The 72089-nt window shown below is 40.9% G+C and overlaps 1 pseudogene across 1 annotated transcript; it reads right to left on the bottom strand.

Moving 5' to 3' along the window:
* Positions 1–17800: 17800 nt before the first annotated feature.
* LOC308340220 (protocadherin-8-like) lies at positions 17801–35275 on the bottom strand (annotated as a pseudogene). Its single transcript has 4 exons — positions 35210–35275; positions 19174–19936; positions 18278–19121; positions 17801–18133 (listed from the first exon to the last, which is right to left on the bottom strand). The product of its transcript is annotated as a protocadherin-8-like (transcript).
* Positions 35276–72089: the final 36814 nt, after the last annotated feature.

Raw genomic sequence — 72089 nt, forward strand, 5'->3', positions numbered from 1 at the left:
CATATTTTTCTGTAAGTATGTAATAGTTTGATAAAGTTCTTTTTAATCAAAAAAGATGTTTTCAGATAAATTAAATACAGAAAATTCATAACCAGCAGATCCAGAGTAAAAAAAAAAAATTATTATTATGAGCTTTTTAGGCAGAAGAAAATGGACCCAGGTGAAAGCATGGAAATAAAAGAAAGTTTGAAGAAGAATAGAAGAGAACTAGGAATGTCAAGCTAAATGAGCAGCAACTATATAAAACAATAGGAGTATTATCTTATGACGTATACAGTATATGCAGAATTAAAATATGTAACAATAACACAAAAGATAACAAGGCAAACTGTTCTATATTCTTCCATTTTCCAGGAAATGGTAAAAAGTAGTAATTTATAATAGATTCTTGTAAGTCCAGTGTATACATTGTAATCCCTAAAGCAAACACCAGAAGAACAATAAAATAACATAACCAAAGGCAAATAAATAAAACCAGGAAAATGGAATAAATAAAAACTTGATTAGTTCAAAAGAAGGCATGAAATAAGAAAGAGGAACAAAGGGAAGAAATAGTAAAATAATAGGAATAAGTACATGAAAATAGCAATTTCATCAGTATAAATGAATTAGGTCATCTAAGACTAAAATTTTCAGACTAAATTTAAAGAAAACAAAACTGTGCTGCTTGTAACAGACATACTTGTAATGTATGGACACAAAAATATTGAAAATTAAAAAAGGAAATAAAATAAAGGAAAACAGATATGCCATACACACGCTAACCAAAAGAAATCTGTGTGCTATACTAACGTCTGACAAATTAGAAGACGTTTTAAGAAACAGCATAACACTACTGCACTGTACACTTAAAAATTGTTATGATGGTGGGGCACCCAGATGGCTCAGTCAGTTAAGCCCCTGCCTTTGGCTCAGGTCTAATCCCAGGGTCCTGGGATCGAATCCCACATCAGGCTCCCTGGTCAGCAGGGAGTCTGTTTCTCCCTCTGCCCCTCTCCCTCCTCATGCTTGCACTCTCCTTCTCTCTCTTTCTCTCCCTGAAATAAATAAAAAAAATCTTCTTAAAAATGGTTATGACAGTAAATTTTGTGTTATGGGGTTTTTTTTTAACCCACAGTTAAAATTTGTAAAAATTTTTAAAAAGAGAAAGCAGTGTTGCTAGAGATAAATCAGGATTTTGTGATAAATGGCCAATCCATTTACCAAATGGATTACTTACAAAATAAAGTAATCCTAAATTTGCATTTACAAAGCATAGCCTCAAAACATATAATTCAGAAACTGAAAGAATTAACAGGAGAAATAGACAAAAGCACCCTCATGATAAACACAACTGAATTTCCTAAATCGGCCTCTTACATTGTTCTCTCCACGTGGCCTCTGGAATAAACCCAAAGCCTAGTTCTGTAAAAGGAAGTATGTGGGAGGACAGAGTAATTAATTTCAGGTATGCAGATCAATAGTGGCTTGGCTTGGTTTATAGATACTTTTTAGGGTATCTAGAAGAATGAACAGCTTGCATATCCATCAGATAACCAAAATCCTCTAAAAGGACAGAAGTAAATCTTAAAATGAATCACATCCAGCTTGCCAGGAGCCTACTCACATAGAAGGTTTCTTTTCTGTTGCTGAGTTTTGGGGGTTTTTTGTTTTGTTTTGTTTTGTTTTTTGTTTTTTTATCTGACCATTTGAAACATAACTGGCCACGATCCAAGAAGAGACCTTTAGTCACTGGGGGCATACTGCATTTAGTAATATTTATGTGAGAAACTGTGGTTAGCGGCTCACAGTTGATCATAACTGTGTTCAGTGATATATGTGTGAAGCACTTTGTTTAATGGTGTGTGGTACATTCGCTACTGTGTTTATTGATATATGTTGGAAACACTACCAGATCCAATGAGTGTGGCTATTGGCTTTATCAAAAAGGCAGAGAGTTGTAGTGAAAAACATCTGGGCTTTCCAACCAAATATACATGGATTAAAATCCCAATTGACCGTTTTATAACTTGTATCCTGGAGTAAATCACTTACCTTCACTGAGCATGTTTCCTGTCTTAAATGGGGAATAATGTCTCCTTTCAGATATCTTCAAGGATTTGAGATAAGGAACATAAAGTATCAAGCCTGAGCCTGGCCCACACACTGCATTCACCTCCCAAAGTCACTTCTTGTGCAGGATCTCAAAGTTTCTGGGTCAAGTTCATCCCATCCAAATTCAAGCACATCCAATCAACTCCTAATACAAACTCTGCAGGCTTTCAGAACAAGGTCTTCTCCACAGAAGTGAACTTACATCTAAGTTTTTGCAATACCAGAAAAGTGTTAACGAGGAGAAACATGTGAACCACATTCATGCGGCAAAGAAAGGGCGTTGTGTGGTGAGGAAGAGACTCAGACAATCCATAAAACTGAAATAAGTCCCAGAATATAAATGAATGTAAATTATATATACATTGAGCTAGCTGAAGACTAGGTCAATAAGATATAGATAGATATGGATGTATAGACAGATAGGTGATAGATAGATAGATAGATAGATATGGATACAGTATCATATTATAAAGCTGCTCAGGTATATAATACACTATCTTAACATAAGCTATTGTGTGCCGAGCATTTTCAAAATACATTTTCATAGTTTCTTTGCTTCTAGAAGGTTTTGTTACCTTTAGGGAACATTATAAAAATAAGTAAAATAAGTCAGATGGCATTGTTATAACCAGAGGGAGGAGGGCAAGGAAATGCTAAACACTTTAGGTCCTTTATATTTTTTTTTTAAAGATTCTTTTTTATTTATTTATTTGACAGAGAGAGAGAGATCACAAGTAGGCAGAGAGGAAGACAAGCAGAAAGAGAGGGGGAAACAGGCTCCCCGCTGAGCAGAGAGCCTGATGTGGAAATCGATCCCAGGACCCTGAGATCATGACCTGAGCTGAAGGCAGAGGCTTAATCCACTGAGCCACCCAGGCACCCCGGGTGCTTTATATTTTTAAAAAACGCATCTTTTATATTAGCAAGCTAGTTGCCCTGATGAATAACTAAACTCTGCAACTGAAACTAATGATGAATACATCATTAGCCAATATGTTAGCTAATTGAATGAAAATAAAATAAAATTTAAAAATTTTTTAAAAAGAATGTGAACGGCCAGAAGAGGAGAACAGGTTGCAAAAGGGTTAAAGTCACCTCCACGAGTCACTGAATTACAAGCACAACTCCTGACCAGGCCACTAACTGTTTTCCAGTGTTTTATGTAAAACTCAAAATTGAATTTGCCAACAGACATGGAAAATTAAATTCCCCTGAGAAAGTTGCAAGAGCCTACATTTTGCTACGGGAGAAATAGAACATTAATGGAAGTTGCACAATATCTGTCTTTTTTAATCAAAATCTCAACAGGGCCCTGAACAGTAGCATGCCTCAAAGGAAGCACCACATAGAGTAGAAGAAAAGCTACCCTTTGTGCAAGACCTGCCATGTCTAGTAGAAACATGCATGATGGATGAGGGACGCTCAGCCAGAGAACAGAGCACGTCTTTGAGTGGTTGAACATGAATTTAGATTGTTCATATGTTCCTGGTGACTCAAGCAAAGAAATTACCAAATGGGTTTTTAAGTACTTTGATTTCTAGACCCATAGACCCAATAAAATGAAGAACTAACAAGCTAAAGGAAGGGCAGTAAGGCAGGGAGTAACACGCACTGAACCTAGTCTGGCCCGGAAGCTTCATCGCTAACTATTCTGTGACTTGCCTAAGAAATTTAACCTTGCTTTTCTTCTGTGTAGAAGAAAGATAATAATGCTACCTGCTTTGCAGAATTGTAGCTCATGAAGAGCTGGACTGACATTAGTTATAATGACGCCATCATGCCTGATGCCAGCATTTAATGAGGAAATGCTCTGGCCTTTCCAGTGCAGGAATTGTGGTGTTGTGTAACCTGGTGGGGGGTGGGGGCAGGGGTGGACTAGAAGGCTGTCCCCTAGGAGACCTCAGGGACTTGTGTCCATTGTCTTTGTCAATCTATTATATTACAGGGGCCAGTCCTCAGCTAGGCAGACTCAGATCCCTGATTTTTTTAGCACCCTGAAAAAAGATCTTTTCCTGAATAGTGGGATCATTTCAACCAACTTCCTGGTAGCGATACATAAATCCAAAATCCCTCCCATCAACAAATGGCGTTGGAAAAACTGGACAGCCACATACAAAAGAATGAAACTGGACCACTTTCGTTCATCATACACAGAACTAAAGTGAAAGTGGGTTAAAGACCTAAATAAAAATAAAAGTAAATAAATAAAAATCCTGAAAGAGAGTACAGGCATTAGGGTCTCTGACATCGTCCACAGCAACATTTTTCTAGGTACGTCTCCTGAGGCAAGGGAAATAAAAGCAAAAATATAGTATGGGGACTGCCTCAAAATAGAGTTTCTGTGAAGCTAAGGAAACAGTCAACAAATCTAAAAGGCAATGTACTGAATGGGAGAAAATATTTGCAAATGACATCCAATAAAGCATTAGTATCCAAAATATATAAATGACTGATACAACTCAACACCCAAAAAATGAATAATCGAACTAAAAAATGGGCAGAAGACATAAACAGACATTTCTCCAAAGAAGACATGGCCAACAGATGGCCAACAGACACATGCAAAGATGCTCAACATCACTCATCATCAGGGAAATGCAAATCAAATCCAAAATGAGATACCACCTCACACATATGAGAAGGGCTAAAATAAAAAATACAAGAATCAGCATGTGTTGGTGCAGATGTAGACAAAAAGGAACCCTTGTGCATGGTTGGTGGGAATGCAAACCGGTGCAGCCACTTGGAAAACAGCATAGAAGTTCCTCAAAAAATTAACAATAGAACTACTATACAATCCAGTAATTCCACTACTGGGTATTTACATAAAGAATATGAAAACACTAATTCAAAAAGGCATATGCACCCCTATGTTTATTGTAGCATTATTTATAATAATTAACTTATGAAAGCTGAGCAGCTATCCATCAATAGATGAATGGCTAAAGAAAGTGTGATACACACACACACACACACACACACACAGTGGGATATTATTCAGCCATAAAAAGAATAAAATCTTGCCATTTGCAACAACATGGATAGAGCTAGAATGTATTATGCTAAGTGAAATAAGTCAATCAGAGAAAGACAAATACCATATGATCTCGCTCATATATAGAGTTTAAGAAACAAATGAGCAAAGGAAAAAAGAAAGAGAGACAAACCAAGAAATATATTCTTAACTATAGAGAACAAACTGATGATCACCAGAGGGTGAGGGATGCGCGATGGGGGAACTAGAGGATGGGGATTAAAGAGCACACTTACCATAATTTTTTTAAAAATCCCAATTTAAGTAATTTACAATGAAAATTCTAAATTGCACAGGAATAGAATGCATGCTTCTATTCTATCCAGTTCATTTTCTCCCTGAAAACAGACCTACATAGAAAACCAGTTCATAGGCAGAAGGAGGAAGGCTGCTCGTGGACAAGGACTCAGGTGAGTAGGTATCTGGCATATTTTAGGGGTCCAACTCTCTAACGGCCCTTAGGTGCATTCTGGCCTCAGGGTTATCAGAGAGGTAGGACAGCCTGAGATCAGGGCTTGGGCTTATAGTCTATGTGGATGTCCCTTTTCCATTTCAGGGAGTCAGACCATTGGCACTGGGGTAGGGAATGCAGGCGGAAAGGTGGCAGGAGATAGAACTGAAAAGTAAGCATGCAGTAGAGCATATGCTTTTTATTAAAAACATCTGCCAAAATATTTATGAATGTGAATGCCTTCTGGTCCTTAAGTGGGAGATGTCCAATTGGTTTTTTTGGCTTCAGACTGGGAAGAAAATACGTTTCAGGTTGTGTCCTTTTTAGAAGGCTCTTTCCCATTATTTAGAAATGCCTATCAATCATCTCTCCAGCTACAGTCGCCTGAGCTAGAAGCTGATCAATTACCATTTTATTACTTCATACCACTTGTGGGATATTACAGCAGCAGCATGGGCTGATGGTAACATACCGGAAGCAGAGCAGGTGGTCTACAGGCTCGATTAAGTGGAGGATTAACATTCACCAAAGCAGGTAGAGTGGGAAACTAAGTTTTTGTGAGTTTTCCCAAGAATTCTTACACTAAAGAACCAGTGCATTTATTATTAACTGACTCCCACATTTCCATTTAAATATCCTCACGTAACTGTCAAGTTCACTGCTGGCTTAAAATATAGCCACAAGACAAAATGACCAAATGGTCCAACTTTACAAGAACTACTGTAAAAAAAAATGTTTCTAAGAAGGGTCTTCTTTTTAAAATCAGATGCTCATACCACTGTCAAAAATACTGTAACTATAATCCCTAGGGGACTTTAACTATTATTGTTCACCTATTTGAAAAGTTAGCTTAAAAAATCATGGCCAACCAAAAAAAGATGGAAAAAAAAAATACTGATCAAGCTAAGCTAAAAGAAAAAAAGAGAAACATTAAGGAATATTTATAATAACAAACTACATCACTTTAAACAAGGCACTGGAAAATAAGAAATGTTTCTGATGGTAAGAAAAAATATATTTATTAAGTGATTTCTCTGTGCAAAGCATTGCTCTAAGCATTTTATATGTACTATCTCACTTAGTTATCTCCAAATCCCTATGAAGTAGGTACTAATAACCCCACCATAGGTGAGGAAACCAAAAAAAAAGAGATTATGGTATTAAGACATTATTTTGGCTGTTACGGCAGGCCATGTTTTTTGTTTTTTTTTTTTTTTAAAGATTTTATTTATTTGAGAGAGAGACAATGAGAGAGAGCATGAGAGAGGAGACGGTCAGAAGGAGAAGCAGACTCCCCATGGAGCTGGGAGCCCGATGTGGGACTTGATCCCGAGACTCCAGATCATGACCTGAGCCAAAGGCATCTATCTGCTTAACCAACTGAGCCACCCAGGTGCCCCACGTCAGGCCATGTTTTAAATGAACAGTTGGATTCAAGTCCAATGCAAGATTACACATCCTGTGTTATGCCAGGTCAGAAGGCATCACAACTTATTAAAATGTACATGAATCCTGTGCAACCAAGACAGCATGGTTTACTTTTGAAAACCTAAACACTGCGGAAGCCTGTTCTAGAACGGGCCAAGCCACTCCCCTAAAATGTGATGCTGTGCTGTCAAGAGTTCGAGAAAGCTTGAGAGAATTCAGTTAAGCTGTAAAGGCAGTTTCCACCCAACCTTCCAGCATCCTATTACAAAAGGGCTCCTCTGTACCACATCCAACAATAAGGATCAATGGACATTAAATTAAGATAAGTAAGCGTCTGAGAGAGAGTGAGAGAACAGGCAGCTGGCTGAGGTCTCTCCTCCACTATGGCTAAGTATTTCATCTTCCTCACTCTAGTGAAATGACTATCCCACACCTAATTAAACTGCACAGCGATTGTGCAGTGCTACCTTTAACGAATGACAGACGTAGGGCCTCACCGGTCGTAAACCACGGAAATCAATAGCTGACATTTACTCGATGAAAACAAATTGAGATTAGCTAGCTTCACTTTTTATTCAGCAAATTCGAGTCTGCAATCAATTCCTGTGCATGTGCAGACTATGGAAATTGGTTTTAAATTGATTTGTTTCTTCCTTAGCTAATTATAGTATACAAGCAAATGAACAATCAATTGCTAACTCTACTCCTACTGTATGCGTTTCAATGAGCAAAACAAGTCTGTCAAAGATAGATATTATTATGGTCTTTTCAAAGAGAAGCTAAGCATTCCACGTACACGGTAATACATCAGCTATTTAATGATAATTTAAAAGACTGTCTTATTTGTTGAGCAAATATAAAACTTCCCCTGCTGTTATTAGTTAAGCTTATAGAAAGTTCTCAATTGATCAAGAGGCTGCTTAGAAAAATAGAGCTTTATCAGAGTATCTGGCACATAGAGAGTTCTCGGTCAAGGTTAGCTGTTAATGAGGTAGTAGGAGTTGCACAATGGGGACCAGTGGACTCAGAAAACCTAGGGTTCAAATCCTAGATCCATCACCCTTTAACCCTGGTTATAAGGCCTTTTTTCTGTTGAAATAAGTGTTTATGTCTACCAAAGAATGTGTAAATTAATTCACCATTCACAAAAGCTAAAAACTTGGAGTAAGCGGCAAGTTCATAATTGAAATAAATTGTGGCAAGTTCATAAATGAAATACTATAGAGCCTTGAGAAGGAACCAACTACTGGTCCATGCAGCATGGCTGTGTGTAACAGAAGCTCGTAGACATAATGTTGAGTTAGGCACCAATGAGGATATACGGTATGATTCTATTTATACAAAGTTCAGGGACAAGGAAAAGGAATAGATGGCAAAAGAGACTTGAGTAGTGGTTACTCTGAGAAGAGTTATTGCCCGGGCAGGTGCACAAAGGAGTCTTCTGGGGAGCTGGAAATGTTCTAGACTTTGATCGGGGTGGTGGTCCCATGAACATAGGCATACACAATTTCTCTAACTTTCAACCTAAAATTCAGGTACTTTAATGTTATATTATAATTCTTTCACTTACTCTAGGACCTCAGACAAATTATCCTCTCTAAACCTCCATTTCCTCATCTATGAAATGGGGATGATAATACAACAACTTCCTAGGATGGTTAGGAGGTATAAAGACAGTAACTCACTTAAAGTGTTTACCAAGGAGCCTTGTTTGCAGTATGTGTTTGGTAAATGTTACCAGTTATTATTTCTCCCTGACAATGCAGTCATCAACAGGCAAGATTCCAGAGTTATAAATTGCTTGAGGAATCATAATTAAGGTAGAAGCGACCATTACAAAAACATGTGAACCTGGTTTTAAGAAAAACAAATACATCTAGGTTTAGAAACTTGAGGGAAAGTCCTAGATTCTTAGTTTCTATAAACAACACTTCCCACAGAATTCACTTACATAACAAATTACTCTAATGGAGTTGAAATATTATTCAACATAGACCAAAAGACAGGTGTATATTTTATTTTTAAGGCATGTCTCATGTAAAGCTGGGCACATTCTTGTTTGCTGCAATCTCTCTGGGGCCTAGACTACCCATTCTGGGAAGACAATGCTTGGAAAAGCATTCTGACTCTGAAGACACCACTGGACCTGGAAACCAGTTTCCACAGCAGTGATTTTCTATTGGAGGACAGTGTGACCGAAGGTGTTTAAAGTACTTATTAGCTTCTTGCCTGAACATAGCTAAAGAATGAATTACTGATCTTAAAAACTGCCGTCATTATTTCTTGGGAGAGCTCAGGAGTAGGAGTGGGTTGGTTTTATCATGAATATTGCTGCAAAATCTCTAAGGTTATAGGACTGAATATAAGGGCAATGAACTTGAGGTGCTAGCTAGAATAGCAGAAGAGTCTTCAGAAATAACCCAGGCATGCAGGAAAGCTTGTACTATTGCGAATTCTTGTCTTGAGACATCTTTCAAATATTTACAATACATAATACAATGTGTCAATCCATTTTGAAATACTTATATGAACCAATAAAAGACTAACTGTCTTTGACCAGGGAAACGTAGAGTGCAGAGAAAAGAGAACACACAGTCTGCTGTATATATGCTGAGCAAGGAGGGCAGGTCATGGACTGCCCTCAACAGCCCCAGCCCATGGAGGTGGTCCTCTGGCCTGCCCCTTCTTCCAGATCAGTGCTGTTCCCTAGAATGGTGATGATGGAATGTTTTATAGCTGCTCTGTCCAATACTGTAGCCACTAGCCATGTGTGGCTACTGAGCAACTGAGATATGGCTAATATGATCAAAGAACTGAACTTTTCATTGTATTTAATATGAATTCATTTAAATGTAAACAGCCACATGTGGCTAGTGGCTCCTGTGTTGGGAAGACAGTTCTTGTCCGTTGAACCTTGATAAGACAAGACGCTTCTAGTTGGGGAGACATTAGTGTCCTGCACTTGCAGACTCAATTCTTCCCACAGTCTGAGCCAATCTCAGAGAAAAGAAGACACAATCCAGTTGCTTTCATCCTATCACCCAGCTTGTCTGCCCCTAGAATCTGGTCAGCCACAGATGAGGTCCGGCTGCACACAGAGCCTGTGAGTCACTGCAGTTTGGGTCCAATCCCTCCTTTGCCCCCGATCTTCTACCCCAGTTTCCACCTAGCTTCTTGTTCAGGGCTGGAGTGGAGTTCTGCTGGGAATGTTAGTCTGGGGGGCTGAGACCTTAAGACTCTCTAGCTCTTCCCACTGCTGTTACACCCCTCCACCCCTGAATGAGTTACTATTATGAATGGGTTGAGGGGCACGGGGGTGGCTCAGCCTGTTAAGACTCTGCCTTCAGCCCAGGTCATGATCCCAGGGTCCTGGCCCCTCCCTCCTCCGCATGCGCTCTCTCTCTCTCTCTCTCAAATAAACAAATAAATAAATCGATCCTGAGATTACACCCTGAGCCAAAAATCAAGAGTTGGATGCTTTACTGACTGAGCCTCCCAGGAGCCCCCAGTTGGGGTCCTGATTCATAATGCTGCCTAAAGTTACTCAAAGTTAAATTGCGTTCCCAGTAGCATTACAAACAGCCAAACATCAATGTACAGCTAGATCGAATATTTCATTTAAATTCACAAACGATCCTAGAATATAAAATAGAGGTTCATTTATTATTCTTGTGGCAATAAAGGCTACATCTAAGACTTTTTTGGTAAAATGTCCTGGATTATGTAAAATCATCACGTGTTCTGACATTGACTGTTGACATAATTTAGGGAAATGTCAATCAAAACTAGGAGGCTTCTGTAAGCAACTTGGCTTATAAATACTTCAAAGAAACATAAGTGTGTATATTCCCCAAATATAACTGTCCATATGAGCTGCAGCATTTCAGAATGAAGTGGCTATTTCTGAAGTATGTGAAGGTGATCCATCCACTGAAGGATGATTTAATTCATCATTCTGTCTGAGAAGGGGGGGAGGTGACATTGCTGGCCTGCAGTTTTGAACTCTGTCATATACACTTGGCAGCTTTTCACTTTGGGATTCACAGACTTGAAAATAACATCCTTTGAGTTCTGAGTGTACTAGTTGGAAATTCATATTTCTCAGCTGGGAAATGTGAGGGTAAAGGATACTTGAAGAAAGTCCAATCCTGTGCCTATTTTCATGATGTGATGAAAGAGTCTTGCTATTTGTGATGCCTCGATTAATCTTTCAGGATTCTTAAGTGTTCTTCATCCTGAATGATCTGAAGAACTTGGAAATAAAATGGAAGAGTGCAAAATATTTAAAAAGTCGGAATGTTATGTGGAAATATACTTAAAAATGCAAACAACATTCAGTTGTTCAGGGACTAGTTTTTTAGCTGTTTATTTTTTTGTTTTGTTTTTCTTCCTTTGGATTTTCTGCCAATGACTTGTACCTCCACCTGCTGGTACACTGATGAAATGAAATGGAATAAAATTCAAGCAACTAAATTAAATAATTTGCTGGAATCTCTGATATAGATTTGGTGAGAGGAAAGGTAAAAATTACAACCTAAAATGAGATTTCTCAACAGATGTTGGTAAGAATGCAGAGAAATGGGAACCCTCTTGTACCATTGGTGGGAATGGAAACTAGTGCGGTCACTCTGGAGAACAGTATGGAGGTTCCTAAAAAGTTAAAAATAGAACCACCCTACAATCCAGCAATTGTACTACTGGGTATTTACCCAAAGGATACAAACATACTGATTCAAGGGGATACATGCACCCTGATGTTTATAGCAGCATTATCAACAATAGCCAAATTACGGAAACAGCCCAAATGTCCATTGACTGATTAATGGATAAAGAAGATGTGGCATATGTATATAATGGAATATTACTCAGCCAGTGTAAAAGAATAAGATCTTGCCATTTGCATGATATGAATGGAGCTAGAGAGTATTATGCTAAACAAAATAAGTTACTCAGAGAAAGACAAATGCCATATGATTTTACTCATATGTAGAATTTAAGAAGCAAAACAGATAAACACATGGGGAAAGAGAGGCAAACCATAAAGCAGATTCCTAACTATAGAGAACAAGTTGAGGGTTGCTGGAGGGGAGGTGGGCAGGGGGATGGGTTAAACAGGTGATGGGCATTAAGGAAGGCACTTGTGATGAGCCCTGGGTATTGTATGTTAATTGACGGATCACTAAATCCTACATGTGAAACTAATATTACATTATATGTTAACAAACTGGAATTTAAATAAAATAAAAACTTGGAAGGAAAGTAAATAAATGAATAAAATGAAGGTTTAGGGGGCACCTGGGTGGCTCAGTGGGTTAAAGCCTCTGCCTTCAGCTCGGGTCACAACCCCAGGGTCCTGGGATCGAGCCCCGCATCGGACTCTCCGATCCGTGGAGAGCCTGCTTTCTCCTCTCTCTCTGCCTGCCTCTCTGCCTACTGGTGATCTCTGTCTGTCAAATAAATAAATAAAATCTTTTAAAAAAAAATGAAGGTTTAGAAGAATATCAGTGTGTTTATTAATCCATTTATTCTCTGTGTTAACCATTAAAAGTGAGATAAGAAATACTAAAATAACTTCACTAAACTTCTTAACCCCAGCTATCAACATCTAATTCAATTATCTTGCCATCACCCATGTGTCATCCTTTCAATAACCCCACTAAAAGTTTTACAAGAAAATGTAGCAGAGAGCTGGAGCTTAAACTAAACCATAAATCAGAACATCTCATTTAAAGTCAAAGACAGAAACATCCTCAGGAATGTAAATCGGTCCTAAATCTTTAGAAGACCCATAAAATAAGTGTTTAAAACCCCACTGAAAATGCACTACAGCAGAACATTAAAAGCATGAACTCTGGAGCCAGACTTCTGGAATTGAAAACCCAGCTCTGCCCCTGCAGCTGGGTGGTCTTGAGCAAAACCCTCTTAACAACTCTTGCTTCAGTTTCCCCTTCTGTGAAACATGGTTAAAGGACAGTACCTACTTCATAGCATTATTGAGAGGATCAAGCTGAGTTAATATTTGTGGAGCTGTTCTCTCTGCTTGGTATGCTTTTTCTCAAGATATCCATATTGTCTGCTTCTGCCTTCATTTATGCCTTTATTCAAATGTCTACCCTCTCAAAGATATCTTCCATACCCATACCTCAAGCTGTTCCCCCCAGCTGTTACTCTCTACCCTGCTTCATTTTCCTTCATATCATTTATCACTGCCTGACATTACTTTACACATTTATCATTTGTTCCCTGTTCCCTGTTCAATCACCAAGCATCAAATATGTACTAAAAAAAATGAATGACTGAATAAATGAATGAATGAAAGGTGTAGTCCAGCCAGCTTATACATCACAACTGTATGACTACTTCTTAGGATCATATTGCGTTTTAGATTAGAGTAAAATTGTCCTGGTGTTTTTTATAAGTTCACTGTGCTGTGTTACTTTCTATAAGATTTTAGTGTCATCTCAAAACTTGAAGATTTTGCAGTAAGTTTATCTTTTCGGATCATTTAATGTTAAATTATCCTTTTCCCAAAAAGATCAAATTCCTGGGACTCTTACTGTTTATTCTCTGTTTAGAGAATGACCAGCTTATTCTTGTCTTAACTCAGTTTCTAAATTATCAAGAGGAAGAGTAATAAGAAGTCATCTGGGAGAAGCAACAAGGGGCCAGATAATATAGGACTTTGTGGGCCAAGTGTGGCTTATTTACAAACATGGCCTCAAGAGTCTCTAATAATTTTTCAGTGGAGGGGAGGTGTCTTCAATCCCCTCCCTTTGAATGTGGGTAGGCTTAAATAAGACTGCTCAGACCAGGGGCACCTGGGTGGCTCAGTGGGTTAAGCCTCTGCCTTCGGCTCAGGTCATGATCTCAGGATCCTGGGATCAAGCCCTGCATTGGACTCTCTGCTCAGCGGGGAGCCTGCTTCCCCCTCTTTCTCTGCCTGCCTCTCTGCCTACTTGTGATCTCTCTTTCTCTCTCTCTCTGTCAAATAAATAAATAAAATATTTTTAAAAAAAAAAGACTGCTCAGACCAGTAGAACATGAATGACTATATCATTTCTGAGACTGGATCATAAAAGATGATGTGCCTTCTGTCTTATTTAGTGGAACATTGATGCCTGTAACCTTGAGCCCCCACACGACTTTCCTAAGTCTGACGTACCTACAAAGGGCACACATAACCTCCACTTCCCACCCCCTAGTGAGCAATCCTAGACTTCAAATAATCCTAACTCACAAACGAGACATGTGTCTAAGCCTTCCAGATAATTCCAGCCCCCAACCATTATGTCTTCTCAGCTAAGGCCTCAAACACTTTGGAGGAGAAACAAGGCATTCCCTGCTATGCCATGTCCAAAATGACCCACAGGATCCATAGCATAATAAAACAGTTGTTTTAAACTGCTACATTTTGGGTCACATTTTGTTACACAGAGCAGTAGTAATTGGGACACCATGACGAGGATTTTTGGATTTCATTTTAAGTGAGAACTCTTTAGAGAGTTGAATTATGTGACCTGATCTGGAAAACAGCCTGCAAGAGGGCAAGTATGGAAGCAGAGTCCAGTCTGGAGTTATGTAGGCAAGAACTAACAGTGCCTGGGAGAGGACACCAGCAAAGATGGTAGTGAGAAGAGCACTGATTGGTAATATATTTTCAAAGTAAATCCAATCGGATTTGCTAATGGATTGGGAACTGAGTGTGGGAAGACACAAACCAACAATGGCTCATGGCAGCAACTACCTGAATTGAAATGTCATTACTGAGATACAAACATTATAGAAAGAACAGGTTTGTAGAATAGAAATCAAGAGTTCAGTTTTGAACACATAGCTTGTCTATTAGATACCCAAATGGAGATGTTGAGTAGGCGACTGGAAATATTAGTTTGGAACTCAGGAGACAGGCCAGTTCTGCAGTGCTGTATCCAACTCTGAGTCTAATTTTAGGAAAGATATTTACAAACTAGAGAATATTCAGAAAGGGACCAGGATGCAGATGCTTCTAGAAGTCATCTTATTTAAAAAAAAATGTTGAAGGAACTAAACACAGATTAGACAAAAATATCCATAATGTGAAAAGATATCTGAATCACTAGGACGTAGCATTAGCACTCATCTTGGAGAGTAAGGTACCTTCTTTGAGGGACCAAAGATCTAGTGCCCACTTTCATGAAAACGAACACAAAGTCCATAACTGATCGTCCCCATAGAACTAGATACCATTACCAAGGTTTGACCTAAAACAAAACTCCCAAACGTGACAGGAGGCTAAGTTGAATAGCATAATGTTGTGTGGGTACAAGATTCTCGCCAAAGACAAAGCACAGCACAATGAAACCACACATTCATGTGCTCCCAGCATACTGCATCCTAGCCTATAAAAAACTTACCTATTTAGATGCTATCCACTTCCAAAATCCCCAAGTATGGGAAGTTCACCTTAGTGCTCATGGTACAAAATTATTTTAGTATTATTAACCACCATATTTTGATTTTTTAGTGTTTTAATCTTTTCACATTAATAGAGGCAGCTTCATAGGTGATTAAAAGGAGGAAATCTACAGCTGGAATTACCAGGCTAAGATCTTAACTCCGATACCTCAGTAAATTATTTAAACTCTATGCTTCGGTCTCCTGCCTCCTTGGATTTCTTATGGGGAATAAATAAGTGAGTAAGTGTAAAGTATTTAAAATACATAGAACCAGCTAAATAAGAAGTAGTCCCAAAAATCTGTTAGCTCTGTTCAGCAGCACTCAGCATACTCCCCTCTGTGAATGCCCATTTGGGATCACTTGTTTAGTTTTTTAAAATTCATTTAGGCATATAGAATTATGATGACTTTGTGAGGAGGAGCTTCAAAGTGGCAGCTCTGAACTTACCCTCTGGCTTTGCAATCACTGCAAAGATGCTTTCTTGAAGCTCCCTCTCCACTGATGTCAGAAATTCTGTCACTCAACTCATTGTCTCCTCTTCTGTTAACTTTCACATGAAATTCATCTGGATTTGAATGTGTCCTGGAAGTGAAAAGGACAGACTCCCTCTGTTATCCATAAAAATGTACGAAACATCAAACACACTGCTCAGAGAGAATGATACATACTCTGAATTACCTTAAACTTGTAGATTTATCCTCTCTACACACAGGGATGGGGAATGGAGAGGACCTGAGCCTGAATCCTATTTAAAAAGAAGGGTGAAAGATCTATAAAGAACCCCTCATACTCAACACACACAAAACAGATAATCATGTCAAAAAATGGGCAGAAGACATGAACAGACACTTCTCCAAAGAAGACATACAAATGGCTAACAGACACATGAAAAAATGTTCATCATCATTAGCCATCAGGGAGATTCAAATCAAAACCACATTGAGAAACCACCTTACACCAGTCAGAATGGCCAAAATTAGCAAGACAGTAAACAACAAATGTTGGAGAGGATGTGGAGAGAGGGGAATCCTCTTACACTGCTGGTGGGAATGCAAGTTGGTGCAGCCACTTTGGAAAACTGTGGAGATTCCTAAAGAAATTAAAAATAGAGCTACCTTGTGGCCCTGCAACTGCACTACCGAGAATTTACCCCAGAGATACAGATGTAGTGAAAAGAAGGGCCATCTGTACCCCAACGTTCATAGCAGCAATGGCCACAGTGGAAAGAACCAAGATGCCCTTCAACAGATGAATGGATAAGGAAGATGTGGTCCATATACACTATGGAGTATTATGCCTCCATCAGAAAGGATGAATACCCAACTTTCATATCAACATGGACGGGACTGGAGGAGATTATCCTGAGTGAAATAAGTCAAGCAGAGAGCATCAATTATCATATGGTTTCATTTACTTGTGGAGCATAAGGAATATCACCAAGGACATTGGGAGAAGGGAAGGAAAAGTGAGTTGGGGGAAATTAGAGGGGGAGACAAACCATGAGAGACTGTGGACTCTGAGAAAGAAACAGGGTTTTGGAAGGGAGAGGAGTGGGGTGTTGGGTGAACCTGGTAGTGGGTATTAAGGAGGGCACGTATTGCATGGAGCACGGGGAGTGGTGCATAAAGAATGAATCTTGGAACACTGAAAAAATAAAATTAAATTAAAAAAAAAGATGTGTGAGAGTAGCAGTTAGTATTTGACACTCAGATATCAAAACTGACGGAGCAGGCACAATATCCCTCCTGGGGAGTGCTTCAGGAAGACAGCATTTAAACCCTGAGGGACCAAGATGTTCTAACTGGACCCACAAGTAAGTTACCAGGGGTGAGACCAGCAGAGACAGACCCGGGCCTCCATGAACAAATGATCATCACACCTCCTTCTGCCTGAATCTGTGAAGAAATTTTCTTCTCAAACAAAAAAATTTAAAAGTCCTGAAAAACTAGTCCTTTGAAGTCCCAACCTGAGCAGCTGCTGAGTTTTCATAGCATTCTCGGCATGAAAATCTACTAAATGTTAACAATGACACTAAACCTGCTTAGGTGGTCTACGTGGGCCCACAGGATCGCTCCTCTCCCTAAGCAAGGAGCACAACAAGAACACCCTGCTCTCCCGGACTGGGAAATCGCAGCCTCACCCTCCTGGGCCTCTGCATAAATGGAAAGGGTCTGTGTCCTCGGAAAGAACCTCAGCTGGAGGTCCTAGGAGGCAGCCCCCACCGCTCTGCAACTTGGGCCGGCCTGGCCACTCGTCGCGTGGGACCTGCTCCCACTAGGCTCACAAAGCTTCTTCCTCGAGTCCTAGCCTCGTCTTAGCTGGAACAAGTCACGGTGGCAATGGCCACCAGCATAAGGTCACAGCCACTGGCCAAAAAACCCATCAACACGACGGGGAAGCCAGGCAGCCGCCCTGCTTCCTGCACTATACGCCACCAGGAGGGTCCCTCTGTTCACTCCTTTAGCAGCGACCGAGGTGGCGGTGGCGGCGGTGGCGGCGGCGGCGGCACCAGCACCACTTTTCCGCCAGGTGGCGCCGAGTCCGTCGGCGCTAGGAGCGAAGTGGTGGTGCAGAACAGGGCCGGAGGGCCTTAGTCCAGCACCATGAGGACCGCCGGTGAGCTGTGGGGACAACAGGCCCTGAAGAGACAGCTCACGGGGCGCAGCTCTAACACCCTGAGGCCGCAGTCGCTGCGGAGAAGTGTGCAGGTTAGCTCGGTGTTGGGGCCTTCGTCTTTAGTCGGATCACAAGGTAGCCCAGGAGCGCGCCCTGGGGCAGAGGCGGCTGGGCTGAGCCAGGCCACTGAAGAGTGGTAGTGTGACCAGTCCAGGTACGTGGTCGTTCTGGTCCTCCACATGCAGCCACACCACGGCCCGGCCCCGGGGCGGCGGAGAGCCGCCGTCGAGTGCTTCCAGGCCCAGCGGCAGCTCAGCCAGTTCACCGCGGTCAAAGCGCCATCATGCGCGCAGCTCCTCAGTGGTGGGGTCCACCGAGACATAGGGCGCGACCCACCTCGTAGACCGGCCGTGTGAAGAGTGGTGCGTTGTCGTTCTCGTCACTCACGCGAACAGTGTAGGGACGCACGGTGCGTAGCGGGGGTGCGCCGCGGTCCTCGGCCACCAGCGTCAGGTTGTACTCCGCGATGCGCTCGCGGTCCAGGGACGCCGCAGTCACCACCAGGTAGCTGCCCGCGTAGGCCGGCTGCAGCCGGAAGTGCTCGTGCCCGTAGAGGGCGCAGCGCACCTGCCCGTTGGCACCCGAGTCTCTGTCCGAGGTGCTGACCAGCGCCACCAGGCTCTCGCGCGCCGCCCCCTCTGGCACCAGAGAGACGGCACCGGCCTTGGGTGTCCCGGGACGGGTCGGCGAGGTCGCGTCCGCACCCCCGAGAGCGGCGGCGACGGCGGCGAAGGGAGAGGCGGCAGGTGCGCCCTGGGCGGCCAACGGGGTGATGGTGATGTCCGGAGCGTTGTTATTGACGTCGCGGATGCGCACGATGACCTTGCAGGTGGAAGCCTGGGGCTCCCGGGCCCGCACGTCCAGCTCATAGGTGACCTGGCGCTTGTAGTCCACCGGTCCTGCCAGGGTGAGGCGGCCCGAGCGCGGGTCCAGGCGGAAGAGGCGGCGCGCCTCGGGCGGGGTGTGGGCACCAGAGGGGAACACCACGTCGTCGTTGGGACCTTAGTCGGGGTCAGCTGCGTCCAGGTGGGGGTCGGCTGCGTCCGTGAGAGACCTCGTCGGGGTCGGCTGCGTCCAGGTCGAGCAGCAGAGAGCCCATAGGAGTGTCCTCTGCCAGCTCCACTTGGGCCACGGCGCCCTGCAGGAAGGCCGGGCTGTGGTCGTTGGCGTCCGGCACTCGCACACTGAGGGCGGCCGTGGCGGAGCGCCGCGGGCGGCCGCCTGTCCTGGGTCACCAGCTCCAGACTGTAGGCGGCCTGGCCCTCGCGGTCCAGCTCCTGGAGCAGCACCAGGTCAGCGCACTGGGCACCATCCGCGCGCGTCTGCAGTTCCACGCGGAAAAGGCTGTGAGGCTCCGCCAGGCGCACGCTCTGCAGCCCGTTGGCCCCCACGTCCTCGTCCACAGGCACCTCCAAGGGGATGCGCATGCCCACGGCCGCGCCCTCGCACACCTCCATGGGGATCTGAGCGGGGGGTAAGCGTGGCGCGTGGTCATTGATGTTCCTCACCTCCACTTCCATGTGCACCAGCCGGAACTGCTCCTGTGAGAAGCTGATCAGGTCAAAGGCCAGCACGCACTATGTTGCTTGGCCACATTGCGGCGCGTGGTCCGGGCCCGCGTCCCCGAGAGTCAGCTCCCCATCCCCCTCGCACACTGCAAAGAGTGAGCTGTTGAACTTCATCAGGCGGAACTGGCGTGGTATCTCGATCTGGTAATTACACTGGACACCGTCAGACAGAACACCAATATTGGAGCCATAGACTTCCTCCTCATAGGTGTGGAAATTGATGGTTTTGGTGCAAGACCAGGGCACCAGCTGCAGCCACAGAACTTGCAAGAATTCTAGTCTGGCCCAGCATAATGTGCCAGCGGGAAATCTGAGCCTCCAGCAAGACGTCTTTGTTCCTCAAAGAGAAAAAAGCCAATCAGAGGCTCTGCGCTGCCCAAGACTTCGAGACTCTCATGCCCTCCTGAGTAGGCAGACAGGAGACAATTGCCCTCCTAAATACATCTGATCTCTAAACCCTCTGTGCTGTGTAATCGCTTTTCTGAGCTCCAGGCCTAAGCTTGCTTCTTCTGAACCCTATCGGAGAGGTTACATAGAGAAGAATGTGCAAATAAGCATCCATCCGGGCCAATCCGCAGAGTCTCCGGGTCTTGGGTCATGTTGTTCTCCTAAAAGAGTTCACAGAAGAGCTCCCCATTTTGCCTGGGGAGCTGAACAGGGGCCAGAGGAGTTCAGGAAGTCATTAAGATCCCTACAGAAGTTTCCACTGTAAGAATGCATCCCGCTTGCTTTTGCACTGTGCTTGATTTACACTTTGATGGTAGGAGCAGGGAATCTGCAGCTTCTGTGTCCCTTCTTAAACACATTTACATATTCCTCAGACAGAGATACATTACTCTTCTCTACCACTTTTAAACCAACTTTTATATGCATATTTTGCTACCCACAGTTATCCATCTATGTTGGGGTATCATTTCCTGAATTGAAAGATTCTGGGGGAACAGCTTCTCCAGAGTCAGTCAGTGTCTAATCAGGGAAGAACTGTTTTCCAAAGTAATCATTTCTAAATAGCTTTTCTGTAGCAAAGAAACCATTAATGATGAAATTTCAGGCCCTTCATCTCCTTTTATGTCAGTAATTACTTATATGTGAGGAACCAGAGTCAGGGAGGTTTGTCAACTACAAACCACTGTAAGGGAGAGTTAAGGGTAGGAAAAAGATTTAGCGAAACATGCTGCAGTCAGTCTTGTTAGAAAATTGCTATACACCATTTATTTTTAAAAAGCCCTTGGCTGAAGAAAACCATGGGTGGCCTGATAGGCTGAAGGCTAAAGAAACATTAAACCATCTGTCTAAAGCACAATAAATAGTCTTGTGTTAAGTTCTCTTTATGTGTGAAGTGTTCTAAATGCTAAACGGTCCCCATGTTAATGATGACATTGTTCCTCATGCCATGGAGTCATCATCAGTGCAATGTACTTTAACTAGTCATCTTGAATAAAATCAGTGAGCAGACTGAGTTATTAATATGCCTCAGCTATTCTTGGCTTCTCCATGATCTGTAATGTTATTGATTCCTGCAGGGACATGTCAGTAAATGACTATTTTTGCTTTCACTCTTAGGAGGGAGTTGCATCTATTTTAGCACCAGGATCTATGAATCCAGTTCTGAAACTGAGCCACCTCTGATGAGATAATTAATTAGCAGGGGTTTTAATTTAGTGGAGCATTCTGTAATGACTCTAATTATAAGTACCAATAACCCGATGTCGGAGAAGTTTGCAGTAGGAAGCATGAATTGATTTGGGTTGGGGACTCTGAGATCCTAAAAGGAGAAAGTGCTTCGTATTGTTTACTTTGGATTTGTCATTTTGCCTGAAGAGGCATCCGTCTAAGGGAGGAAACAACTCTACTACGGTTCAGCTGGATCACATTCCTTTGAAGCCAGTATCCTCACTGGCATAAAGACAGTTAGCTTTCTTCCTTGGAAGTGGCTCTCCTGAAGAAGGACCTAGTTATTCAGCCTCTGGGACTCAAGGAAAACAAGAGGAACTGACCCTCCATCCAACTTCTGAATTCCTAATTGTCCCCTTAACGGAAGCATGAAAACTGATTCAGCCGTTGTCTTTTAAAAGGCACATGCTTCCACGCACATCAGCCAGGAGAGGGACCCATTTAACCATAGTCCGAGTCTCATGTCTTCCTCTTCTCCCTCATCTCGAGCAGTCCCTGCCATTGGCCTCTGCCAGTCTTCAGCATTATTGTTGCTATTCATGACAAGCAAAACTGCTCAGCACACTGAAAATGAAGAATAGTCTTGACTCTATCTACCGAACATCAAAAGATCCAGATAAAATATGAAAAAGGCAAGCAATCAAACACATTACCTCCACAATGCTAAACATCTGGACACTTTATGTTTGGAAACATCCAGCTATGATGTTTAAATGCTTGATTGCATTTTTCCTCACTTTTCCTCCAGCTGTTTGGCAGCGCGCAGACCATCCACGATAAGGAATATGCTATATTGTTAGTGATTCATTATTAACATTAACATTGTTTTCCTAGTAAACAACCACCTTATTAAAACGCTGCTTTATGAATGAAGGACAGCTGGAGTTTCGGGAAAGAGATATTTTCTGAGGCAAAAATCAGTTCTGTGCCAGCAGACTGACAAGCTGAATAATATAGAAACTGTCTGATCTGTCCCCCTAGGGATGTGTCATCAGGAAGCTGTGTTTACAGCCCGGAGCTGCTGGTGCTCTCATGTTCCATTCTGTTGGCTCTGTTAGATAAAAATCTGTCTCAATATTAAAAGCATTGTGGCAGAAATTTGGTTTATGTTTCTTGTTTTCCCATTTGCCAGGATATTGCCAAACTAGAAGTCCATAAAATGGAGTTTTGATCTCTGTTGGTGTCCAACATAAAGCAAAACAAACAATGGGAGCAGAGGACTACCACCACCACAGGAAGACCAAATTGTGAATAAAAGAGCAATTTGGTCCTCTTGCTCAGTTTGGTTTTAAAAGGGGTGAGGGGGCAGGATTTGGGTGAACTCCCTACAGTTCACTTCTGTTTCTAACAAAAACACCAATATACTAGCGTGCTCCCCACAATGCCAGGACACCAGAACTGTAAAATAGTATTTGCATTCTAATCATTTCAAGAAAAGATTTTCTGTTTTGCTGAGCACGCAACACCTTACTGTGTCCCTTTACACACTAAAGCACACTGTACATAAACTAAAGTCATTTTCATCGATAAACACAAGGAAAAAAAATTGGTCCCCTAATTCAGAATGGTGTATGTGCCTTTGCATATTTCCTCTTTCCTATTACACAAAACTAATAATGTATGTTGGGGGGGGGAGGGGAATGAAGCCCCAGGAAAGTCCCTAATGTGCAGATTTCATTAGACCATGGTATCCAGGCATCAGAATAAGCAGCAACTCTCACAGGACCTTGAACTAATACGGTCCTGGCTCAGAAACAGTTTTTGTGCCATTTAGAATAAATCACTCTATGTCATATATTGAGACCCGTCTTCCTTTCTCAACTGAACAAACATCCTATAGACGAATGAGCAAAATATTATCCAGTGCAATGTTGCTGTCTTCAAGGAATTAAGTTCCAGAAATTGAAGCTATCATGACTGTTTGAAAGGAAACAAATCAACCTAACAGTTCCTTTTTTTCTTTTTACAAATCATACCTTAAAAAACTATAATTAATCTTCAGCAGTATGAACCCCTAAAATGGGGAAATTGTTTTAAGATATCACATAAGAAGTACCATGATCTCATTCCTGTTACTCTGTTATGTAATCAATGTGTTACTATGCCTTGGCTGTACAGTCATTTATAGTCAAAGTTATCAGCAAATTGCTGGTCCTTTTTGTAAAATTATTTCAGGGAAAATATTTCAGCCCTGAAGTCAACCAAAATACTGTCTACAAGCAGAGAATAAGAACAAAATGATATTTTATCAACTACTTAAGTGCTTTAACCTAGAGAAAATCAGAGAGAACCACAATAGAGTATCAACACTAATCACAAATTCCCCTTAACATAAAACAAGGATTTAAATGATATAATCTTTATTTAGAAAAAAGTTTCCCCTAGGATCATTATGGTTAATAAAGATATCATCAGAACTGTATAATCTTAAGACACTACATAAAACTAGTTTTTAAACTGCTGATTTTATTAGTCTAGCAGTATGAAGGACAGTAAATCAATGAATAATGAAAAATATCTTACCTTTTTGTCTCAGGGATGACTCAAAGCCCAAGTGAGCCAGTAGAATTGACTTTTGTACTTGACTTCAGTCTTTGGCTCAAGGATCATACTTTGTATCCTTGCCACCATATAGAGAGGAAACTCACTCCCCCACCAGAGACTATAGCAAAGCAAGAGAAGAATAAAAGAACAAAGACTGAGAAGCAACTTTTTTTTTTAAGATTTTATTTATTCATTTGTCAGAGAGAGTGAGTACAGGCAGACAGAGAGGCAGGCAGAGGCAGAGGGAGAAGCAGGCTCCCCGTTGAGCAAGGAGCCCGATGTGGGACTCTATCCCAAGACCCTGGGATCATGACCTGAACCAAAGGCAGCCGCTTAACCAACTGAGCCACCCAGGCGCGCCAAGAAGCAACTTTTTATCTGTGCCTTATTTTATCTTCATCTCTCTTCCTCTTAACTGATCCTCTCTATTCTTACTCTACAGAGAATCTCAGGTGCCCCATTAGTCAGAGTGTTTTCAGGGCCTTGATCAATAAATATTTGATCAAGTATTGGTGATACAATAAAGGACACAGCCCTGTAGAAGAAAATATTTAAACGTTAAAAAAAAAAAAATCAGGGGCACTTGGGTGGCTCAGTGGATTAAGCCTCTGCCTTCAGCTTGGGTCATGGGTCTCAGGGTCCTGGGATGGAGTCCTGGATCAGGCTCTCTAATCAGCAGGGAGCCAGTTTCCTTCTCTCCCTCTGCCTGCCTCTCTGCCTACTTGTGATCTCTCTATCTCTGTCAAATAAATTTAAAAATTTTTTTTAAAAATCAGAGTTCAGAGGTCACAAGTGCCAAATAGCATGGAGAAACGTGTATCAAGTGCAAATAAGTAATCTCAAAGTTTCCAGGTAAAATCACAAGCAGCCAGAACTGCCAAGGACAGATAAAGCCTGGGGGTAGTGTGAACAAGCTGTGCAGGAGGACGGACCCAGAGCCTTCTACAGAGACCTAGTAGAGTTGGTTAGAGGAGGTGATTTGAGGACACTACAGGAATGAGTTTGAATTGGTGGCTTAGTTGAAGAGTTGGATACTAAACTAAAGAGTTCAAATAATTTTTTGAAGGGGTAAAAATTATTATTTTTATTAAATCTCAACTCTTGAATATATTTTTAATTAATGTACAGTCATATTAGTTTTAGGTGTACAATGTAATGATTCAACAGTTCTAGATTACTCAGTGCTCATCATGATTCATGAACTCTTTAATTTTCTTTATCTATTTCACCCATCCTCCCACCAATGCTACCCACCCCCCAGTAATCACCAATTTATTCTCTGTATTTAGGAATCTGGTTTGTTTTCTTCCTTCCTTTTTCCTTCCTTCCTCCCTCCCTCCCTTTCTTCCTGCTTCCTTCCTTCCTTCCTCTTGTTTTTCTCTGTTCATTTGCTTTGTTTCTTAATTTCCCCATATGAGTGATATCATATGGCATTTTTCTTTCTCTGACTTACTTATTTCATTTAGCATTATACCTCCAAGGTCCATCCATGTTGTTGCAAATGGTAAGATCTCATTCTTTTCTATGGCTGAGGAATATATATATGTGTGTGTGTGTGTGTGTGTGTGTGTGTGTGTACGTATATGTATATATACGTATATATATACACACACACACATATATATATTCCTATATATATATATATTCCTCATATATATACACACACACACACACGCACACACACACACATATATATATATATATATATACACACACCACTTATTTATGCATTCATCTTTCAGTGGATATTTGGGTTGCTTCCATATCTTGGCTACTGTATTAAATGCAGCAGTAAGTATGGGGATGCACATATCTTTTCAAATTAGTATTTTCATTTTCTTTGGTAAATACCTAGTAGTAGAATTACTGGATCATATGGTAATTCTATTTTTAATATTTTGAGGAAACTCCATACTGTTTTTTCACAGTGGCTGCACCAGTTTGCATTCCCACCAATAATGCACAAGTGTTCCTTTTTCTCCACATCTTCACCAACACTTACTTCTTGTATTTTTTATTTTAGCCATTCTGACAGGTATAAGATGATATCTCACTGTGGTTTTGATTTGCATTCCCTGATGATCAGTGATGTCAAGCATCTTTTCATGCATCTATTGGTCATTTGTATGCCTTCCTTGGAAAAATCTCTACTCAGGTCCTCTGCTCATCTTTAATCAGATTATTTGGGGTTTTGGGGGGTGTTGAGTTATATAAGTCCTTTATATATTTTGGATATTAGACCTTTATCAGATATATCACTTGAAAATATCTTTTCCCATTCAGTAGATTGCTTTGTCATTTTGTTAATGGTTTCCTTTACTGTGCAAAAGCTTTTTATCTTGGTGTAGTCCCACTAGTCTAATATTGCTTTTGTTTTCCTCACCTGAGGAGACGTTAAGAATTTAAACACTTTCAAGGCAGCAGTAAGATAGCATTGAGGTTTGTGGAGCAAGGAGCTGGTGATGTGTATTCCATTATGACAAATAAGGGAGACGTTTGCCTTCCCTGAACATTGGTAAATCCTCAAAAATGACTGTCTTTTAATTGAAGATGTAAACTATGATCCCACACTATGACTTACTTATCATAAATATTTGCCAAATAAATGATTGAGGCAGTGTGGTTTACAACCTTCACCCACCTCAAAACCACCTGTAGCAGAAAGAATTAAAGGGAGACTGGAAACAAGAAGACTGGTTATAAGGCCCCTGCAATCCAGGTACAAGATGTTAAAGACCTGAACAATGAGTTGGAAGGAGCATAGGGTGAAAACCTGAGCAACATCACAAAGGAAGAATTGGTAGGACTTACTGACAGATAAGCTCTAAGGGATGGAGAAGACAGAAAAAACAAATTATTCTAAAGTTACTGGATGGCTTACAGAATGATTATGCTTTCCCAGTATCACCAAAAACAGATATACATTTCCCAAATAGGATTTCTCCAAGGCCCCTGCTACTCGCCAGCTGAAAGGACCAAACACAGAAAACTTTATCTCTACAAATCTCAATGTTTTTAGGGAATAATGCCTACCTTGAGGGGTTGCTTTGAGGTTTAAGTGAGAAAATGTGGGGAGAGCAAAAAGCCCAGTGCCTACCACTTTGTGGTTATTAAAAGACAACTGTATTCTTTGTATATGCATTTGCCTATCATGTTGTGATTTATTTGTTTGAAGGTATTCTTCCTACCCCCATTATGAGCCCTTTTAGGTATTAACCATGTCTTTATCAAATGTGTATCCCACTGTCCAGGTCATTACTTACCACATGAAAGGAGTTCATTAATATTCATGGAATATTTGTGAGGGTCTCGCCACTATATGCCACTTCTGCATAATTCTTTTTTTTTTTTAAGATTTCATTTATTTGACAGAGATCACAAGTAGGCAGAGAGGCAGACAGAGAGAGAGAGAGAGGGAAGCAGGCAGGCTCCCCGCTGAACAGAGAGCCCAATGCGAGACTCGATCCCAGGACCCTGAGATCATGACCTGAGCCGAAGACATAGGCTTAACCCACTGAGCCACCCAGGTGCCCCATTCTTTTTTTTTTTTTTTTAAGATTTTATTTATTTATTTGACAGAGAAAGCGAGAGAGCACAAGCAGGCAGAGCAGCAGAGGGAGAGGGAGAAGCAGGCTCCCCATTGAGAAGGGAGGCAGATGCGGGGCTCGATATCAGGACACTGGGATCATGACCTGAGCCGAAGGCAGACACTTAACGACCGAGCCACCCAGGGGCCCCTTCTGCATAATTCTTAACCCTATTATATCATCTGAACTCTAAATTAGAAAACTTTCTAAAGCTTGTATATGGAACTTGTATATTATGTGAGACTTCTGCAATGAGACTCATTGAGTAATATGCAAAACTTTGTGCAGCCACATTTAACAAAACTGGTTTCTTGAGTCCATTTCAAAACTGGTCTATCAGGGCATGTAAGATATTTGTTGTTTTTGCCTGCTCAAACAGCCATTTTTTTTTTTTTTTTTTTTGAGAAACTACCTCTTCACCAATTGATTCATTTGAGAAAGGTATGATAGATGCCTCCACCCTTGGTGCTAGGATGGCCCCATGATGCAGGCTTAGCCAAACTATTCTATCCTCTTAGTGATTGTTTCAGGTAGGTACATTTTTTCCCAACCCATATCAACCAGAGCTATTGGGCAAAAGGATTATTTCTTCAATCACTTAGAAGGGTATATTTCTTTTTTTTCTGTTGGAGTTGCTGAGCTAGAAAGATTTAAGCTGGCATATGAGCCATCAGGTTGGGAGCGTTTGCCTGAATATAAAGCCAACATTTTTCAAGGAAATGCTGAGATGGCACTGAGCACCTAGATGCAACCATGCCTGATCTCCCTCTAAACTTTTCATTTAAGTGTAACAGCAAGTCCCCCTTTTATGTTCAAGACAATTAGAAGTTGGATTTCTGTTACTTGTTCCGCAAACAATCATAACAAATTCTAAAATTGGGAAAGGAATTGTTAGTAACAGACTCTAAAACTATAATTAGCTGAGGTCCATGGAGACCTACCATACTAAGAGGTTGACCTATATTCTTGTTACATATTTGCATAACCACTGGTAAACTATTACTCATATTTTGGGGTTCAGATCATGTGTCTATTAAAGCTAGAGAATAGGGTGCCAGGGATTGGAAGGGCTTGGCTACATTTATAATAAAAGGATAGTCTCCAATTAAACATAGTCCTTCTGAGAGCAGAAAGAGAAAAAAATATAATGTCACTAAACTATCCTTTTCTAACTGAGACCAGTAATCTAAGAGGGCTGAAAGTTGGCAATCTTGGCAAGTTCTAAGGGTAGAGAAAACAAAATTGTCTCCACCAAACTAAAGCTAGTGCAAAAAAGAAAATAAGATTTAAAAACCACAGGCAAAAAATAATGAGGAAGGTAACACCAATGTCTAACAGAGCCTTGAGCCCTCCTATACCTGTCAAACTCCCTGTAAGTCTGGAATATCTAAGTTAAGAAAAATGACAGTCTCCCCAGAACAAAAATCCATTTGGGGGATGCAGCCTGGGAGCACAGGGGCATACATTAGCTGTGACTCCTACCCCAAGAAATTATTCTGAATGGCCTTGTTGAGGCCCCAGTGGAAGTCATTTAAGCCGAGGGCTAAGGGCATGAACAGAGCATCTAGAGTGGTTGCCGGGAGATGGAGATCCCTAGATGGTGAGTAAATTTGAGCACTGTCTCCAGCTTTGATTGCAGACTTGATCAGATTCAAAAAACACTAAACTATTGCCTGGCAAATGAGGGACTGAAATTCCTGAACCCCCAATTAAAAAAAAAAAAAAAAGGCATGTGACCTTTGAAAAGCCCGTGGAATATATTCCCAATGCCCAGCTCAGATCACAAAGGACAAAGTCTAAGAAAGATCCTCCTTGTGACCAGAATCTGGGGAGGCCATCTTAGCAGATCTAGAAACCCACACCTCAATGAGGGGAGGGAGTCTTTGCATCTTCTGGTCAACAGGATATGCTTATGTGCTATGGGCAATGACCACTGTGTGTGGTTTTCCCCTTTCCAGATGGAGTTTTTTAATTGCAATTCTTTATCATTAGATGTGTCAGGGGGGATGTCAAGTGTATCAGATAAGTTGTCAGATCATGAGCAGTTATACCCAACACTGACTGGAAGCAATGCAAATCTTCCCAAGATCCCATATCAGTCTTTAAGCTTCCCCAAGGGAACTGATTAAGTCACCTACTGGCGGGAACAAAGAATGTCCAAGTTAACAGGACCCAACCTGTAGGAGCAGAAAGCTTGATTTATTTTTCACCTTTCCCTCCAGCTCACCCACTCTGATAAATGCAGCCATCCCCATACGAAGCGTCCTGCGTCCAGCTGCACCTATCCCTGTCCTGTCCTTTGTCTCTCAGTGAGCCGCTGGATGTCTCTTGACTCATTTCGGCTCTGGAACCCTGCTATCCAACAGCAGCTGAAGATTCCATCCATGGACTCACACCCCACCCTTCCAAAATCTTCTTCCCCTCTCCTTTTAATCCAAGGCAGACAAGGCTCCCCCTCATTCCTGAGAACTCATCTCTTACCTGTTTCTCTTGTTCCTGGTTGCTTTATCTATTTCCCTTATTCAGGACAGCTGACAGCTTTACAAAATAGCTTCTGTCTCTCCCAGAAACCTCATCAAAGGAGCCTGGGGGAAGGGAGTTGAGGTCCCTTCTCAGACTGAGAGCAGAGAGCCTGACCAAGGCAAAATACAGTAGCACAATACCTCATCTGCTTGCCCCATCTGTTCCTGAAGGACAGCGTGGGGTGGACTCTTAAATCTCCCAGGTCAATTTAACCAGCCAACCCTTCACAGCGAACGGGTGACGGCTACAGAATTCTCAAGTGTTCCTGCTTGCCTTCAGGATTTACTCCATTGTCTTTTAATAACATCCTTAACTTACATCTATTAATAACACATTTGTTTCGTAGTGTGAAGAAGAAAGGAAATATATGAAAGAATTACATATTACACAAAGCTCAAGTTCTAAATTTTTCACAAAACTTAAACACTCTATAAATTTAAAGAGGCTATTAAATAAAAATGATTCATTTCCCGATCAAAAACATTCCATTATCCCCACTACCTCTAGAACAAGACAGAACTCTTAGACCCTCTGAATTCAGCCCTATTTTTCTCCTACTGGATGTCTCGCACTCCACTGTTTATACTACAGCTCAACCAGAGACAAGATTTCTCTAGAACTGCTTTGTTTATTCCCACTGCCGCCACTTTGCTCACACTGTTCCTGCGCCTATAGGGTGGTCCTTCCTGCCTGTGCTGTTACAATGCTGTACATTCTTTAAAGCATCATTTTTCATGCATAATTAGACTTTCCCACTTCCATTCTGCCTTACCATAGAGCTAGACTCCAAATCAAATTATGATATGGCATGGCTTTTTTGTAAGCTTGCTTGTATACTTCCTGTCATAAGAAGGGCCCATCATACTTTTATAAATAGCAACAGTATCATGCTCAGAGTGGTTGTTGTTTAATAAGTGTGGCTGATTAAGAGTAGACTGGAAAAGCTAGCATTGCGGCAGTGTCTCCCTTAAAGGGAATATTTATAATACACCCAGATCAGGTACCATGGACAACCACCTGAACACTGCATAGAGCGGGCGGTATGTGTGTGGGCAGATGACTTGGATGCGAATCCTGGCACCACCGTATCCTAACCATGTGGCTTTGAACAGCTCATCGAGACTCTCTAAGTCTCAGTTTTGTCTTCTCTTATGAAATAACAGTGATAATACCACTTTGCTGGACATTCCTAAGGTTTAAGTCAGGGAACAGAGGTAAATGAGATGGTGTTTATAAAGCATGAAGCACTGTGCTTGTTGCATTGTAAGTGTTCTATAATAATCATGAGCATTATTGCCTAGAGGGACAGTTCTTTAAAGTTGCTATGAAAATTCTAAGATAGGTTTTAGTTTCCTTTAATCATTTTAGGGCTGTTCTTCTATACCTCTACTGTGACTCCATTACTCTCTTTAAAGCTGAATAGCATTCACAAATACAGTCTGTAAGGGTTAATAACTACCAATCGCTGTCTCCTTTTTCATGTTAAAGCTAAGAATATGCCAATTCCAACTCTGGAAATTGACATAAAAGATCACTAAACTGTAGCCATAAGGTTACCACAGCAACCGCTAGATGTCATCTTTAGAATGTCCCTCTGCTTCACATCCTATTTGAGTAGGAGCTATGATGTATATACATTCACTCATCTACTAAATAATTGGTTCACATACAGTTTCATAAAGTAATCATAACCATTCATGCATCAATATAACAAGATCTGCAACAGCAGCACATATTTTAAAATGCACACCGTAACAAGACTTCCTCAATATTTAATTTCTAGTTCTTTTGTTAATCTTACAATATATATAGCCTTTTTCTTTAAAATTAGTGAATCACACTTTAACTTGCTTTGTTTTAGGAACAAGATTATTTTATTTTGACAGCTATTCCTCTCGTTTAGCCAGTGTAGTACATACCCAATGTGAAAAACACAAGGAAATCTCACATTACAAAAAAAAATCTGGGGCACCTGGGTGTCTCAGTAGGTTAAGCAACTGCCTTCAGCTCAGGTCATGATATCAGGGTTCTGAGGTCGAGCCTCATATCAGGCTCCTTGCTCCTCAGGGACCCTGCTTCTCCCCTTCCCTCTGCTTCTCCCCCCTGCTTGTGATCTCTCTCTCTCTCAAATAAATAATAAGATCTTTTTTTTAAAATCTGTAATTCCACTATTCAAACAGCTGGCAACATTTTATGTTTATTATTATTATTATTATATTATATTAGTGTATATTTATATATAATATTTTTCTCTATATAGAGGCATACAAAAGATATATGTGTGCACATAGAAATACATATCTATATATAAATACACACATGTTTATATAACAAAATGATATCTACAAATATCTATACCCTGCATTTGAATGCCTATTTTTTTCTCTTAGTCATACATTGTGAAAATTATTTCATGTTAATAGAGTCTTGTATGATGTCATTTAAACAGTTGCTTGTTATTATGCCTGATGTATGTATCATGATTTAACTATCCCTTTGCTGTTGAGCATAGTGTTTGTTAGATTAAGTGTGGCTATTTGCATGGGAATTTAAAATACAGTGCTTAAACGAAACTGGAGTTTATTTTCTTTCATGCAAATTACGTCTTAAGGCATGCATGGGGATTCCCACTGTGCCAGTACCCAGGCTCCTTCTGTCTTGCTATTCTGCCATCTTTAAGGGATGGCTTCATGTTCCAAAATGGTTCAGATCCAACCATTACACCCACAGTCCAGTAAGTCGAAGGGAAATGGCCAAATAACGGAGACTGAGTTCTTACTTCGTGTTCACACACACCACACTGCCAATGGCCACAGGTTAGCTGTAAGAGAGGGCCAATCTATGTAATGCTTTATTGGGTAGCAATCTGCCCATCTACAAACCAGGGTCATTGCTAAGGAGGAAGAGATATGACAATGGAAGAAAAAAAAAACAAGTCTCTGACACAGACATGGAGCTTGTTCCCAATTTTTTTTTCCTATTGTTAATAATGCTGTGATGAATATCCTTGCACATAAACCCACACACACATCTCTAATTTCCTTGGGATAAACTCCCAAAAGGGTAATTGCTCAGTCCAAGGATAGGCCAGATTTTAAGGGTTTTGATACCTATTCCCAAATTGCTCTCCAGAACTACTGTACCAATTTCTACTCTCATCAGCAATGTAGGTTGGGGAGAGAAAAATGCTTTATAAGATTCAATTTAATTTGACTATTCAAAGATTCCATACCTCCTGCGAGAAAGGCGAAGTTCCTTGCATCTCTAGAAAGGTAGTGATTGAGAAGATTTCTGGAAAAAAAAGAAAAAACAAAACAAAACAATTTAGTGCCAAGTGAAAAAGCCTTTTTCTATCTAGTAACATCAGAGGAAATGCAATTTAAGGCCTAGCAATGGAAAAGATATCATTGGCTTAGATTATTGAATGTATTTTAAAAGGAATGCAGAAGACGACTAACAACATAATGTAGTGTAAAGAGCACTGAATTTAGTGCCAAAAGACCTGAGTTTGAATCCCAGCTTCTACTTTATTATGACTCTCGGTGAGCCATTTAACCTCTCTTAGCTCATTTTCTTTATTATAAAAATAGGTCAAATGATGCCTCTCTCTCCTTCGTAAAGTTTAAATTTGTCAGTGTGAAAAGGTTTGATAATAGTTGTATTTGAATCGAAACTGGCCCTCTCCTTAAATTTTATGATGCTACAATTCGATATTTTATATCCTTCATAACTGAATGGAGATGAATAATAAATTATTTTTCTTCAATAAAAAGAAAATTGAATAAGACTTTCCTCAAGGCTTTTTATTGTTTTTGCTATTGTTTTTTGTTATTTTTATCACTAAAGGATTTCAATTTTAGAATTAATTTTATTAAAGCATCATTTAGATACAGTAAAATGCACTCATTTTAAGTGTCCAGCTCAATGAGTTTTGACAAGTATATGCACTATGAAATCACTGTAGAATATTTCCACCAGCCCCAGAAAGTTCCCTGAGTGTTACTTTGCAGTCAGTTACAATCCAGGCAACCCCCTTTTTTAAATGTCACATAAAAGGAATCATACAATGTGTACTCATTTGTAAATGTCTTCTTTCACTTGGTATATTTTTGAGATGCATCCATGTTGTGCCACGTATTTCTTTTTGTTTGTTTTTTTGCTGAGTATTCCTCTACTGTATGAATATATTACTCTTTTTTATCATTCACCTGTGTGGACATTTGAGTTGTTTACCACATAGGACTTTTGTGAATAATGCTACTGTGAACAACAATATACAAATCTTTGGTGGACATGATTTTATTTTGAAAGAATGGGGGATAAATACGTACGAGTGCAATTGCTAGGTTATGTAGTAAGTTCATGTCTAATTTTATATGCAACTGACAAACCATCTTCTATAATGGTTGCGCTACTGCATTTCACCAGTAGTGTGTGAGATTTCCTGTTGTTCCACGTACTTACCTATGTCTGATAGTCACAGTCCTTTTAAATTTTTGCATTCAGGTAAATGTGAAGTGGTATCTCACTGTGGTTTTAATTTGCATTTCCCTGATGAATAATGATGTTGGGCATCTACTGATAATCCTTATTGCCAGTTTCCATATTTTTTGGGTACAGTGTTTGTTCAGGTCTTTTTCTTGTTTTAATGGATTGTCTTCCTTACAATTAAGGTGTGTATGTTCTTTATATGTTTCATTTTGTAGAGTGTTGTCTTTTCCCCATTTTTAATGGGTTATTTGCATTCTTATCGTTGAATTATAAGAATTTTTTATATATTCTGATTGTAAGTTCTTTGCAAGACATATGTATATGCAAGAATATTTTTTCAGCCAATAGATTGCTTTTCATTTTCTTAATGGTATATCTTGGAGAAGTTTTCAGTTTTGATGAAGTTCAAATTACTATTTTTAAACTTGAGGATTGGTGCTTTTTGTGTCCTATCTAGGAATGTTTGCTTATCCGAAGATTATGAATATTTCTCCACCTTATCTTCTAGAAGTTTCATAATTGATTTGTGACATTTAGATGTGTGATTTATTTTGAGTTAGCTTCTCTGTATGTTATGGACCATGAGCCAAGGTTTATTTTCTCTAGTATGAATGTCCAGTTGTTACCCTACCATTTGTTGGAAGCCTATCCCTTTCTCACTGAATTACCTTGTCACTTTTGTCAGAACGAATCGATCACATACCTGTGGATCTAATTCTGAATTATCTCTTTTGTTCCATTGACTGTGTCTACCCTGCGACTCTTCCATATTGTCTTGATTGCTGTAGCATTTATAGAAGGTCATGAAACAAGGTAAAACAATTTCTCCAATTTTGTTTGTTTTTTTCAAAACTGTTTTTACTATTCTTGTTGTTTTACTATACTTTTGCATTTCTCTGTAAATGTTAGAATGAGCTTCTCAATTTTTACAAAAATGACTTCTGCAGTTTTGGTTGGCATGACATTGAATTTATTTTTCAATTTGGGGAAAATTAACATCTTAACCATATTGAGTCTGCTAATCCATAAATATGGCGTATCTCTTTATTTAGAATTTTAAAATTTTCTTTCAGGAGTGTTTATTGTTTTCTATACACAAATCTTTGATGTCTTTTGTTACATTTATTTAAAAGTATTTTGTTTTTGATACTATCTTAATGTTTTTTTAATATTTATTTTATATAGTTGTTTGTTGCTAATATGGAGAATTCAGTTGAATTTTCTTAACTTGGATACATCCTAAAACATTACTAAATTCACCTATTAATTTTAATTGTTTCTTTCTTTATTTGTTTTTTATAGGTTCAGGTTTTTCTGTCATGTTATTTATGAATAAAAACAGTCTTCCTGAATCTTTGTTCCTTCTATTCTATTTTATTTTTCCTTTATATCACTAACTAGGACCTCCAGCACAATGTTGAATAGAGGTGGTGAGAGTAAATATTTTTGCCATATTCTCAGTCTTAGAGAATATCATTCAGTGTTGCATCAGTGACTATGGTATTTGTTGCAAATATAGTTAATATGTTCATTATCAATGTTAGAAATTTTCCTTCTATTCCTAATTTGCTGAGAAATTTCATATGTGGTTGTAAGAATTTCATCAAATATTTTCTCTTTATCTACTGAGACTATTTATTTCTCCTTCATTTTGTTGGGTTGATGGATTACATGTGTTGGTTTTCAAATGTTAAACCAACCTTGTATTTCTAGGATCAACCCTACATGGTCATGAGGTATTACCTTTTTCCTAGCTATTGCTGGATTTGATTTGCTAAAATCTTTATTTTTCCACCCATGTTAATGGTGGACATTAGTTTATAAATTTTTTTCTTGTAACATCTTTGACAGGCAAATTAATTATTGGCTAGTACGTTTGAATTGTTAGCCTAGGTTTCCTGCTATGGAAAGCTCTAGAATTTCCTCATTCCTTAAAAGTTAGTGGGCTCAAACTCCAAACTCTCTGTCTCCTAAAGAACTTGGCAAAGCTTGGATTTTTAGGCTTTCATAGGGTGGGTCTAGAATAGGCCTTACTATAAGATATGGTCCTTGTTTCCAGAGTGGGACCTTTCTGGTATCTAGGATAAATGTCTGAGGTGCTAAAAGAACTCTCTCCTTAGGCTGGGCCAAACTCCAACATCTTCCAGTGGTGTTCACTCTCAGGCTATAGGAAGCTTTGTGTGACCTTGCCCTAGAAGCTGTGTCCCAGTCCTCAGTGAAGAATTCACGGGAACTCCCATGTAGATTTCTCACTCCCTCTCTCACCATCCACAGCTCCCACTTCCCAAGTGCCCTGATGTGCAGTTTCCATCCACTTGAGTAGCCCCAAACTCCTTTCTCTGCCCCTTTAGACCAACGGGACCATCACACTCTGCACGGACTCCAGCTTTCTGTACCACAGTTGGAAACTTGGGCAGTGAACTGAATGGACATAGGGAGAGAGTTTCCCTTCTTGGGGGATTGTGCTGCTTGTTTTTCAATACCTGAAAATAGTTGCCTTTATGTATTTGTCGAATTTTAGAGTCATTTACGACAAAAAGCAGAAGTCCTCAGGGCTTTGTTTTATATCCACTCTTTGACTCTTTGCTGCCAGAGGGAAGATATCAGAAACAGAAGGACAAAGATAAAATGGATTTTTTTATTGTCTCAAAGATGTGCTGAAGGCAAGATGGTTGCAGGCTATATAGAGAGAGGCATTTGTAAAATATCTTATTTCCCAGTCATTTTAAAAGCTTAGCTTCTCATCTCCTTCCCAAAACCCTTTCGTTCTCCTAATATTCCATGAAATTTCTTGATAATGGCCATCCACTGAGTCAACAAGAAAAGGTCAGGCCAACTGATCCTTGTTGTATTCTGAAAGGGAAAAAATTGTGACTGAGGAAAATGTAAGAGGAAAAAATCTACCCGTGTGCTTCATTAAGAGGGAATGGGAAAAACTACCTATGTTTTTCCTGAAACCAAGTGTGCTTGACCAGATAGGTAAGAAGGAGCGTCCTGGCCCATCTAGGAAGCAAGGATCTGTTTACAGGAACTAGACACAAATCCTTGACCCCAGCTTCAAGGAAGAAAATAATGAAGGAGACCTCAGCTCTCTTTCCTTCCACCAGTGCCCCTCCCCTCCACCTGACGTGGAGATTCCTTTCTTGTTTTATCAACTACCTCTCGCTGTATGTCGAACCAATCCAATACTTAGTGGCCTAAATAACCACCATTTTATTTGCTCTGATGTCATGGTAGGCAGATGGGGTGGAATTCAGTTAGGTGGTTCCTTTTCTGGTTTCCCCTGGGGTTGTTCATGTTTCTATCATCATCTGTCAGCGCATAGAGGGCTCTTTAGTCCAAGCCTCACTCATACATCTTGCAAATGGTGCCAGCTGTCAGCTGCACCATGGGTCACCAGAAGACTTCTTCACAGAGTGGCTTTGTTCCAAAAGCAGCAAGAGATGGGGCAAGCCCTAATGAGAAAGCATTTCCTATGTCTCTGCTTGGGTCACATTTGTTAATGCCGTATAGCCAAAGCCAGAGTCAGTGTGGGAAAAGATTAATAGAGGGTGTGGACACGGGGAGGTCTGCTTCACGGGTGCCATTACTCTAACAATCCACCACGTTACTGAGATCTCCAGTCATGGGCCTATGCCCTGGGGCATGTGTGTCATCTTTCTGCAGCAATTCTTCATTATCACAATGTGCTGCTTCTGACAGACAATGCAACAACTTGGAAAGACAGGAAGAGGGACTGGTGATTCTTAAGGCTTTTTTACCTTAGCAGTTTGGCACAAATAGCCAGGGCTTCCTTCCCACAAGTGTAGTTGTAGGTGGCGTGCACAGGTACAGTGCCGCTGGTTGTTTATATCAAACCTCCATTTTAACCAGTAAGTACTTACGCTGGGGCTGGTAAATATTTAGAATATCAACCTGCCGTATATGTCAGTTACTTGCAACACACTAATCCAAGTCTGATAAGTATCCTACGTATAATTCACAGGCTCACAAGTTCCTTAGCATTTGCCCAAACCATTCAGGTTATACTTGGAGAGACTGTGGTCCAGAAGGATCAAAGGGACTTTAGTTCTAATTAGGGTCACACAAGAAGCAGATAGGAGAACTAAGCTCGGAATCCAAGTCTTTCCATAGTTTCACCAATGTGCTCTTCATTAAGCAGTACCACAACAGATTTTCATGTGATTTAGTTTTGCCTTTGTGGATGACAGTCTCTTAAACTGCTGCCTTGGCTTATGTATTTAAGATCTGCATTCCAGTCACAGATTTTAAATGTAAACTTTCTTAATTGATAAAGAGAAGACAGAAGACATTTAGAATTTCCTACTCTGTGTTCCTTATAGAGTTTAATAGGAACACATTTCATCACTGCAACTCCATCTCGTGGTTTTAGGGGAGGATGGGAACAAGGAAGGAGTGTTATCATAAGCACAGATGCAAAACCTTCTTTCTGAATTCTCTCACCCATTATCTCAGCAAAAGCCGCGCTAAGCCCTGACACAAGAAAATTCAGCACCTCTGTTACTGCTTTAACATGGCTCTCATCCTCAGAAATGCTTCCATTCTGATTTAGTCACCTAATCATACATGCCCCAGAACTACTTCGGTCTCAGCACTGAAGGATCCGGGATGTTCTTCCCCCAAAAGTAATCATTTAAAGCAGATTTGAACTGTCCTCTGAAAGAGGAGTCCAATTGTGTTCCACGATAGACAAAAGGGCAAGACACTGGAAATAGATCTTTTACATCTTAAAAAATCCACGTGAGTCTTTCTGGACAAACAAAGGGGCACAGAACAGGAAAAGATAAAGAAACAAACCAACCCACCTGGGCCATCTGGGGCTACTCAGACTTCCAGGACCTTATGATTTTACTCTGTCTAGCCTAACCATGAATTTTTTTACAGTTACAAAGTCATGAGCACTCGAAGCAACTACAAATCACTAATAAGACTGTACAAGAAGACACTGAAAATTCAAATTCATCTTTAGCAAGTGAAGGGTGTGCTAACAGGAGAAAATATAAACAGCGTATGGAGAGAGGTACATAAGAAAGATACTAACACACCAATTCAAACTCTTGTCAGACATCTCTTTAGAGCTCCTGTCAGCAGGAAGCCAATTACTGGGGAAAGAATGAAGTTTGTTTTATGAGCCCAATATTACAAACACAGCCCCTTCATCTGAACATCAAGGAAGAATTTTGCATTTCTGATAGAAGCCAACAGTGTTCTGCAGCTGACGGGCTGGTGGCTTGAAGGTTAAAGCTATAGGAGGGCTAGGAGAGAATCAACAAACTCCTTAACCTCCCAAATCTAGCCCCAGTGATGAAACTGTGATGCTTAATTTGTGACAACCTCCAATGGAAGACTCAGGCCCTCAGAGCACAGGAGCTAACTTTAGCAAAACTCAGCACAGCTTCTGGCCTCATAGGCTTCTAGAAGGTTCTCATGTGACACGCCCTGAATACTTTTGGCATTGGAAGACTATGGTCTTCATCAGAGGGACAGAAGGAGCAACGTATGGCATCATCTTCCATTTCTTAGCTTATGGATATAATTATTATTTAATAATGTAATCTTCCCTTGGAAGGAACAACTTTTATTTGAAAGTGTGCACATAAAAACAATATTAAAGGGCCATCTTTGCCCTTATTCTGAACACAAAAATATCTAATTTGTCTCATTTTGTTTATATATCCCTTTCTTTCATATGTGAGCAAACAGATACCAGGAATCTTAATTACTTCTCACAGTATGCTTGCTTAAATAATGGTGTGAAGTGCTTCGCCGTGCTCCCAAACATCCACCAGATCTTTCCCGGGGAAGAGTAACACTTTACACAAGTAAAAAAAAGAAATAACTCAGGTCATCAGACAGATCTTTTGGCTGACAGAAATAGCCCTTCTATGCCTGGGCACAGTCTTCAGTATTTCTCATATTATTATCATGATTATCCCAGAAAGCCACTCTAAGTTGACCTATTACCCAGAAGATGAATACAGGAAACTATATGAAAACCCTACCATGATATTTCCATGTCACAGATGCAAAAGTCCTTGAAACTTTTACAGAAAGAGAATGAGGAAGATTCTATTCTGGCTCCTTGACTGCCGCAGTTAGGACTTTAGCACAAGGATATCGGTTCTCTTTCTGAAGCCTCAATAAGTTCTAATTGCCATTGTAATTTCTTCTTGGACCCACAGTTTATTTAGAAGCCTATTGCTTAATTTCCAAATGGTTATGGGTTTTTCTCATTATCTTTTCATGATTGATTTTTAGCTCGATTCCACTGTGATCACGGAACATCCTCTGCATGAATTTAATGCTTGGAAATTTGTTGAGATTCCTTTTAGATTACACTGCAGTTGTTGGATACAGTCCCGGTTTGTTCAACGGGTCAGGTGTGTTAAACATGATCCGCTTTTCGAGATCCTTCCTAATTATTTTCCTCTGCTTATCCTATCGGTCACTGAAAGAGGTATGTCAGAATGACCTAAAACTATTGTGGATTTGCTTTTGACTCCATTTGGTTCTATCAGTGTTTGCTTTATGAACTTCGAGATTTTCTTATTATATCCATGCGAATTTGTCTGTGTTACCTCCTGGCAAATTAACCACTTCATCATTGTGAAATGTCCCTCTAGTTGTTCTTCTAGCCTTGAGGTCTACTTGGCCTGTTAATTTATTTAGCAAAACAGCTTTCTTTTGGTTAATGTTCATAAGGAATATCTTTGTCATTTTTCACTGTCTACCTTTCTGCACTTTTATTTTATGTTGTTTACTATAAGCAGCAAAAGGGTTTTTTAAATCTAATTTGACAGTATTTGTCTTTTAACTGGAGTATTTAGTCTTTCATTTAAAGTACTTACTGATATATATGGGTTTAAATCTACTATTTTGCTATACATTTTTTCTTTCTCTCATACGTTCCATGCTCCTTTTGCTCTCGTTTCTTGCCTTATTTTGTTTTCTAATTAAATATTTTTACTATTCCTCACTCCCTTTTTATTACCTTGTTTATTATAATTTTACTATTCCCTTAAGGGTTACCCTAGATTAAAACATGCATCCTTGACGTTGATCACAACAAAATGCAAGGATCATAGATCAATATACTTCTATTCATCCATTTTCCAGCCTTTTGTTCAATTTTTGTTATGTACCCACCCCCTAGGTATTTAAATTTTACTTATTATGTTGTTGTTGTTGTTATTATTATATATATTATTATATATATTACTTTTAATATTATATATATTATATATTATATATACATTATATATATATTTTTATATATATATATATATTACTTTCAATATTCATCTAGATCTACCCATATATTTACCTTTCACATTGCTTTTCATTCTTTCTTGTCTCTCCATGCTCCTGGAATCATCTCAGAAGCACTCACTCCAGTATTTGCTATAACACAGGTCCACTAATGACAAAATCATCTTACTTTTGGGGAGTGGGGCATTGGGTGAGTCTAAAATTATGTCTTTTGATTTATTTTTTTTAAGGTTTTATTTATTTATTTGACAGAGAGAGATCACAAGTAGGCAGAGAGGCAGGCAGAGAGAGAGGGAAGGAAACAGTCTCCCTGCTGAGCAGAGAGCCCAATGCAGGGCTTGATCCCAGGACCCTGAGATCATGACCTGAGCTGAAGGCAGAGGCTTTAACCCACTGAACCACCCAGGCGCCCTTGATTTATTTTTTTAAAGGGCATCTTTTTACCGGGATAGAATTCTAGGTCAGTTTATTTTTTGACAATTTTGAGTAAATAATTCAGATCAATTTTTCAAAATTACTACTAGATAATTTCATTGTTAGCTAACCTCTGTTGTTTCTTTGGGGAAGTCATATGATTTCTTATTTTGGTTTTTGTCTGCTTTTAAGACTCTCTCTTCTTTTGTTTGAAGTAGTTTTACTATGATATGCCTAGTATGGTATTTTTTATGTTATCCTGCTGGACGCTTGTAGTGCTCCTTGACTCTTGGTATCTTTCATTGTTTTTGAAGAATTCTTGGCCATCATCCCTTCAGATATGCCTTCTATTCCAAAGTCTTTCTTTTTTCATTGAAGGGTTCTAAATGTACCCCTCAATGAAAAACATGTTCAAAATATGTTTGGTCTATTTAATTAGGTCCCACATTTCTTTTATGTTGAGTTTTTTTTCTGGTTTATCTTCCAATTCACTAGTTCTCTCAAGTGTTTTTTACCTGCTATTAACCATATCTATTGAGTTATTGATTTCAGTTGTTATTTTTCACTTCTAAACTTTACATTTGATTATTCTTAGAAGTTATTATCTGTTTAAATTCTCCATCTTACCTTTTATTTTTATCATGTTTATTAAGTTTCTGTCGGATAACTTTAGTATCTGGAGCTCTCTCCTCCAAGTCTGTTTCTGTTGTGCTTTTTCCTCCTGGTTTTCAGAAACATATGCTTATCTTCCGGAGTCACCAGTAAGTTTTCACTGAATTCTAGATATCAAAATTTGAAGAAATAGTTTGAGACTGTAGGTAATCTCATCTTGTTTAAAATAGAATTTACTTTTGCTTCTGACAGAATAGAGAAAGACCATCTTAATCTGATCAGAGAATAATCTGCTTTGTGGGGCTGCTCTATTTCTGGTCCATCCTCATTCCTAGGGGATAGGCTGTCCAGGGGCCTAATTAAGACCCTGGAAGGTTTGCCAAGATCTTCCTCCTTGAGCTGGCCCTGAATTCCTGTTTTTGTCCCCTAGCTCATGAGACCACCAAAAGCTTAGTTGGGCTTCTCCACCTTTCAGCCATCAATGTCTGCTCAATTTCTCAGCCTTTCTGCTGCTTCTTTAGAATTGGCCAGTGCCTGAAGAGAACAGCATCCCTGGCAATCAAATTTACCTCTCCACATTTTTCTCTCCAAGATGTTGGCCCCTCAGGTTGTAGTTGCTTTGGTAGTTCTTCAGTGCTTCCAACAGACTTTCTGTAAGATGAATTTTTTTTTCTAGATTTTTTAGTTCACTATCACCAGGAATAGATACCCCCTCCAACCCCCCAAAAATACTTCTAATATTTTTAACACAATCCTAGCAGTAGCAGAAATTTGACCATTCCTATAAAATACTAGTTGTCTTAGGTTAAGCTAAAGGGAGATTCATGAGCTTCCAGGGTGAGGTGTCTCCTGTTTGGCCAAGGGCAAGTCTCAGCAGCACAGAACAGCTGTGAGCTATTAGCAGCTAGCATCCACAGCAGCTGGCAGACTGATGCGTCAGGCAGAACAGAGACCTGGGAGGGCATCAATAACATTGAGTACAATAGATATCCTGATCACTTCAATAATACAATTTTTTTTTTTTTACTTTTTCAGTTTTTTATCAAGGTCTTTCCTATTCTTCTCCCTGCCCCATTACTAACATTTTTTTTCCCTGGCCCCTCAACAATTGGGGTAGTAGAGAGGGAGAATGGAATTAGGAGAATAGAACCCGCCCCAGAACACACACACACGTACACACACACAAGCACACAGTACCTGTAACACCATTCCTAGAGCACTCACTGCTGCCCCAGTGATATACCCCAGGCAGCCATTTTATTGGGAACACCTTGTCCTGATAAGCAGACCACTTAGGCAGAGTCCTTTCAAGATTCCCCTGAACTTGCTACTTCATCAAGTAGCCAGTTAAGCCATGAGAAAGCTTGACTCTCTGTCTTTCCAAAATCTAGATGTTTAGGACGCTCCTCCTATCGCCTTCTTCCATTGGTCTAATCTTCAGGGGCACCTCCACATAGCCTCTTGTCTTTAGGATTTTCCAAGCCAGAGTCAAGGCCCAATCTCTGGCACCAGACTCCAGAGGATGCACGTTAACCTCTCCCTTAGACCCCTCTCTGCACTCAGCTGTGTTCCCATGGTGACTCGGGGATGGATAAGTTTCTTTCAACAGTTCGGCCACCAGTCACTGCGGATGAGATGTCAGGCTCTTTATCTGACAAACACCACTTTCTCTTATGTCCCTCCTACATGGCATAGAGTAGAGGGAGGTATTCCCTCACCCTTAGCCTATGAGGAGAGGATGGGAAACAAAATTCCAATTCATTTGAAAAGTATAGAACTGAACTACAAGGACTAAAGAGATGTTTGGTAGGTGAAGGACTAAGGGGCACTCTCTAAGCCCTTTTGGAGAAGTCCACATTTTGAAAGCATTTCTGTCCTAACTGCAGTGAGCAAAGTATTGGTATGCTTGTCCTTTCCTGCTTCTACCAGAATTCATGGAGCCTCAGAAATTTTGTATTTGTATCTAACACAATTTGCCACAGATGCTATGAATTATTAATTACTTGATTCTAAAACATTATTTTTAAAACCTGAATGTTTAACTTAATAGATTTTTTTTCCTCTGGAGAGGAGGATTGTCAAGTTTAGAAAGAACATATAGAAAATAGGCTATTACTACACAGTTGGCATCTCCTCCCCACTGAGTGACATAGAATAAGCATTAAGATCTGACTTTTAAAATAATTTCATTTTAGCAGACTGCATTAGACAGAGCTCTCTTTCCTCTGCACTTTCATGGGCCATGAAATTAGAGTATTTCAAGCCACTGTCACTACGTCTGAATTTCAGGAAGCCAGGTATAACATATATTCTTCGAAGAGTCCTAATTACTCCTCTTAATTGATTTCTGAGCATTTACTGAGGATTTGACTCTGCTCTCAGTGCTAAATCACAAAACCAAGTATGAAATGGTCACTTCCCTCAAGAACCTGCAGAATAATGAGGAAACCAGAAAAAATAAACAGATCATTAATATACAGCTGAGCAATGATTAAGAGCAACCAGCGAGTCCTGGGTGGTCAAGAGGGGCTTCTAGAAGTTCTCTTAAAGGATGAGTAAAAATTAGCCAAGTGATTCTCATTTTTTTAATGCCGGGTTACTGAGTGAATGTTGGGGACATCAGTGAAGATGAAAAATATGTAGGCATGATTTAGAATGAAAAATCATGAATTTAATCTCAGAATTGATGGGTTTGTGCTATTGGCCCAAATAAGCAGAGATAAATAGTAAACATTTGGACATATAAGAATAAAACTCAAAGGATATTTAGGCTAGAAACACAGATTTTAGAGTCATCAGCATTTAGTTGGCATTGAAATATTGACAGTAGATAAAATCATGAAGAGAAAACATATAGTAGTTTTGCATTGTCTGGTTTATGTCTCTTCTTGAGAATCTGATGAAAACAATGGACTCTGTTCCAAGAAAAAGTCCATAAAGACATTTTTGTATACACTCACATGGAGACACAAATTCCCTGAAGCTCATTCATGACTAAGAAAACATAATGTGTAATAAAGAAGGGAAGTGAACTGATGATCAAAACTTCCTGAACCACAACAAAAAGTACTGATGTTCAAGACAGCATGGAAGATAAAGCTGCCCAGACAAAGGAGACTCAAAAAAGTTGGGTTTCTAAATCTAAATACTTGGAATTTTATGGCTATTTAACTATGTACTACCTGCCTTTGGAACCAGTTCAGTCTATAAAATACATTGCCACAAAAATCCAAAACCAGAGGCAATTTTGAAATATACATGTGAAATGGAGTTGGATCTATTCATATCACAGCTCCAGAGAATATATCAAGCTAGAAGTAATGAGTTCCAGTTTGTAAGGATTTTTACAGCTCAAGAGAAATTGGCTTTTCTAAAGATTTGCCTTCCCTAGGTTGCCAGAGCACTGTGCTTATGCTTCTACTATAAAACTCATTTCATTCCTTCTTGTTCACATGTCAACTTTCCCCCCTCAAACTTTTAGGGTCTTTGTAGAAAAGGACTAATTCTTATTTCTCTTTGCCCATGATGCTCTTCCCCCCACTCTGCCAGCTCCCCTCCAACCCATACCTAATACGAAGTCTTGCACGTTCATTTGATAACTATTTGTGGAACTAACTAGCATTGTCAGCCCAATCACAGAATTTTCTAACACTAGCAAAGCAGAAATCAGATATATGGAAGACAATGGAAACCAGAGGCTCCAATTACCTCTCTCCAGGTAAGGTCTGATGCCTCTCATTTCTGCAGCAATTGACCAGAAGAAGTATCAACAGTAAATAATATTAATCATCCCAGGGTCTCTTCGTCACATTTGCCATGCTTGTATTACACTGTATGGTGTGGAATTAGAGAAAATGGGGGTGGGGGTGGGGGATGTAAGTTCCCAGAGGCAAAAGATAGAATTCTCTCTTCATACCATATAAAAATTATCTCCTAGACAAAGAGAGACTATCATTTATGCAAAGCGAAGGAGAAAACAGGTGTTAGTACAAGAATAGATCATCCCAGGGGTCATAAATGGAATCCTTTGCTCCACATAAATCAAAAGAGAAATCAAGAACACACGTGGGAGAATTAAATCACAATTTAGCCTTGTTTGCTGTGTAACATTGTAACTAAGATTGGGGCAAACCAATGTCTTTAAACATTTCATATGAGCCTGAAGGGAAACCATTTTTTGACCTTTGCAGATTTACTGTCCTACCTACTATGAAATGGAGCAGAATGTCATTGATGTTTTCAGAAGAATATTTGCTCTAGCCCCTTGTTGATGCCTTCATTACCTTACTCCAATAAATCTTCACTTTATGTTTACACACAGGGCACTTTTTTCATCCATTCCTACACACAAAAGGTCTAAGTTTATTGCAATATTAGACAAGGTGCTTTTTTGCTTTCTGGTTTGTTTTGGGTTTTATTTTGGTTTGGTTTTATAGGTTTGTCCACCTTGAACTATCTGAAGGGTACTTGAGCCCCACAAACCTCACAGTTCAAAAACATTAAATACAATAAAAACACAGAAGGAGGGGCGCCTGGGTGGCTCAGTCGTTAGGTGTCTGCCTTTGGCTCAGGTCATGATCCCAGGGTCCTGGGATCAAGCCCCACATCGGGCTCCCTGCTCTGCGGGAAGCCTGTTCTCCCTCTCCCACTCCTCTTGCTTGTGTTCCCTCTCTCGCTGTGTCTCTCTCTATCAAATGAATGAACAAAATCTGCAAAAAAAACCCAAAAAACAAAAACAAAAACAAAAAACCACACAGAGGGAGACCAATGTCCAACTAGTTTTTATTTCATTTGAGCCTCTTGAATACCTAGCCTCAAAGAAGCCCTGGCTAGACCTATGAGTTGCCTATACTATTTGTCTTTTCTATGGGAATGCAGGGCTGGTTCCTTTTCCAGGATTATTGCCCAGAAGCTGAGGTGGCTCTAGGGAATATAAAGTAGTTTTGGTCTCTAACTGAAAAAAAAAAAAATTTTCCAAACCAAGTAATCAGTTTGTCCCAGACAAAGAAAGCAGCATAATAAACAACACAGACTAGAGTTCTCTCTTTGTCAGGCTGGGTGTCTTGTATGTTTCTACTAGGCAAAGTGCTTGATTCAGAAGACTGTGGAAGAAAATCAGGTACAAGACAAGAGGGAAATGGCAAGACTAGAATAGTCAGCAAGGAAGGGAAAAAAATGATAAACAGGTCTCTAGTTGTGACAACTTCCTCCGGAGGCTAGAAATTCAACAGTTGGGTTTATTTATTTATTTATGGGGGTGGGGGGGCTTTGGATCTAGAACTTTCTGTTGAATAACTTCTTTTTTAAAATTTAAATTTTTTTGCTGTTCCAAGATTCATTGTTTATGCACCACACCCCGTGCTCCACGCAATACACGCAGTTGGGTTTATTTTTATAAACTCAGACCTTTGTCTGGAATGTTCGCCCCCTACCCCCACTGTAGTCTACCACACGACAAATTCATACGCATTTACTCAAGCCTCGGCTCGTACATCATTTCTTCTGTAGAGCTCCCTTAACACCACAGAAAGAATTCTTATCTCTCCTTTGCCCTCCCATCCCACTTAATCAGTCCCCTTTTTAGAGAAGGTCTCCCCTTCCATTTTAAGAGCACCTTGCAGGCGTGGATTTGTCATCATTTTCTCCCTGGGGCTTAACATTACAGGAGATGCCAAAAAATTGCTTAATAAATACATGTTGAATAAATCCAAATAGCCAACATTAAAGAAGCCAAGACCCCAGACACTGAAATTAGGCAACGAATAGAGCTCCTCTCACCACGCGTCAGGAAGACCCAGCCTGAAATAAGGGGAGCATGTCAGAACACACCCAGTTAGGAAATCAGCTTTCAGTAAGTGTAGGTGAGAAGAATTTTTATAAGAAAAGGTAACACAGGGGCACCTGGGTGGCTCCGTGGGTTAAGCCTCTGCCTTCAGCTGGGGTCATGATCCCAGGGTCCTGGGATCGAGCCCCGCATCGGGCTCTCTGCTCAGCAGGGAGCCTGCTTCCCCCACTCTCTCTGCCTGCCTGTCTCTCTACTTGTGAACTCTCTTTCTCTGTCAAATAAATAAATAAAATATTTAAAAAAAAGAAAAGGTAACATAAAATAATTTTCTATTAGTCTTGGTTCATTTTCCCAGGGAATGTTAGCAAATAGGTGCATTTTTTAATCAGGAAAAAAAATATTTACCCTGAAGTTTCCCCATGTGCTACATAATTAGATCCTGGGCAGAAATGTTTTACACCCACATCAATGTTACAGGTCACATGGGTGCGGATTAGAAGGCTCTCCGCCCACTCAGAAATTGCTCAGGCCTGTTTATGAGCAGCCACTTAACGCTATACTTAAAAGCACCAATTTAAAATGCACACTGCATGGACCACCGCACAGATTACCATGGACACTGTCCAAATGTTGCCTCATAGCACGATAGGAACCCAAGGTTATTGAAAAAAAGGTCTACTTCTTTTCAATATTCTTCTTCGTAAAAATATATTTAGGTATGTACTGACTTTCTAGAATTACTCAACAGCTATATAATTTAAATAAATGACTTTCTCCAAAAGACTCTCATAAATTCTCTGCGGCGAGCAAAGAAATCTATAGGATGGAGGCACACATTTGCACATGCAGACACACACACTCAGACATGTGCGCGTTCACGCTCACGTGTGCAAACACATTCACACGTGTGTTCCCCCATACACCGCACACTCATTTCTCTCCCCTCACTCCCCCTCACACCCGTGCACTCCCAATTAAACCAGGGAAGGGGCTCGATTGTTTTCAGAACAGCTGTTATGCAAAGGGGATACCTCTTCAGTTTCAGGTGAGTCACCAGCTGGACTTTCCGCTAGCTCTCAGCAGCAAGCCACAGCCCCGAAATTTAAGTCTCGTTTGTTACTAGCACGTACTACCGCATACATGCAAGTGTCTTCTAAATATTAAGGACAGCTGTGGGTCGTGACAGTATCAGAAATAATCTTGATATTTTTAAATCTCAGAAAAATAAGTTGCGATCCCAGAATGAGGGCTAATAAAAGCAGCATTTCTTGGGCCTTCGAGTGTCTTGGTGTTGCTTCTCTAACTCCAGTTAGTAAGCGAGCTGTCCCTGTTTTTCCCACTCGAGTCACCTTAGCTGTACTCAAAACCCCATCAGGGCAGGTGGTTTTGTGTCCTGCTTACCAGTGAGTGCCCGTGGTTAGCACATAGTGAAGGAAAGAGGACTGGGTGGGGGTGGCAAACTCTCTCCTTAACACTAACTTTAGCTAATATGTGGACATCTGTCCTGACATACTATGGCCCTTCTCTCCAGAGAAACCAGGGGTGGCGGGGAATTAGAAGAATGTTCGCCAAGACTCGGCCTTCCTCGGGTGTTTCCACAGCTCAGATACGCATTTCTCAGCATCCATCTTCCCCGGGCACTTGGCTTCACAATGGAAGCTTCCTTCGTTTAGAGAAGAGACTAAAATCATGCACGTACTTTTCATATAAATTATTCTTGTTCCTTTCCATAGTGGCCCTGGAAAGCCTGTACCTATGAACAGAGGGAAGAGCTGAGTAATTGTCCAAAGACACTAATCAGAGCAGCAGAAAATATGCATCATTATCAGCCTGAAGCCTACCTTTTCCTTCAGTTCGAGATGTTCTGACCAGAACTTCAGATAAGTATTTCAGATTTACACCTCATTTGTCTTCTGTAAGCATCATTTCATTTATACTAACGATAAGAGAATTAACCTAGAGGTTTTATCCAACCATTTTTACTAAATAAATGAGGTCCTAGAGTCCCAACAAAAGTATTAATAAATATAGGCATGATTGCGTTACAGGGAGATCTGAAGTGGTACATGTACATGATACCTCTTAACTGGTTCTCTCTCTCTCATATATGTATTTATATTTATGTTTCTATTAAGATCTATATGTAATTTTTTTACATAGGTGAAAAGATACCTACAAATGTATCATACAGAATTCTCCCACCCCAATCATGCTTCCTGCATTATTAGTAATTGTAGCATCTGCAAAGAATTAAAAGAAATTAAAAGAAAAATTAAAAGAAATTAAATTAAAAGAAAAGAATTAAAAGAAAACAAAAATATTCTAATGGGTCTTTGAAAACTGTGCCAAAATGGAGCCCTTTTAGCTTCAACTAAGGCACAGCGTTCAATTTGTCTCTGCCCCAGACGAAACAGTGTCCGTTTGAAATGCTACATGAAGATGTTTTGCTTTGGGGGAGCTAATTGGCACTGAACAGTCACAGTAATTAGCAGCATCAGGTAGTTCGGGCAGCATTTGGTCACCCATTGCCTATTTATCTGTGAGCAAATGGGAGGGTGTAGGGGTGACAGGAACAGATGGGGAAAAGATACGAGTACTTCATTGGCACCTTGTATGGATGCTTCATGCTGTCTTTCTCCCTCCAGCACCATCATTAGAGCCTCTGGCTTCTGAGCCAAGTCTGAGAGCCTGTGGGCAAGTGCAGATGCCACCCGCTGTTCTGGCTGCCCTTCCCCCCAGCCTCTTCCTTGCCCTCCACTCATCTGGCGTGACAAAGGCCGTTCTGTGCTGCTACCTTCAATCTCTACACACTCTGGTTTCACAGTTGAGGATTGTTTTGTTTTGTTTTGTCTTTGGGTTTTTTTAATTTTGGTTTTTTTTGTTTTTTTTGCAACAGTAACAAGCCAGTAGGGCTATGGTTAGGGGTTAATTGGGCATAAAGACAAAATGTGCAAAGACCCAGCTGTTCCTCTCAGGGAGGATTCCACAGGGGTTGTGTAACTGATTGCTACCTTTCAACAAGAACTCTGTAGTCCGATGACAGTACCAAGAACCAAGGCATGACCAAAGTCACAGGGGAGAAATGCCAGGCAAAAATGCCTATTTTAAAAAAAGGTCCATGAAGGGGCAGATGGTGACTCAGTTGGTTAAGCATCCACCTTTTGATTTCAGCTCATGTCATGATCTCAGGGTTGTGAGTTCGAGCCCCATGTCAGGTTCCACAGTGAGCGTGGAGCTTGCTTAAGATTCTCTCTTTCCATCTCTCTCTAAAAAAATAATTAATTCATTAATAATAAAAGGCCCATGAAAGGGGACAAGTACAGAAAAAGAAATACAAAGAGCCATAATGGAGATTTGGGAATAAAAACAGAGAAACTAATGCTTATTGAGCAATTAGTATCTGCCAGGGACCATAGTAAGCAACTTAAGTAGACACAACACTGAACTTGCTATCAGTATTACTCCCCTTCTACAAATGAGAAAATGGGCTTAAAATAAGGGTTTTAAAAGTGGTTGAATGCCACTTAGTCTATAAGTACCGAATTCGGTCTGTGATTCAGACCCCAGAAGTCCCCTCCTGAAGCTCTCCCGGGAGTCCAGGAGACTGGAGGTCTGCTTCGGAGCCAGTTTCTGTGTAGCAGAGTAACCGGCAGCATGTCCCTGAACTTCAAGATCTAGCTCTACAGACAAGAGTGGTAGGTCCAAGGATAGTTTGCAACCTCCTGCATCAGAATCATCTGACGAGCTCATTTAAAATGTAGATTTCTGAGTCTCTTCTTAAATCTAATAAATCAGACTGTCTATAGCAAGGTGTTTAAAATTGCATTATTAATAATTCCCCTGAGGATTTTTAGGTTCAGTAAAGTTTAAAGAATGCTGGACTAGCCCTTTAAATCGAAAATTATCTGGCTCTGATGGCTCATATAGCACCCAAGGAAATTGTTGCATTATTTATACTCAAATGTTGCTTATTTAAAAGAAAATTCAAAGTAGCTTTATTCAGTATATATTATTTTGCTCACAAGAGGTGATTTTGAATGACTTTACTTCCAAAACTCAAGGTCATCTCCAAAGGGTAAAGTTTGCTGCCTAAGTGTCAAGGCCATGAAAACCCTCAGGTTTAGGACTAGTCTAAAACTGCCCTGAGCCATGGCTGCATTTAGGATGATTTTAAAGAAGTCAACGCTCTTTGGATGTATGAGCTTTTTTGTTTTTTGTTTTTTCAAATAAAGCTTGTACCTTAGAATCAACCATACCTCTCAAACAGTAAACTGTATTAGGCTGAGCATGTGAAATCGCATTTGACTTATAAAAACAATGAGTTCACATGGTTCAACCTAGTGTGTGTGTGTGTCTGTCTGTCTGTCTGTATGAGCTGGGCATGTCCCTCTGACTAGATACTTAAATACCAACTTACTTTGTCCTCATAATGCACTGTTGCTCTCAGAGCATCCCCAGTAGATGTTAGGTGGTGAAATTGACAATGGAATTCCCCACTCAAGTTCCCAGACTTTGTCCTAAATCCTTAGATCTTAATAAAAAGGTAAATATTCACAGCTACAGTAGACCAGTCAGTAACCAAACTAAAAATCTAATAAGTTCTTTTTTCCATCCATTCCCAAATGTAATGTAACATACAAACATGTGTAACCAACCCATACGAGCTGCAGCATTTTCCCCAAATACTCTGAGTGTGTGAGTTTACTGTGTCTTTTAAAAGATGGCTTCGCAGTCTGACAGATTTTATCAGCGGTGTACTTTTTCCTACTCTTCAAGCCCTTTTCCTTAAACTGGGTATTCAGTCATCACTAAAAACATATCAATAGCAGAAAGAAATCCAAAAGTTAAAAATTAGGCGGAATGACACGGATTGGCATGAATTGAATGTTTGGAGAAGAAATAAAAACAACTGAGCTCACTGGGGCCACCTGAAATATTTGTGCCTTTTTCCTCCTGTGTCTTCCTCCTCTGAGCCCACCTCTGAGTACCGGCAGAATTATTTGGCAGCAGTGAGCTCTAACTAAAGCTTCTAGAAGCTCTCATTCAGCAGTGAAATTGTTGTCTTCCTCTGATCCTCAGATTATGGAGATGAGGGGATGAATGTACAGCACCAAGATTTCCTACCGAGATAGCTTTTCACTCTTTTTAGTAAGAAAAAGATCAAAAGGAAACTGGCTAATTAGCATACCAAAGGAGACAAAAACCCCTAGAGCTTTATCGTTGTTGCAATCCAATAATAAACACCCGAGTACAAAAAAGATTATTTGATAATGACACACAGAATTGAAAGCCTTTGAAATAGCAGCTTCCAGAAAAAAAAAATTTTTTTTTGGAAAGAAAATACCCATAATTATACAGAATAATGCTTACACGTTGGGGAGCAGCTCTTCTTTCCTATGAGAGCTACTTGCAGAACTATTTTGCCTAAGAACGGGGATGCGGATTGCCTTTATCTGAAAAACTCAAAAAGCCTACAAAAGGTTTCAAATCCCTTCTCAAGTAAACATTCAGCTCTTTCATATTCCTAAAAATTAAACACAGAATTCTTGTCTTAAAAAATAAGCGTCCCTTTTCCCAGACCAGTGCCCAATCAAAGACTGGAGCTCCAAACCAAAGAAATTTGCAGTTCTTTGAGGCTTATTCTTCTTCTCTACAGCATTTTCTGGTTTAGAAACTCTGGTAGTCTCTCAAATACCGGACTTTTCTCAAGGGAGGAGAACAAAGCAATTGTTTCGTTATAAACAAGTTACTCTGGAACACAAGCATAGGAATCTACCAGGCCTGTGGAGGGAGACATCCTTAAGAGAAAATCAGATCCTGCACTCTTTGGGTTAATGTTAATATTGTGATGCTTGTCCTCAGGCATGGAGAAGACAATAATCACCAGAATGGATTTCACTGGGTTTGACTCGGCTGTGATCATGTTGGCCTCTTCCTCCAAGACTCAAGGATACCGGGTTGGTTACCCTTGGGCACGTGGTCAAGCCTGGCTTCCCGGTGAGAATTTGACCCACATCCAAATCAGCTCCAGGACCTCACTAGCCCAGGAGCTGGTGGGACTCTGAATTGGGGTAGGCTGGTGCTAATAGAGATTTTCTGCCCAAAGGAATTGAGGTTGCCAGGCCCTAATTCCCCTAAAATGCCTACTGGTCACAGGGAAGTTATTATTTTGCCTGGAGACCACCCAGATAATTATAATGGACCTGCCAGAGACCACTGGCTCTAAGCCATTTGAATTAAAAGCCCAGAGACCTGGGTTATTAATACTTTATCCTGTTTCTAAGCAAAGAATCATTGTTAATGAGTCAAACAGTAATGACTCTCTTTACAAGTCTGAGTTTGAGTAATGCCTCTCCTATTTTATAGATTTATTATTATTATTATTATTTTACCTATAAATGGATGTGAAATATGCCTTTGACTGGCCATTGGATAGCCTCCCTTTTTCCCTGGGCCACTAAGTTGTCCGATTTGACATCGCTTAAGGATCTTATTTCTTAGCTTCATACAGAATTTTGGTTTCTTTTTATAAACTGTTCATTTCCAATGAAACAAGCCCCAAATCAGAATTTTACTTAGAAAATGTGTCTAGAGGAGTAAAATAAATGCCATTTACCCACCACTCCAAAGTATTAATTAGACTTAGCTGTTTGCCAGCTAAGTACCAGAGGAGCCCACAGTGATTAAGAAGCACTAATTGGAATTTCGAGTGGCGCTGATAACCACACAAAGATAATAGGATTATATCTTCCCTCCCAGAAAAGAGAAGTAGCTTTGTCATAACTGTTTAGATGATGGTTTTAAGCTGTTTCACACCTAACTAGCCCCAGAGAAAGGGAACATTTTTAGATTCTATTTTTATTCCTATGAAAGAAAGAGAAACAAAATTCTTCCAGGTGGCCACATAAGTACAAAAGAATGTCCTTCTTGGTCTCTACATCTCAACTTGCTCTCAAAGAAGCACAGAAAAGTAACTTGACTTGACTACCAACAGCAACTCAAGCTGAGTCAGAAAGTCAGCTAGACCTGACCCTCCCTGCAGGAATATATCTTTGGTTTGGGTTTGCAGAAACTCTTTCAGAAATTTATGAACACCTCCATTCCCAGGATTGCTGAAAACATAAATATAACTTATATTTGGGGAGGCTGAGCAGATATTATTATCTACATTTTATACATTGAGAAACTATCATTTGAAGAGGGTAAGTGAGTCTTTCCCATTATTCTCTTCACTTGAGAACATTCGGTGTTTATAGAAATGAAGCATTTTCCAAGCCTGACAGATCCCACGGGTATCGAGAGGCAGGGCAGGACTCCAGCAATTTCTGTCCTCTAACTCCCTTCTGGGAGCCAGGCTCTGGACCAACTTCCCTAGCCAAATTGCCTTTGTTGGGTTCAGATACCTCTATTTGATCCTCGTTGATAAAAATCCCAATCTGGCTGAGGAACTATAAATCCTACAAGTGGGTCACGTTCACTGCCTTATCATCCCTGCTGATGTCTAGGCCAGCTCTTGCAGCCTATGACATAACCAATCATAAAAGACAATTGTACTACAGAAAAAAAGAGGGTGGGGTTGGAAATCTTCTTTCTCGGGTGTTAGAAATTCGGAAGAGATAAATTAAAATATATTTACTTTAAGCAAAATAAAAAGTACAGGGGTGCCCGCATGGCTCAGTGGGTTAAACCTCTGCCTTCGGCTCAGGTCATGATCTCAGGGTCCTGGGATCAACCCCCTCATCGGGCTCTCTGCTCGTCGGGGAGCCTGCTTCCCCCTCTCTCTCTGCCTGCCTCTCTGCCTCCTTGTGACCTCTCTCTGTCAAATAAATAAGTAAAATCTTTAAAAAAAAAAAAAAAAAGAAGTACATGTTAGTTGCAAAGTTATTGCACTTAGAGTCAAAGTTTTGGTAACCATGAAGCATAGATTTTATCAGTGGACTGATCAGGTACTTTCAGCAACTCGAGGGGCCATAAGGTGTCTTCCAGAGTAAAGCTTTGAAGCCAGACCTACGTTACAAACCTCTCTGTTTCGGGGTGGGGGGGGGAGAATGTATAAATATAAATTTAATTGATTCTACGCACACCTGAAAGCATGCCTTCTCTAGCACATGGCCTGGCTCACGTGGAGACTCTCAGGAGGTACAAAAGCCCTGTGGAGTTGCCATAGCAACTTAAGGAAACCTGAAAAGCCAACGCATCCCTCCGCATCTCCACCACAAGCCCGGGGCATAATTTTAGACGTTCTTTGAATCGGGGTATGACATCTCCAGATAATCTCTACCTAAATGTTACTCTTTATCAGAGAAAGCAATGATGACTCAAGATCACATTCCTGAAACTGAGTTTGGAAAACTGGAGTCAGAAGAAAGACCCCAGATCCGTGTATTAGCATAAAGAAAGGCAGCTGAAAACTACTGATGGATCCCAAGGCCCTTTCTGGGGGAAACCAAACAGAGCACAAGGCTTCCTAGGAAAAACACCAAGGACGGTGGGCCCCAGGGTCAGGATTTCCTGAGGTACAGAGGAGTTCACCAACAGATAAAGAGAAGTGGATCAAAGACCACCTTCTTTCACTTTGAAATTTTCACTTGGGTTATCCAATAACCAGAAGGGGATTTCTGGTTCATATGAATTTTAGGCTGAGAACTAAGTTCCTTACCAGAATATAATGCAAGCAAACAGAGTGTTTTATTGATTTCCCTACCCTAAGGCTCATAGAAAGTACTTACTAAATATTGAATGAAGAAAACAAAGAAGGAGGGAAGGAAGGAAAAAAGCAAGGGAGAAAGGGAGGGAGGGAGGGAGGGAGGAAATGGTTGGATGCACATTTTTCTAAGTCTAAGAAAACTGACCCTTTGGCAGTCGAGAAGTTTTAATAACTGCAATTATGGCTATTCAGGGCTATAACGGTCACCTCAGAAGATATAGGGGATCAAATTAAATGTGTACTTATTGCCCTAAGGAGGTAACTTGGAAGAGATTTTTGTGTTTCTGTGTTAATAGAGAACACGGAAGGGTAGTGAGGGAATAGCTATTGGAAGCTGGAGAAAAGGGGACCTGAGGTATGTACTGGCGGAACAATTAGTAAAACAGTCGCTTGTGGTAACTTGAAAATTAGATATGAGTACCCAGAAGAGGAAAGTGGCTACAGAAAAACTGAAACATGCAGCATCTAGAATTGTGGAGTGGACAGAGAGCTGACAAATCTCGAGACAGTGCTTAGTGGTAGCGAGAAGGGCAGTGAGAAAATTGCTTTCGGAAGCCGGAGAAAAGAAACCATGAGTTATGTATGAGCAGATTCATTAGCAAAACTGTCACCTACAGTAACATGGAAAATAAAAAGGATACCTAATTAACTTGTGGATCCGGCTAAGGCCCCACGCAGAATGTGGAGAGTAGCACCTGGCATTCTGTAGTTGTTTGAGAGGAGTTACAGGAGGGGTACGAAGAGCTAACGAGTGATGGCTCTCATTAGTATTTGTAAGAAATATAAAGGACTTGGGGGTTCAAAAGTAAAACTAATTCTCATCCCCAGTGTATCTTGGAAAAATATTCTCAAAGTAAGAAATTGCCTCGGGAAACATATCACATCCGAGGCACCACCAGTAAAACAGAGTCTCAAAGTAAAGATCAAATCAAGGGTGTTGTTTATGAGAACTCAGAAGGATTTAGGGCACTGCCTCCTAAACTCTCAGCTAGACAAAAGGGTTTCTAATAATCCGCAGAACTTGTAGACTTTCAGTGAGGAGGGTAAAAAAAAGGCCTTCTAAAAATATTAAGGGCATTGTCCCATGGCAGTCTGACTTGCAGGCAAAATTAGAGAGGGGTCAATCTTGAAGAACATTATGAGTATGATAAAGCTAATGTCTAATAAAGTGAACCCGTAACAAGATTTATAAGCAACTCACAAAGTCTTTCAGAGAATTATATTGCATTAAACATTGCCAGATTGAACTGAGACAGAAACATTTCAAAATGAAATTTGAATTTCAAAATGCAAAGAATTTTTAAGACTTTATTTATTGAGAGAGATAGAGAGCAGGAGCATGGGGAGAGAAGCAGAGGGAGAGGGAGAAACAGACACCCCACTGGGCAGGGAGCCTGATGTGGGACTCGATCCCAGGACCCTGAGATCGTGACCTGAGCTGAAGGCAGAGGCTTAACCATCTGAGCCACCCAGGCACCCCTGAATGGGTGTTTTTATTACCGTTTTTCTATCTTTTCTTCACCATAGCGATGATGGGTATAAGAGGGAAAAAGAACTTATCTATTCATTATACAGGTACTTAGATTGAAGCAGCTGCACCTGTGAGTCTTTATTCTCCCTGGACCTGATTTAGATGAGGTTTAGGTTCTAGACTTCAAACCTGAACCTGATTCTTTCATGGAATGAGACTTGAGGAGTCTCAGAGACAGACTATATAGGAATAATATATAGGAGGAATGAGAATTATTAGAGTCTAGTGAGTTGGCAGTGATAGACAAATAATTTGTTAGCTGCCAGCAAATCATGCCTATATATAGTAGCCTCCCTGCCTGACTCTGGGCTTGACCATGGGACAAGTTTGGTCAACAGGACCTTAACAAGTACATTGCAAGGAACAGCTTAATAAACACCTACATATTGGACTTATACTTTTGGAATGCTCCCTCTTGAAGGCCAGCTACCATACCGTGAGGAAGCTCAGGTTGGCCACGTGGAGAGGCCACAAAGGGATAGAGCTATCTGAGCAAACTCAGCAATTACAGTCATCCAACAAAGTCATTAACAGAGAATGAAGAAGATATTTTGGCCATTCCAGCCCAAAAGACATGGAGCACAGATGAGCTTTCTTCCTTGAGTATTGACCAAATTAAAGAATCATGAGTCAATATATGATTGCTATCGTTTTAATCCAATAAGTTTCAGGTGGCCTATTACATGGAAGATAATTGAAACTCTGTATGTTTCCATTTTTTAAAAAATTTTTGTTTTCTTTTTATAAATATTCTACATGACTTAATTTTCCCAATACTTGATTTTAATACTCAAAAGGAGTGTTGGAGGGTTCCAAATTCCAACAATTTAAAGGTTCTCTTCAACTGGGTTTCAGTTAATATAATATAGTTAACTATATAACATTTTGAATTATATGAGAAAATAAATACTAACTTATTTTCAGATATAATAAGCTGAACATTCTTTGAACATACTGGTGCTGGAATCTTAGGGAAGTTAGCTTCCATCATTTTTTCTTGTTCTATTTTCTTTATACCATTTGTCACTGTATGAAAATATCTCATTTATTTATTTGGTCCCTCTTTTGTTATTGTTGCCCCACATTGGAATATAACCTTTAGTCTTTTTCTGTTGGACCACCAGCATTTAGATCATTCCTTGGCATGTAGTAAGGGCTCAAAAAAAATACTGTATAAAACATAATGCTAAAATAAGATACACTTTTTAGGGGGAGGGAAGTGGGTAAAGTAGAAATTACTACCACATCCTCCTCCCCTTCCTGGCACATGGCAGATAATGTTTCTTGGCTCCCCTGCAGTTGGACTAAGGGTCATCAAACTAGTTCAGGCTGATAGGCTGGGAGCACTTTGCTTCCGCATTGAACATGACTACCTTGGAGAAAGGCCTGGAACTGCAGGAGATTTTGCCTGAGCAAGAAATGAACTTTGTTGTGTTGAATCACTGAGTCAGGACTTGCTTGCTCCAGAAGTACAATCTAATCTGTCCTGACTGATATGGTACTCAATAATGAGCATGTATAATTTAAGAACTCTATAACTATAAAATCTAGATGGTCATTCATAGATTCAATGACAATTTATTGGATATCTGTTATGTACAAGCACTATGCTAGGTCAAGGAATATAAGAAAATATAAATTAGATACTGCTTTCAAGGAGTTTACCATTTCGTAGGAGAAATAAATTGTGTACATAAGGAACTGTAGTACAAAGCAAAAAATTGTGTCATATGTAGGTATAGGTAAAGCACCATGGAAGTCTATCTGAGATGCATATGATAAAGATTCTTAGTCTAGGTCCTTATGCATATGGCAATTTATGAAAGTGAAAGGAATGACTTCTTGTCCATATGTGCCCCAGTGCAAAAACTCACGCCATTAGGGCTACTATTTCCCCACATTCTCATTTCTCTGTACACTCCCCTTCTAGACTTGTTACGGGTTGAACTGTGCCCGCTCAAATTTATATGTTTAAGTCTTAACCTCAGAATGTGATCTTGTTTAGAAATAGGGTCTCATGGAAGTAATCAAGTTAACATCAGGTTATTAGCATGGACTCCAATCCAACATGACCAGTAAATTCTAAAAGGGGAAGTTGTGAAGACAGGCATGCATACAGGAAGAACACTGAGTGAACATGACAGTGGAGAGCGGGGTGATGTGTCTACAAGCCGAGGAATGCCAAAGACTGCCAGAAAACCTCCAGAAGCTGGGAGAAAGTCATGGAACAGATTCTTCTTTGCAGCCCTCAATAGGGATTAACCCTGCTGACACTCTGATCATGGATTTCCAGCCTCCAAAACTGAGAGAGGATGCATTTCTGCTGTGTAAGCCACCCAGGCTGTGGTGCCTTGTGACAGAAGCCAGCCCCAACCAGTACAAGCCTTGAACAGATGCATCAGACAGGGAAAGGAATAAAAGCCCGTGACGATTCAGCCAAGTCCATGTCCCAGCTGCCCATTATCTGTTTCTCTTTCTTCCTCTTTACTGGCAACAAACCAGGTTGATGAGGAAAAGGTGGAAAGTAACCAAAAATTTCTGGCTATCATTTCCAGTGATGGAAGAAAGGAAGACTGAAGCATGCATGTGCGCGCGTGCGTCTCTGCGCGTGAGTGGGGGTGGGGGGCTTAGGGTTGTTTTGTTTTGTTTTGTTTTGTTTCATTTTTCCTCCAGAGTACCTGATCAAGCTATTGGAAAGGGAAAGAAGAGGGGTGAATGGGTGTGAATGTGTGTGTGTGTGTGTGTGTGTGTTATCATTTTGTTTGCCTTTCCTTCTTCAGTGAATATATTTTAAGCATAGTTCTGATTTTTTCCCCCTGAACAACCTAATAACATGCTCTAAAACGTTTCAATGTTTGTGTTTGAAATCTTCTCAAGCTCTGTGGTGTGTATAGCATTAGGATGGTTTGTTTCCTATTATTGCAGTGGGTTTCTAACTCATTAACTATCTGGGCCTTCCACACAGCAATACCGAGAAGTCGCTTTGAACAGGTTTCCTACTCTTGGTCTCTCATGGTCTTTTCATATAGAAGAGGCAATATGAAGTAATGACACTAGCTCTTAATATGGTTTGTAAAAGTGCTTCTGAAAGCAATTCCAAATGAGGAGAACCAAAATATTTGGAGTAATGTCAGCATCTCTGGTCGAGTAGACTCTACAGTCTCCCCTGGTGACCACTTTAAAATGCAAATCTCTTTAGATACCTAAGTTCTGATTGGGTTTTTCTTTTTTTAACCTCACTGGTTTGTAGTCACTGTTTGTAGGATTCCAAACATACATTTTTGCGCCTCTTACAGATTTTAGCCAGGCATTGCCAAGATACTGATAGAGTGACAAAATATATATTGCATTACCAAAGGCCTTACAAAATGCACAAATGACACAATCTCTGTCCTCTAGGGAGGATAAAAAGAGTAATGGAAGAAATGGTATTTCCAAAAAAGCATGTATTAATATTTGACTTGATAAAAAATGCTCATCTAAAGAAAAATAATTCCCTTGAGGTTAAGAAGTTTTATGATAGATCTAACAGTAAAGGGAAAAGGGAAAAGGTTGTGGGGCTAATAATAATAATTAGCACTTATGTTGGCACTTTCTATCTTCAAAGCATCTTTTGAAATATTAACTTGTTAATCTTCCCAACATTCTTGTCAAGCTTATAAAGCTTTAGACTGTTCTGATGTTCCCTCCAGTATAATCCCATATAATACATGAACATTCATTTGATTTTTGCACACAAACACCGCTGGAGTTCTGAGTAGCCTGCATGGCATCTGATACCTAGTCGGCTCCCAGAACACTGGTGTAAAGAATAGACGGTACTTCCACTTCTTAGTCCAGAGACTCACTCCAAGTTGAAGGGCATGCCTAAGAAAAAGGATCATCTCTTTAAACACCTATCCGTATTTGATCAAAAGGGCTCTTTCTCTGGTTTTCTCCATTTAAAATATGAGATCCTCAAGAAATGGACTCTGTGTTTTTCATGTTGGTTTCAAGGATCACCTAAGCCTGTGTTGGCTCAGCGTGATGCTTAATAAACATTCACTGACAAATAAAAAAGAAGTCTTTATTGAGAACCTACTATTAAAATGTGAAGAATAAATAACAAATGGTATCTTTCCTGTCCTCTAGAAACTTAGCACAGAAAAGGAAGCAGAACTTGTGTACAGAAAGCAACTCGATTGAGAACACAGCTAAGCGCCATGATACGTAGCACAAGAAATGAATGCTGGACCGGGGGGATTTCATACATGTGTCTTCCCAGCCCATTAATCTCACCTCCTTCCTTTGAATTTATGCATGTTTGTCTAACCAATTTTTAACCTGCAATAAATGGTTATAATAGTAAAATACTAATATTTCCTAGACACTTTAACATAGACACTTTGCTCATTTGGAAACTATATACATATAAAAGAATTCTTTCTCTGCAAAACAACAACAAAAACATATGGAAACACACACACACACACACACACACACACACACACCTTGAATTCTGAGCCTTAGTCTAAAAGAAAGTTTCAGGATGCTTTGAAGAAAAGGTAATGCAGCTCCAAGCTTTAACTGAAATTTTGTAAGACTTTCATGAACTTGAGGAAAGCTGATTTCTGAAAGAGAATTTTTGTTGAAACTCTTCTTAAGGTGGAAATTTGCTTTTTCATTCCTTTCCTTTGCCTGTGAATTTTGTAGCAATTGTGGAAATCCTTACCTCCAGTACACATTTGAATCCATGGGGCTTTTTCCAGGATATTCTGAAGCTTGTCAGGATATCCTACAGGTGCCATAAACTGTCGCGTCCAAAACAGAATTCATTCTCTTCCTCTCAAACTCAAACCTGTTCTTTTTCCCAACTATGAAGGCCATCAAACCTGGGGATACCCATGAGGCTTCCCTCTCGCAAATTGCTCCTCGTCAGCCACGGAGACCTACCTCTTTAGCCTCAGCAGTGCCAATTCTAATCCTCCTCCCTGCCATCCCGCAGTCTCAAGTTCTGCTTCAGGATCAAGGTCAGGGCGTCAGTCTGTCCATTTCATCCTTCTTTCCCCCTGCCTCACCCACTCTAGCCTCCAGACTCTCCACTCTTCAAGCCCATCATTCCTTCCTTACCCGTACATCTATGGATATTGCCTCTAAGCTCCAAATACACTCTTCCCTGCTCTTCTCTGAGATACTGGAGCTGAACCCGGGTAGCCATTTCTCTTTTTCGAGGGGGCTCAGAGTCAGGCCTGATGAGTGGGGGGTGGGGAGAGGCTGCAAGAGGAAAGGGCTCGTCGTCTTGGTTCCAGAGTTTTTCTTCCTAAAAGCTTTGTGTGTAGATTCCTCCCTGCCTACCCACCGCTCCCTTGCAAGTGATGTGTGGGAGATCCAGTGACGCAAACCCTCCTGTGGGTTCCACCTGCACAGCAGCAAGTGGCTGCTGCTAGCCAGCCCAGCCTGCGTCACCTGAGTGAACCTAACTGCCTTATCCTGGACCATACTAGATGAATCATAGCCTTGGCAGTAGACAGGGATGGCTCTTCCAAGTTCGTCCTCTGCTTGCCTGCTCTCTCAGCCTTGTAAGAAATGATTGCTCCCTACGTCTTATTCCTGTATCCTTGAGAGTTCTCTTTATACTTCTTAGTAGGTAATACCCCTTAACTAGCTAGTAATTTGTATGCAGTAATAAATTTTCCCTGCTCACATTGCTATTGTGCTTTTAGTCTCCTGGCTGAATCCTAACTGGTTCACTATTTCTGTTCTAAATATAAATCAAATCATATCAACTCCTGCTAAAAATCTGCATGACTTCTCATCATGTATAACATTAAATTTAAATTATCTCTGGGCCCAAAACAAAAGTCTAATTGGGAACTATAACCACACAGTTTGACTGTCTCCATGGATAAGAGGAACCCAGTCAAGATCACTTGGCTGCTTTTGTGCCCCACGGACATGACGTTTGACCACGTGACACCCAGGGGTCACTCAGAAACCCACCCCCCGCTCCCCCACTAGAGCTGCTGGACCACAAACCAGAAGCACCCATTCACTGCCCACTAAGCTCCAGGGTACCCCCAGATGAAACAAACGCAGCCCCAACTGTACCGTTTCCCCCCACCCCTCCAGCTCAGCCCACAGGCCTTCAACACACTCTCTGAAATGACAGACAACGGCCCACTGAAAGAATTCGAGGCATGTTGCAGACAAACTTTTCTCCTTGTTTAAGTGTTCTCAGAAATGGCTGGCTCTGCTTCACTTCAAAAGGCCTACGGCCACCTGACAAAAAACCATGTCCGGGGCTGCCATATCTCTCCCCCCTTCCCACAGACATCCCCAGGAGCCCAATTCATCACACCCTTAACGGCCCCCTTCAGATTTATCTGTCCGGGCCAAGGACCCAGATTAAAAATGAAACAACCATTTCCCTTGCTTGACAAGGGGAGACACGGTCTACCAAATTTCCATCCCTATCACCAGGGAACAGGACTTTAGGAAATAAATAATAAATGCTGCAGGGCCTAGGGCCACCTAGCCTGGAATACTTAGGGGCTTCTTATCTTGGTGCAACAATTATTCCAGTTAATAGGTTAGGGGACATGGAGAGATATATATATACATACATATATATCAAATATATATGTCCGGGGCTGCCCAGACATATACATATACACATATATGTATATATATATTTGATATATATATGTGTGTGTGTATATATATATATATATTTGATTACTGGTAATCCTTCCACATGGTTGTTGGGTACTTGAGATGCAGGGCACACGTATTTAAGAATTAGCACCCCTCTCTCCTCACTCACACCCTTAGAGTGATCCCACTTCCTGCCATCTTCTCTTGCAGAATAGACACAAAGACTAGTTACACTAGGGGAGTTATTACAATCAAGCTCTTTTATATCTTTAAGGCAATTACAGGCAAAGACAAGAGGGCCTAATGCACAGCATTTTCAGAATTCGTAATTTCGGCATCTTGTCTTGCCAAGCCATGATAACATCCAGATGTCGCCCTATTGAAAGGTGTTAAATAGAATAAACCTCAAGCCGAGAGTGCTTCCACATTTTATTTTGGGGGCTTCTAAAATATAAAGCATATATATATACATCTATACATTTTTTTTTTCCTTTAAACAATCAGAACTTTGGTAGTTTAAGAAGTAACGTCCTGGCTGGCCTGCATGGCGTCTCAGTGTCTGGTAATAATAGTGGGAGCGGTTACTGTTTTATTTCCTTAATGAACACTTCTGTGGTGCTTACTGTGTGCTTTTCAAATATTTAGTTCCCCCCATGCCCTCCTCATGACTCCGAGAAGAGAAGGTACTGTGTTCATTCACGGAGTGTGCTCAAGAATGTTGGGCGGGGGGGTTGGGGAGAACGTTAAATCCCAAAGTCAACACCGACTAGTCAGGTCCTGGATACCAATTACCTGGGAGACAAGTGAAGATGGCAGGGCTTCTCCTAGAGCAGACTACCCTATGATGGGGCTGCCTACGGGCGCCTGGGTGGCTCTTAGTCGATTAAGGGTCTGCCTTCAGCTCAGGTCATGATCCTGGGGTCCTGGGATGGAGTCCTGCATTGGGTTACCTGCTTGGCAGGGAATCTGCTTCTCCGTCTCCTGCCCCCCCATCTCCTGCCCACCCCCACCAACACGTGCGCTCTCTCGCTCTTTCTGTCAAATAAATAAAATCTTAAAAATAACAATAAAAAAAAAAAAAGGGGGCTGGACTTGCCCAGTGCCTAGTCTGTCTGTGTGAGGTTCCATACTCAGTGTCCCTATGGTCTCACAGGGGCCCTGCCGGGTGCTGGGTGCTGGCACAAAGGGTGGCACGGTGTGCTAGGGGAGTGCTTCGGAAGGAACCATATCCGAGGATGGAGCCATATCCGAGGATGGCCTCGCAAAGTCTAAAGAATGACCTCAACAATGAGAAAAGCATTGCATTGCCAGACCATAGAAACTTAAGTTTTCTCTGCCTTTGTCCTTGAGCTTGTCCCCTTGAGTTAAATGGTTGGAGGTGGAAAGTTTCATGTGAAGGTCCAGTGTCAGATGCATCTCCTTATATTTGACCCATTCTAGAATATTTTTTAAGATTCATTTATTTATTTTACAGAGAGAGAGGAAGAACAGGAGGGAGGGGCAGAGGCAGAGGGAGAGAGTCTGAAGCAGACTCTGTTGCTTAGCGTGGAGCCCAAGTCAGGGTTCCATCTCACGACCCTGAGATCATGACGTGAGCTGAGACAAAGAGTCGAATGCTTAAGTGACTGTGCCACCCAGGCACTCCCCTCCCACCTTATTTTAAAAAAAGGTGTATCCATTCTGAAATGTGTTTTAAATGAGGCTAGCATTCTCACTAGTTCCTTATCTCAGGAAGGCTCTTTGCAACATCCCCCAGCTCCTTTCCAGAGCCAGCTTGAACTTCTGGGAACTTTCTGGCTCCTTAGCAGGCAGATGCAGACGGCACCCACAAACCTCTTCCCCCATGTGCCTGGAGAGAGAGGGCTAACTGCATGTCCTCTAGGTGAGATAGAAGAGATGCTTATCTTAGATCCATGTACTATCTCCCCCCATAACTCAGGACGCTGGAACCAGTAGGGAAAGCAGCTTATCCTGGGGAAATTGCAGCTTTCTCCATGGACGTAGCACACGGTCAAGGGGTATAGGCTACTGCATCCCATGGACTGGAGATGCGGGTAAGGTGTGATGTCCCGGGTCACTATCAGGAAGTAAAATGCAGGGGCTGTTTATAGCAGTAGTATCCTGAAAATTTTCAAGTCACTCAAAAAGCCAGTCTTCCAAAATCTGGCTACTATGTCTAAGCCAGGCAAAAAGAGAAGAGGGAGAAAAATTGAGAGGCCTGGAGAGAGGAAAACAGCCATGTAGGGAGATTCAGAGCAGAAGGAAGGGAGGAGAGCCCAGGAGAAACTCAATGGAGCCAAGAACAAGTAGCTACAGAGGACCAATAAGGATCTTGGCAACCAGGAAAGGGGCATGCTCTGAAGTTTTCGGGGAGCCCAGACGCCTGCCAACACCCTCACCTCACAGCTGGCAGGGGAAGGAATAAAATGCTTGCTCCATCGCTGCTAAGGATCCCCCTCTGCCAAGAAGCTTCAGAGCAGAGGACTGAGGCCAGAAACACGCCGCCATGTTTGACGGGTTAGGGCTCCCAACCCCCACCTTCCAAACTCACATCCGCTGAGACCCACACTTCACGGGACCTGACAACAACCCTACGCCCAGAGCTTCTGGAATGAAGGCAAGAAGAAAAATGTTCCCTTCTTACCAAAAACAAAGGACATGATACTGAACATAAATCAAAGACTTTCTGAGAGCACATATAATGTGGGGGCACAGAGATGAGAAAGACACAGCTATCCCTTCTTGGAAGAGCTCAGAGAACCCCAAGTGGAAGACAGACTGATCAAAATAATTGAAAAGTAATCCAGGCTCTCATTCATTCAACAAACATCCCCTGCTCCCAGTTTGAAGGTAAAAATACATGCAGTCTTACAAGAGTATGGACGCGCTACCGCTCTACCAACGAGACCCAGAGCAAGTGAGAAGAAACTGAAAGATATAAGCTAAGAAAGGATTTCACTGTGTGTTTGCTCACCCTCCTGAGAAAGTCCTTCTATCAGGGCAAAGGTGAGATTGGGGTATTTGTAATTAGTGGGGAAGACACGTGATATTTATTGAAAAAATCTGTGTCCGTGAGGACTGTAAGCTCTTTGAGGGCAAGACTAATGTCCTCCTCACCCTGAAATCCCAGCTTGTCAATAGTACTTGGCACATGATCGTTAATAAATACATTTTTAGGAGGACTGACCTGAGGCATTATAGTTCTTCTTTTTACAAATTTTACAAGTGGCGTCAAGGACTGAAAAACAATGAAAAGCAAAGGAGGAGGCCAATAGTTTGACCTTAAAAGTGTTTTTAACTCCTTAGATAGAGCAGGCTGAAACCTGGGCTTGGGTTTTATTTCATATATTTTTTTTAAAAATCCATCACATTAGACGTCTTGAGAAGTCTGTAATACAAGGCCTGCGAGGCTGCAGACCGAGAGAGAGCCAGGAACCAGGGGGCAGCAGCAGCCCCACGGATGTTCGTTAGACTCGTTCCAGATACTCATCACGAGCTCAGCAAGGAAGCAGCAAGCTTGCCAAATCAATAACGTTTCTATCGCGTTTCATCTCTTCGGCTTTATAGAATGATTTGGTAATTCGGCTTCTCAAGCCTGCACATCTTGAGCAAATGAGGATGATTATGGGTGTGTTAGACCACTGGGCTCTTTACCCGAAAGCTGCCAGTCTCCTGTGAGAAGTCAGCTTTCTTCCCAAAGGCAGAAGATGTTTAAGGGGGATTATTTCTTCCAGCCTTCCTGAAGCTGTGGGCGAGTTTACCTTGGCTCCCCGTCCGGCTTGGGCTCATCTTATTCTCCCACCGGCTCAGCTCTGGGGCGGCCCACGACAACAGCACAGACAAAGGACAGTGCCAAGGGAGGTGACTTTTTAAGTGTCACACTGATCCTGCTGCAGCCTTGGACGTATCCTTCCAGCCGACAAGGAATCAGTGCTGGAGGCCCAACCGAATTTCTCAAGAAGGAAAAGCATTTGAGCGTACGCTGCCTGAGTAGCCCGGACCGACCCTGGGGAGCGGCCTTTAGTCATTGATTGCAGTTCCCCAGTCTTGCCACTTAATAGAAGACGCTCTCCAGAGACGGGAGCCATCACTCCTTATTTGGCCTCAAGGATCTTGATTGCAACCTGAAGACTCAGAATTTAACAGGAAAGAGGGTGGGGAGGAGAGAGAGAGAGAGAGCCGGCAGAGGAGGGGCCAGGATGAGAGGAGGGACAGGTGAACTGAAGAGGGACGGACACACAGAGACACAGATACAAAGAGCGGACAGAACAAAGCAGAGACGAAACAGACTGAGTGCAAACAACGTTTTTCAAAGCAGAGCTCTTGATTCTCTTTGCAGACATGTGAGGGGCCGATCTCTAGGCCACCATTGTGGCGTGCCTCGGATGCTAAGGGCTGGGAGTGCTGGTTGCCTGAAGGACCTGCTGAGTGGAGCAGAGCCTGGGTGAGGCCAGCAGATGAACCGAAGGGAACAGGGAGCGAGCTGCTTTTCAATGTGGAGAATGACATCCAGGAAGGAGGGCTCTTTTCCCCCGGGAGAGAGCAGCGGGCTTTCAGAGCTGACTCCAAAGAAGAATCCTTAGATAAAATGTTTGTGGGAAATGACTGGAGGGGAATAAAAAGAAAATAAAAGCTTATGCCCATATTGTCATGTCTGCGCTCGCTCATTGAGTCCTTTTCTTCTCTTCCTTCCACTCTTGTTTGTGCCTCTCTTCTTTGCATAGGGAGAGGGAAAAGAAAAAGAAAGGGCTCACCATGTTTCCAGCAAAAAGAGAGAAAACAAGATGAGTAATTTCCATAATATATTATTACATCAGGAAAATTTAAATTTAGTGTTATAAATCTTTTTTGTTCACCAAATATGCTGTCAATTTGAAGAACAACTGTTTGGTTCTTTCTACTTTATCGTGTGTGAGCTTAATTAATCACAATGGAATCCTATGCAAACTATTTTCCGGCCCAAGAGGCAATTGTTTTCTATAGCACGATGTTTCCTTCTAACTAAGGATGGCACTAAACTGGAGAAAACATTAAAACCCTGATGTGCATCATAATGAACTCCATGCAAAGTAGTTATATTAATGTAATGGAGTTGAGATCTTAATTGCACTCGTGTTTATATTTGCAACCTCCTTTTTTAAAGCCTTTTTATTTCACTAAATGATTTGAACGACGAGGTAGGAGAGGTTACTTGGCCTGCTAAATAGAGATGGGTTTCACCACGCTAAAGGAGGAAAAATGAATCTGGGAGGGAAGACTGGCTAATTTAATTTCGTAAAGTAGGTTTTATTCTCAGTTGATAATGGCTAAAATTGCTCTGTGAGAGCAATCTTTCCAGAGCCAGAAAATGTTCCCTGGACGCTTAAAAAGAAGCATGTCCAAGAGCCCTTTTTGTTCCTCCCTATGACAACCATTAGCCGCCACTGAAAAGCCTCCAGCTCGAGTGCTGAATCCTGTATGAAGCAATTTAGGCAGATGCATCTTTTGGCCTCTGATTGAAAGAGCTGATAGATGGTAATATGCCTTCTAGCCAAACTCAGGATGGGAGAGATTGCACGGGTGGAGCTGCAGGGAAAATCCTCCAGGAAGCCTTGTATAAAACAGACATTCAGTTAAGAATTATTGCCTGATGAATGCAAGAATGAATGAAGGAGTGAGTTAGTGAGTTAGTGAATGAAGCTGTCAGAACTTGAAGTCCCAGGGCTGGACCCTCCCCTCCCAACAATTTCTTGTTCCTGCTCATCGCACACAGACTAAGAGGAAACATATTCACAGTTTCTAATGAAAACTCATGAATGTAGACACTGGGCAAAGATCACACTTCCCTCCTGTAGCTCAGCCAGGAATTATCTCACCACGTGCTGGCTCTTTTATCAGAGGGAGAGGATGGTAGTCCTGTCTCGTTACGTGGTACCTTTCGGAGAAATTGCTCTTGGGTCTAAAGACTTAGGGTTACCGTTTTTCCCCAGAGCAATATTTTCTTATACAGATATGAATAATTGACTACAGTGATCTTGCACTGTTGGTTGGGGCTGTTGGAGAGCTCAGGACTAGTCCTGCCGCCAGCCCCAGGCAGGCAGATGATGCGCTCACCCTATCCTTGGTTTTATCCTGTTGCCTTCTTTTCTTGTTTTTGATGCCAGCTTGTTTCTTTATTTACATATTTATTTATAGCTTGTACATTGAGAGTTTTGATAGTCAACCAGATCCATCTCTATGGAGGAAAAAAAGAAAAGAAGAGGGAAGGGAAAGAGATAAAAAGAGACACAGGGTTGAGTTAGAGGCTCTGAAGCTTTCAGTCATTCAGAAACATCTGTGTTATCTCATGGAACACCAGCCACTGTACTGGCTGCTGGGGGGGCTTACAGTCCAATAGAGGAGACAGATGAGAACATACAAATTGTTACAGAGCTTAGAGTGATACTACCCACCTATGAATAAAATGTCATGATGTCAGCGGAGAGAGCCCTCTCCCTAGGGGAATTGCTATTGGCCTCACTAAGGTGAGAAGGCATTTGTCAGGCAAAGAAAGGAAGAAAGGCTATCCCCAGCAGAGGAAGCATCAGCTGCAGGAGTACAAGGTCATGAGAGGGGATGAGAGGCCCCATTTG

The sequence above is a fragment of the Martes martes genome (genome assembly GCF_963455335.1).
Source record: "Martes martes genome assembly, chromosome: 3".
NCBI lineage: Eukaryota > Metazoa > Chordata > Mammalia > Carnivora > Mustelidae > Martes > Martes martes.